Source organism: Patiria miniata, unplaced genomic scaffold, assembly GCF_015706575.1.
Source record: "Patiria miniata isolate m_02_andy unplaced genomic scaffold, ASM1570657v1 HiC_scaffold_19, whole genome shotgun sequence".
In the NCBI taxonomy this organism is placed as follows: Eukaryota; Metazoa; Echinodermata; class Asteroidea; order Valvatida; family Asterinidae; genus Patiria; species Patiria miniata.
In genome coordinates, this window is record NW_024037057.1 from 457325 (window position 1) to 529413 (window position 72089).

The window sequence follows — 72089 nt, forward strand, 5'->3', positions numbered from 1 at the left end:
CACGCCAAGGCGATAACAGCAAAAAGGCCGCACAAATGCATTGCTGCGCCAGCGCGCGTATCAGACCACATGGGCTGTTTCGTCATTCCGGTTACATCCCCCTCTGAATAACTACGAAGTCAGCTTACATTAAGTAGTTTTCTAAATAATGTCGACGGCAAATCATATGAATTCAAAGAATAAACCAACCTATATAATAAATCCAAATATTCACGGTGTCTGTTTCATTTCACGGGGTACCAGTACCGTAAGAAGAGAAGAGCCGCAGAGGAATCACTACCACGGGCTATTAGCCTGGAACAGCAGGAAAAGTGCATGTCCCTCGTTCTAAATAAATAGTCTTTCTTCAAGTCGCAAACCCAGCTCCCCACATTAACTTCGGTATTAAAATGGCCATATTTAAGTGGACGACATCATTTTGTTTAACAAGTTAAACACCAAAGGCACTTTGCTGAAAATGTTACCATTTAACCTATAGTCACCATTAAGACTGAAAGATTCAGTATTCTACATAAAATAAGAAAGCCTCATAATTTCGTAATTTTTCTCGCACTGCGTGAAGCAACTTTTATGTAATTGAGCTGTATCTATGATGAGAAATACATTTTGTATGAAGAATATTGGATGGGGAATGCAATAAACGTGTTGTGTGTTTTGAAATATAATGTGTAAATATTGTTAATTTCTTTTGGACTAACCATTTCTCCCTTGTATCACATGCAACATGTACCGGACAAGTCAGTAATGGGCCAATTCTGGAAGTAAAGCCGAAACAGAACTGATCTACTTCTGGCCCTGTTTTCCTATCATACTGGCAGAGTTCTGGATCAATGCTGGCTCAGTACTGGACCGATTCCTGCATCATTCCGGCCCAGAATTAGTGCAGTAATGATTTTCTTTTGGTTCGGTTATTGCATCATGCACTGGTCCGGTTCAGCGCCGCTGTGCAAGCTTTACCCGGGCCAATTTGAAACGCCAGCATTGGGCCGGTACAAGTCAAACAAAACTGGCCCATTTCTGGAACTTTGTTGGCCCAGATCAATGCCGTCTCAGTACTGGACCGATTATGGCCTATGTATCGGCGCATAATCGGTCCAGTACAAGTTTTATTCTTGTATACAATGAACTGGCCCAGTTCCGCGCCGCTGTCCAAGCATTAACCCTATAGGGGCCGTGTTATTTTGACCATCTCTCAGCCGGGGGGGGGGGGATTCCGCACCCCCCCCCTAAGATCTCGGCCATCGAGTACCGAAAAATTTTGAAACTCAGCACATGCATAGAGCAACTCTTCCTCAACATGCCCAAGAAATTTCATGAATATAAGTCAAACGGTTTAGGAATTATGGCTAATTAATTATTCATATGTATGAATGGCAATTCTGCTCGGTGTACACGACGTATATGGGAAAATTCAGTTTTCAGGGCGCGTAGCGCCGGAAAATTTTCGCTACGTGCCAACCCGTGGTCCGATTTTTATGTTTTTGGTATCAAAAGATGCGCAAAGCTCGAGGCTAAAAAGTCATAACAGCTCGGGTCGCGAAATTTTGTTTTTAAAGGCTATCGCTAAAAATGTTGAGGGGGGGGGCGGATTCCGCCCCCCCCCCGGCCCCTTTAGGGTTAAAAGGGCCAATGGCCAGCCAATTCAAAACGCCAGCATTGGGCCAGTACAGGTCAAACAGAACTGGCCCTTTTCTGGAACTATGCTGGCCCAGTTCTGGATCAATGCCGTCTCACTGGACCGATCATGCATTAAACATTCGCCCAGAATCAGTCCAGTACAGGTTTTATTCTGGTATCATGTAGTGGCCCAGTTCCGCGCCGCTGTGCAAGCCTTAAACGGGCCAATGGCCAGCCAGTTCAAAATTCCATCATTGGGGCAGTACAGGTCAAACAGAACTGGCCCTTTTCTGGTACATTTTGTTCGGGTACATTCTGGTACATCTGGTACATTTGATAGACACATAACCGATTCACCTGAACAGCCCGTCGCATGATAATGAATGGCGCGGTGAGAATGAAATAGTTTCGTATACGTTACGACTTGACAACAACAACGCAGCCCTGAGATAAAGGTTATTCGCCTCTTGAGGAAACGCAATCTTTGTGCGTCGCGTTTTCACGAAGTGGCGAATCAGGGATACGCCGCTTCGTGAAAACGCAAATTCCAGAGGGCAACGGATTTGCCACAATATGCAATTAGCGTAGCTAATTAATTAAACATTTTCTTGACACGGTCTTAAAACTTTGCAGCAAGGTTAAGGACACAGAGTTAAGTCAAAATTGCACAAAAACCGAAATTACCCAACCCCCCCCCCAAAAAAAAAAGAAATGGGTTTTTCGATGGATTCGCCACTTCGTGAAAACGCTGACGAATTTAGTAAAAAGTTCACACTACGGAAATCTTGTCACCATGCTATAAAATAGCAAGACTCGGTAATTAATTTTTATTTTCACCTTTGCCTAGTTCGACTTAGTTGAACAGCCGGTGGAATAGCCGTTTACTGCACACAAACGTCTGTGTTAAGCGCGTAGATACGCCGATTATTCATTATGCAAAACAAAACTAGACCTCTAGATTCAAATCACACAGTGGGCGCCCTCTATCTAGTCGTCCGTAATCCTTTGTTGTTTTTAACAGCTCAACCGAATTGACCATTCAACAGCTTTGTCCACATGTTCCATTCTAAAATTCTAAAGTCTATTCTGATTGGCTTGCGCGCGGGTTCGCATTAAAGTTGCATGCTGGGAAATATCAGAAGTTTGTAATATTAAGGTTCTGCACACTCGAATTTCTAGCCTAGACTTGAAAACGGAAATAGAACTATGATTGTATTCAATGCATGTAAATGGTGTACATATGCATGCTTATCAAAGCACTTTATGACATATACTTCTTGCACGTTCAGGCGATGCCAGAGGCGCATCATGCGAAGGAGGGCTGGGGGCTGGCTTTTTAAAGGAAAAAAAAGATCATCAGCACCTCACATCACTACGCACTTCTTTTGCACTTCAACTATACAAATTGAACATTGTCCGCAATGAACGGAGGCCACGTTAAAGCTGCTGCACACTTGTTCATTCTATTGCAGCAAAATAACCGGAGTAATCTGTCAGCAAACAGGTTGTATTGGCATGCCTCGTAACAGGTGCAACGCAAGTAATCTTTCAGTGTTCTAGTATTTCTGGAATAAACCTCCAAACCAAAACAGGCAACCGATATACTTCGTACTTTTTTCCGGGAGGAACTTAATAGCTGTAGTGCGCTGAAAGTTTCTGTATGGGTTTTAACATGAATAATCAGTTGACTTATGGTCAAAAATCAACTTTCGTATGCAATATTGGGTACATTCTTTGAAAACTTCAGGTATTATTAAAGAAATACTTTAAAACCCAAATCCATTTTTTTCTACCCCAGATATTGTTTTCGGGCGGTGGGGGGGGGGGGGGGGAGTTGGCCAAAATGAAAAATGTAAATACAATTGAATACCGATTTTACTCTGACCTTTTTGTGGGCGGGGCGTCCATTTGGAAAAAAAAATAGCAAAATAAGCCCCAACACTTTTGCAGCAGATACAAAACTTAAATTACGGATTACATGCAGAAACACAATTTTTGATGAACTTTTTTAAATGGGCTTTTTTTTTAAACGGACAACGATAACATATTCAAATCTCCCACGTTAGGCGACCCGTCGCCTGATGTAAGCCCAGTTTACGGACAGCCAGATCGTATTTCCCCGTTTTTATTTGCTGAGCTAAACATCACAATGTTATCATTGCTCGCGTCACTTTCCATTAGGTTTTAATAAGGCAACTGTGCAGGTAAGCAACTTAGTAAATTGAAGCTCATTTATACTTATCTGGAGACAAGGTAAATGCGCGCAATGTTTGGGTACAATATAGTAGCCATTTTGGATCGTTATATGTCCTCATGATTATTCAGTCACTTATATGCTGAAGAAAATGTTTAATTAAGGGTGTGTAAGTAGAATCACCAAATTAAACTTTTCAGAAAATAAATATAACAATATACACAAATATGTGAATAAATATTTTATAAGGCAGAGATAAACAGTTTATGCAAATTAGGTTTATTTGGGTCAAAATTAAGGGTGGCATCCACCTAAATGTTCTTCTCCATCCTTTGACTGGTTGATCTGACATGGTTGTCAGCTATTAACAAAATATGCTGTACAAAGTGTAACCTTCCACTTTGGCTGGTCCACTATAACGTTTTGAACGGTATTACGCGTAGAGAATTCGCATCCTGGACGTTAATTAGCCGTAGTCGTACACGTATGTTTCAGTCCAATAGACTGTGCGTGCATTTAGTTGTCTTTTCACGCATGCGCAATGGTTTCCTCCGCGTCGTCGGCTTGCAAACAGCGGTAGCAGACGACGTACTGAACGAATGTCTGGTTTTTACGTCTTAAAATGTATCCTTCTCAAACGCACTTAAAAGATGATTCAAACAAAAAATTATCAGTAGACCAAGTGAAGAAAGATATAAATTGTCTCTACAGTGTGGTAACGACGCTAAAAACCTTTTGAAATATTAACAAAAACAATAATTATTGACAAAAAACGTACAAAATGAAAAGAAAAAACATCGTTCGCTTTTGAGTTTGGTTTACAAATTTGGACAATTTGCCGGGTTTATCTTAGATCAGCCGTAGTACAATCGGAAGGGATGATAGATTATTTTCATTTTACAGGTGATTTGATGTAAGAAGGAAACCTGTAGCTTATAAAAATCGTCATTTTTCGAGTAAACCCATTTTGAAAGCTTCGTGCACAAATACACTGGTCCCAGTGCCCTCTGTGATTGTACTTAACTGCATTTCAGGGCCGGGAACCAGTCAGTTGTAAATCGTTTCAGTTAAATGTATACATTTCCAACGCGTCGAAAGATTACAAATGGAGCGCCACGGCGCGTGGCGCGTGATGGCTAGCCATGTTTACGGGCCAGATTCCAGGATCTGTGTACAGGTACGTCCACACTAACGTTACATTCGACGAAAAAAAACGTGTAACGTGAGACTTTACTTTTCTCATTGAAACGATTTCCGACTTAAATGATATTTATACATCGCACTTTCCGTGGCATCCTTTACCTTGTTTCAGTGAAGACAAGTTTACAAGTACTCGGCAAAACTGAAAAATTATCCCCTAAATCGTTGCCTGTTTGAATTTGTGACCCAATACTTTCGTACTACACGACACAGAAAAACAAAAAAAAATGCATCAAATACTCTCTGTTTTTTAGCGCTAAGGTTTGCAAAATAGACTTTGATTGCCTTAAATTCCTGTCCACGTGGAAAGAAAAAAATATCAAAGTACTTCGAGCGTGATGTTGACCGATACTTCAGTGGGTCAAACTGCGACTGCAGGCATCCATGTTTGCTGATTATCAGTATTGCATATTTTGAGTGCGCATGCGCGCAAACTAAATGAGCGGCTGAAACATACGTGCGTAATGCAATGAAGACGTCGTCCAGCCCAGCTGAGCTAAACGTGTATCGTACATTGAATGGAAATGGCTTGAAATATGTATGCGTATGTCCGCCGCGTCCGGTGTAAGCAACCGGGTTTAGTTTCCGTCTTTTCCCGGGAACGGTAACGTTTATAAGACATGAGGTTAGTTTCCTTTCAATCAGACCTTTGAAATAGGATAAGAAAACAATATCAAAACATACAGTTTCGGTTATTTCAGGATGTAATAATCCTTTAATGCCATGCATTACCACTCTTACTCGCATTTTTGCTAAACTACTGAAGTACTAAGGAACATCAGTTTGTTAAACAAAAACGGAATCAATTTATTCCAGGTTAGTAGGTACAATAATATCCTTCAGTAAAGCTCTGAAAATCATATTTCTGGCTATACTTAACCGATGCGATTATCGCTGTTAAAAACTTACACAAGCTATGCATTGGATATACATTATGCTAAATACATGTATGCACATATTTAGTCTATATCTAATCGATATACAACACAGGATGAGTAAAAACAAAAATGAAACCCAAATGTCGCAACTATTGTTTTAGTATACAGTTGTGCACGTAGCAATTTTAAAAATTGAGGATACGGAACCCAAATTAATACGCTTACTTTTATTACAAAAATAATTCAAAACACTCAAGTACATTATTTTAAACACAACACCTTTTTGAAGTTCTCTCCGTGATCACAAAGAAAACGTGCGTTCTTTCAGCAAAACGAAAACAATTCACCAACATCTCAATGTCATGTGTGATATGCTATACAGTGTGGTCCAATAAACAGGAACGGCATACTTCCACTACCTTGAGACTCAAACCACCTGAACCAGTCGATGGTGAATCCTTTAAAAAAAACTATGATACTAATATATCTCGATTCAATCCAGTGTGTTTTTTTTTCTTTCTGCAGAGCTTACGTTATGAATGACGCACACTTCTTTAATGTGAGTGTTATTACCTAAACACCCGTCTATCAATGCTCGATGCTTGATATTTAGACTCCCAACAATACAGTGTTGTGGGTCCAAGGAGAAGTCGAGGTGACTCAAGTTGTGCAGTTGTGCAGGTGCAGTATAGATACAAGTGCATGTAAAAACATCCTCACTTCTTAGAGTTGCTGGGATTCTTCATTATAAAAAAAAATAAAACAATGAATGTCCTGTAAAAGAGATGTCATAACATTGGGAAACTCGCATTAAGCACAGTTACCTTTCATTGATATAAGTAATAATAAAATATAATTTCTAAACGCCAATATACACATAGACTTAACCCCGACAAAGAAATAAATTGAATATATTTTAGCACAAATATTAGGTTCTACTTTAGTTGTCATGATAAGTCTATGATAAAAAACATATTAAATTGGGCTGGAAAAGGTGATAAAGCTAGCCCTTAATTAAAAAAAATACAAAAATAGCTTGTGTCGTAATAGAAATTTTGTTTTAATATGTTTAACTAAGTAATTTTCAAGATGTAGAGCCTACAAATATTAAGTGGTGTACGCATCTATTTGGACCAAGAACCTCTGAAAACAAGATTAGACAAGTCATCGTGAGGGTCGCTGGCTCCATTTGATCCAAACTAATTAACATTTAAATGTTCCTTCACCCTTGCACACAACTTGACCTCATAACGTCCATGACTTTTAAGAACGTACCGTCACTGAATTCAATAGGGGATAGATCACTTCCTCTGCGCAGTCACTTTCTTAAAAACAGTGCATATTAATGTGGCATTTACCACCCTGATGTGTACAAACCACTGATCTCTACTATAATAGCTATCGCATCATAGAGATCAGGGACATGTAACATCTGATGGGTCATTGTAATCCCAAAGTTTATTCACCTAGCCTGGCCAGAGCCTCATAAGGTCATATCTATCGCGGCTTGCAAGGCTTGTTAGCATTCCAAAGGCAACTTATGGGCTGTATAGGTTTGTGAAATGTTGAATGATGCAGTCTTGGCATCTGAGCTGTAACCCTATACATGTATGTTTTAACTGGGTGTGCAGACCATAAATAGGCCAAACTTTGCCTACGCCAGCCAGTCACAATTTGTATGCATCTCAACATTTGTGCTATTAGAGCATTTTGTTTGCCATATACTCAAGGGCATGTAAAAAAAAATAACACACACACACGCACACACAAAAATACCCAAGACACAAAAAAACAACGCAAAACAAAACAGAATGGAAGCCTTCATTAGGATTACGATGTTGCATTTCTGTGAAACTTGGCTGAAAGTGGCAATAAACTTGTTCTATTTTGCAATGGAGAGTAAATAGGCATCATTGTGTTTAATAGCAACGGGCTGCACTACTTCTTTTAGGGTTGATCATCTTTGGATTGAATTTCTCCTAAAATTCATGAGATTAACCACGAGCAGAAAAAAATGTGATGAAATCAGCTTTAATTTGATGGGTATCTAAAACACATTGCAGGATTTTTTCCCCCTTATTTCAAGAAGTGGAAGTACTTATCACTGACATCTAACTTAAACTGATAGGCAGTCAGTTATATGCTGGTCTTCAACCTGTAGGCGTAGCCAGCGGTGGGTAAGGGGGTATTTAATAAAACACTTCCATTTTCCATTCAAATCCCTTTTTTCCACCAGCACTTTCCGTTACGGGTGCCATTTTGTGCATTTTGCGCATGTAAAGCCCTGAAAAGCACCAAATATTATTAGTGTAGTGTGTATATAATTTTAGGTTTGGAATAGCGCCCCAATCGACAAATGGTAAGAGCCCCCCCCCCCAAAAAAAAAAAAAAAAAAAAAAAAACACTATTTGATTTAATGGATGCCAGGTGTCTGAATAAAAACCTGTCAACATTTCAGTACGGATGTGCAAGTGCCCTTTTCCAGAATTGTGAAATTTCAGAAATGACCCTCCTACGTCCCTGCAGACCCAGGCTTAGTGAGGGGGATAGTAATTAGATCGGGTGATTGTACGTGGCTAGGCTTGGTAAACTGCCACAGGGAGTGATAGTTTGTATGAATAACTGAAGTAGTAGAAGCACAGTGGACTTCGTAGTTATACTAGAAACCCGGTAAAACTATTTCTTTTAACGTGAACGGTATTTACGTTGAATATTAATGTCACTCATTGGAGGATTTTAAAGCTGGTCCCAGACGAATTTGGTCTGAGGGTCCTATAACTTAGTCATTAATTCGAGTCGAGTTGTTGGTAAAGGTGGAGGCTGAAGCAAGTCTAATTTCACAAGTGACAGAAATTGTCTGTAAGTCAGTCAGTCAATCAATCAGTGAAAAAGATGCACAGGACCCTCTGGGACCAGCAACCGGTGACTTGAAGGAAGTATTCAGCAACGCACATTACACATCACTTGAAATAAGTGGCTTCTGTTCCTCGTTAGTTGTGTTAGCCTCCATCTCAAGCCGTGATCTCGGGACCCGTCTCCTGTAAGTTCACAAAATATGGAACATAATATGCTTACCGGTTGTACAGATTGAGTAAAAGTGAAGGAAAAGTAAAATGATTTTTTTAGAAGAAAGGTTTGCAAGATCTATTAAGCTCAAGTAATAAACTTAGTAATAGTAATATGATCATTCAAATCACTCATGAACTTTTCCAGTATTCTGTTATGGAATATTAAACACAATCACAGTTTCATGACACGGATCACAATAAAGGTAAGTGATATTTCAGCAAAGCGAAGACAATTACCATGTAAAGCAAAATCAGAACACTCTCATAGCCATGATAATTGGCCCAATCTCTATTTAAAACCGCCTGATTCCACCATAAATCAAGAAGCTTTGTTTATAGTGTCAAGAGTTTATAGTCTCGCACTGCCTTCTACTGCCGGCTACCCGGAGACTCACGGAATTATTCTGATATCGTTTTCATTATTCGACATGGTGTCATTTTACTGAAATACTACGCACCTGAAACACGATCCGTGGACAAACGTTTTAAACTGTGAATGTGTTGAAAAATCCTTAATTTGAAAGGTATACATTTGTTTTTTTTTTGTTTTACGGGAAGAACGCTTATTAATTAGGTTTTCTCATTTTAGATCTTGAAGTGGCTATGCAAAACTTTCATTCAAAATAATTTGGGGAGGGGCCAAAAAAAAATGCCCTCCAATACCCCGTAGCGCCGCCACTGCCAGTCAAAATACTTTTAGATTTAAATATATCTGACAAAGGAGACCAATACAGCCTCACTTTATTGTAACGTTGGTATCATCAAAAGGGACCACAGAGGTTGCACTTGGACCCTAATTACATATTTTTGCCTCAAAATATTCCAATGACAAGTTATTTATTTTTTTTAATTTCTCAGTTAACTTGAGGAGTATTAAGTCTTAAGTAACTTAATAAATAATAATGTACATAGCGACTCAATCAAGACTTAATCGTTCATTAGCCAGTCGTTCATATATGTTGTGTGGACTACAGCGTGCATTCTTGACATTTAATCCAAAAATAGGGATATCTCTATTATGACAGGAAATAGAGATACCTGTATTTATAATAGAGATATTTCTATTAATTTAAAACATAGCTCTATTAGCAATAGAGATATCTCATTTACTAATAGAGATATCTCTATTAGCAATACAGAAATTTGTATTAATAATAGAGATATCTCTATTAATTGAGGAAATATATATCTCTATTATTAATAGAAATGTATCTATTGCTAATATAGATATCTCTATTTTGGATTTTAATGTCAAGAATGCACTCCATATTTAACTATGCGGCAATGAGGGCGCTAATTTTATTACAGTGTACTCACCCTTTGCCACAGCGATACTCCCACGCGCCAAACAGAGTCACCACGATCATGACAAAGACAAAGAGGCCAGCAATGAAGGTAGTCGCGTAACCAAATCCATAGGCTTCCGTCAGAGCACTCCCGACCATGGGCCCTACAAAAGACCTGTCCAATATAATGAGAAACTTTTGCATGTGAAAGGGAAAAGTACATCGGAGTATGTATAGCTTCAGGTACGGCAGCAACATTACAATTATCATCGACAGTATCAGCTACAGCGACAGTAAAAAGCAGCAACAGTATCAGTTAGTAAATCAACAGGGAAGTCGCTATGAGCAGCAACCACCACAACAACAACATTAACAGAAAAAAAGGGGGCAGCAGCATTAGGATTATCCGGATTATCTGAAGAAAACAATCAACAACCGTACCCGAATGCAAATCCACCCATCCAGAGGCCAGATAGTACAGACGTCAACCCGATGTCGATAGGAATACCATACCATCTGTTGAAGTAAATTAATTACAAACTACCTCGATAAGATTACCTTGCATATTCACAAATGCTCGGTATGTATTTAAGAAATCCGACCCCAAACAATTTGGAGGTTCGACCTTCGGCCTGCCTAATTTCGATTTTGTTTGTCTCTCCAAAATCACATTGTCTTCAAAGTTTTCACTCTGAAATTCGTCCCCAGTTTTCCATTAAATTTAGCTGCTGTCGTGTCATATGACTGGACGTTGTGACGATTTGTTTACTGGATATGTTTTTTTTTTCTGATGACATTTACTTCCGGGCTTGCATCCCACAAAATCTGTTATTATATCAAATACACCACGCGTACTTACGTCAGCAGCAAGACATATATACACCATGCATGCTATTCTAGTGAAAGCACGGATACCCTATTAAAGAGGTTGTGGAATGCTCGAAGACATTTCCGTCATTTTTGGGGTATATGTAGCCTAAGGTGTGATGAAATAAAAACGACTATTGTTTCTGTCATGAAATGAGTACAAAGGGTACTTTTGAGAGCTATTTTTCAGGTCCTGTTTCGACCCGAACGTGCAATTTGTGTAAAAGTCGTCGTTGCGGGCAGCCAACAAAACACAGCAAATCGTGCCGTAATAAACAGGACTCGTTTATGCTAGTCTGCTCCGGGAGTCCTGTTTATTACGGCACGATTTACTGTGTTTTGTTTGCTGCCCGCAACGACGACTTTTACACAAATTGCACGTTCGGGTCGAAACGGGCATGACAGGACTTGAAAAATAGCTCTCAAAAGTACCTTTGGCACTCATTTTATGACAGAAACAATAGTCGTTTTTATTTCATCACACCTTAGGCTACAAATACCCGAAAAATGACGGAAATGTCTTCGAGCATTCCACAACCTCTTTAAACTTCTGTAACGAATATCATGCACCAAATGCGGGCGCTATCTTAAAACTGCGCGAGTGTTTTCATTACAAGTATCACGTGTATATAAGTTTTTTTCCCCCTACAATCCAGAATTATAAGACTGAAAATTATTTCATGAGAGAGGTACATGGAGGACGGTGACTTCATTCTAACAGCCAATAGACTATCCACGTTTATAGAGATCAGTTGGACTTACGCTGCAGAGCCGAACATGTCAACGAACGTCGGCACAACGACCAAACTGGTCATTGCGGGGCCAGTGAGGAAAACCAGGATAGCAAGCAGCTTGGTGCTGTAGAATAAAAAACATCTTTGGTTAAAGTTTGGAGGAAAAACGCGAAATGTGTCTTCGGAGTCCCTTCATATCATGCCCAGGTATGGATTACAGCTATGTTGCCATTTTTGAACTGATCAATTAGATGTTTTGTTCATAATTATTTATACATATTGAGTAAATGTGCGATTCGGTTATGGAACGTTTCCCTCTAAGTTAATTGTGAAAGATAATAAAAGCAGTATGTAACGTTTTTTTTTTCTTAGAAAGGCGCTGTTGGGTTTGTTTAAACTTTTATATATTCACCTAAATTTACGAAAATCGAATAGCCCCTCTTGGAGTACCCTCCATAATTTCTAAAGGCTAAAGGAGATGCCGTAACTACTGATTAAACTTACGAGGGTATGTTCAGCAGTGGCGACGGTCCGAGTAATAGGAAGAAAACTGCGCTGGCAAATGCTCCGATGACAATCATAATTCGTGTGGCTTTCTGAAACCCAAACAATCAACTTTTTCTCGAGGACCAAAATAAAATTAAACGAGTTCGGTACCTTTGTCTGAATGAAGATTGGTTTGTAATTGTAGGCTACTGCATGTTAATATGTTAACTTACTTTCGTATACAGTGTATACTGCTTGTGCATACCTACGTTTTGTATCGCGCTAATTATGGAATTACGTCTGTAAACTTTGTAGAAACATGACTGTGATTTTGAGTTTTGGCTTTGTTGTGTTTATTTTAGAATTGTAACTTATAATTATTACGTTTTCCTAACATTTATCATCTATCCTTGCCGTTAAATTTGAATTAAAGTTAATGACGTCACATTCCAAAGGGAAAGAGCCAACTGTAAATTGACCATCTCTGAGAGAGGTTATGAGCATAGGACGCCCCCACATCTATGTATGCCCCCACATCTATGTATGCCCGCCCTTGCGCTACGTACCTTTGCGTCTGCAACAGTTCCCCAAACCACGCCGAAAATCCCGCCAACCGTACCGAAACCAAGAAAGAGTAAGCTGATCTGCAACACTGTGAAATCAAGCTGTAGAGAAAATGAAAAATGGCGTGAATTACCAAAACTAAAAAATAAAAATGTGTCAACGGTAAGAAAGCTGCTAAGTGCACTAAATAATGATGCATTAACATACCCACTCGTCCAAGTGGTTATGTTAATTAAAGCATTATTTATACATGTATATTGTATAAAATGCATATCGATTTATAAAACGATGACATGTAAGACATCAGTTGCTATTATGCATATGCGTCATGCATGCTCGTGCAATGTGGTTACCATCGGAACGTACCTCTTTCAAATGAATCGACACAGTTGGGTCGATTGATGCTGAGGCTATTGCTGCCACAAAAACAGCCAGCCAGCACACCCAAATGCCCGGTATGCTCAAAACTCGAGCCATTGGACCAGATTCCTTTTTCTTTGTTCCTGACGAAACAAGGAAAAGAAATATAGAACTTATTTTAAACTGTCAATTTCAGTGAATTTCGGCCTATCCAAGTTCTTATACGAAAATGTTTGGTCGCACTCACTTTTTGAAAGAGGTTTATCAAATTGGGGCGAAACCATTGGATTTTGGGTGAACTTACCCTGCTGAGGCAACACGAAATAATTGACACCATCGATTACTAGAACGAACCCGCCCAGAACAAAGAACGGAAGCCTGAAGCCGCCAGCCTAGAACCAAAAAGAAAAGGGGAAAAAATGCATGTGTCTCCAGCAATGTATTTATTTTAGATCGTCTGAGACACAATAGCTCAACCAGACCAACAGGTGTTTCATAATTGCATTACAGATAACGGGTGCCTCATTGACCTTATATTGCTGGACGATAAACTAAAATACATCTGAGCGATTTAGCGCTGTAATAATTAAACAGTATACATGTAAATGTTTCCTTTACATAACAACCTTTATTGTTAACACTGTAGCAGTTCATTTAATCGAGTCAATAACCGAGATCTGCTTTTTATCTTTTGTAGCCTGGAAATGGCGTCCCATGAAAAAAAAATATATCAATATTTAAATGAAAACAAAATAATCGACTCAAGGGTTTGCCCACCTCCGATTTTGATTTTTAATAAGGAGCGTTGTACTTACGTCATAAAGCAGACCACCAATCGCTGGTCCGATTGCATATGACAACGTTGATGTCATCTCGACCAAGCTCTGTTTGGAAACATGTTTACAGACATGTGAATAATTCAGCGACGTCACACCAATCTTATAAAATGATCTAACACTGATCTTACACTACATGTTCAATCTGATCTCACACTTAATCTGTCGCCGTGATTTAACTGATTTAGTCACACCAATCTCATACACTAAACCAACTCCGATGTTGCACGGATCACACACCAACGCTATACCGATTTCAAACGCATATAACACCGACAACACACCCATTTTTTTAAACACCGGCAATCGAGGACCCCCTATTGTCCCTAATCCTCATTCCTTTATTTTTTTTTACAACCTTTTAGCATCAGATCTCATTGTTATGTACACGAATTTTAATCGTTGACTATCGGTCAAAAGTGGACCCTTTGTCCCTAGTCCACTTTTGCCGGGGTTTACAAACACACCCATTCGTGAATTTCTATACTCTCGAGGACAATGCTTTGTGTTCCCTTTGCCCATGTAATATCACTCTCCATGCATGTTCTTCATTTGTGTCTATCCTCGATCGTGAAGCCATACAAAAGCACGCGTGTCACATCACCCATACTGAAAATATGTGTATCCTTGTGGAGTCATTTCTTTGTTCTCAGGTACTAAAGTTTTCGAGTTTGAAAGCGTACTTTCAAAATGCTCTTATTTAAACCAGAATTAATTTTCTGGGCTGAAATTAGGACTAAATAATCCTTACATAAAATACTTCAATTTGCGACGCATCAACACACCTTGGAAATTCCTTGTTTTTGAGTAAAATCCATAAATCATTTGTGATAACCCTGTGGAGAGGTTTTCACATATAGAAATTGCTCTGTGCAGACGTATACAATATTGTGTTACCTATTGTGCAGATGTCCTCAGAGGGTACCGTGTACCAGATCAACCTCACTCACCGTGCCCACACATCTCGTCTTACGCATCTCATTTATACCACACACACACACACACAGACAGTCGTGTTTTTTCTATACTCATTAAGGACCTGTCCCTTTTTTTCTTTGTTCCCCTTTTTTTCACACTATTTTTTTCTTGACAGCTCCCATTGGGTTTGTTCATGAAATTATCCCGAGGACTAGTGCCCAGGTCCTCGATCGGGCAGCGTTAAGCCTATTGTTATCGCACACACCCCGTCGTCCCATGTCCTCAGTCGTATCCGATAACCTGCATCCAAGTGAGTATTTAACAGCAATCGTTGACACCCTTTTGTCCCGCTTTTTTCTTTACTTACTTTTTAGGAAGACCTTCATATGTTTTGTAAAGGATCGTCAATTGTGGACCTTCGGGAATTGTGGACCCTTTTGTCCTCTTTTTCAACGTCCCCTCTTGAATGCAGAAGCAAACTTAAAAACACAGTATTGTGGGGACAGCAGAAAGTGCCCACAAGTCGGTCCTAGTTTGCTCAACAATACAATAAAAACTTCCCCATGTCGCGGTGTAGGCCAGGGCACATGGACACTCGGTGTTAGACTGGTGTGAGATTTGATTTCGCACTCATGTCACATTTACCTTACACTAGTCACTCAATCTGAGTTTGTCAATTGTCACACCGTTTTTACCCTCATCTAGCACCACATCACACAGCCTTACATTGTTGTAGAGAAGACATTTGTTATTTTCTTTTGCTCTCCTTAGTTCCTAGTTCTATTGGAATTTCAAACTCCATGGCGTTTCCCTTACGGGGAAGATATTATTTCTAAAGCCTTCATTATATTGTTCATAGTTTTATAGTGTTTTCTATCCCCATAAGGAACAATGTACATGTACTACTAGTCACACACAGATCTGACCATTTTTTTTCCAATGAAATGATTTACCACTGCCGTGCCGACGTTGTCAGGAAAAGAAAGTGACACTATGGCTGATGACGCAGTAAATGTGGCCGACGAGCCTAACCCCTCCAAGAGCCGAATAACGAAGCTGAACACGGTGAAAGTTTCGTTTGTCGGCATGTCAGCAAGAAATCTGTAAACCAAAGTAGCCATAGATGATACAATTCGCAAGAAAGGGCGCCCAAGATGTTGTAACTATTATGGTGTCAATATTTTGAAGAGCATTACTGAAACACAAACACCCACATGCAGCTTCAATGGGTTCTTTTTGTTGTTAGCGCGAAACGCCAAAACGCTTATCTTTGATGGAAGAGGTTGATAGAAAATGTATGGGTGGTGTAACAATGGCCCGATCCTTTAACCCTAAAAGGGCTGGGGCGGAATTCCCCCCCCCCCTCCCTTTTTTTCCGCGATAGCCTTGAATTTTTTTTTTTCGCGACACGAGCTGTTATGACTTTTTAGCCTCGAGCCTTGCGCATCTAGTGATAAGGCCAAAAAAAAAAGTCTCCGGTTTCTGGTATGAAGCTTGCCCAAAAAGTGGTGCGGCGACGCGGCTTTTTTTTTCTGACTTTTTTGCTTCAAATGCCGTGTGATGACTACAAATGGTGCGCGACTAAACTTAGTACAAATAGGCCTATATGGGATTGGGAGTCCAGAGAGGCCACATAAAGCTTATTCTCGACCATAACTCCATCTAAAAACACGTTAAAATTGTGCAGCAGCAGAATTCCAGTCAAACCAGTGAGTTCGGCGGTTTTGAGACATCATCTTTCATTGAAAAAAAAAACTTTTTCATTTTGCCGACGCGCATGGCTACAGCGACGCGCGCGCATACCAGAAACCGGAGACTTTTTTTTTTTGGCCTAACGGATGAAACTGAACTTTCCCATATGTACATGTACACATCGTGTACACAGAGCACAACTACCATTCGTACATATGAATAATTAATTAGCCATAATTCCAAAACCATTTGACATACCCTATGAGTTTCAATTTTTTCGTCATTCGATGGCCGAGATCAGAAGGGGGGGGGGGGGGGGGGGGAATCCCCTTCCCGGCTGAGAGATGGTCGAAATCCCCGGTCCCTTTAGGGTTAAGCCACGCCCATTACCCTTGCTGGCTACCACACGTGCACCCACCGAACGCCACATAGCTGAGGGCGTCATACGCGATCACGCATGTCGGATTTTTGTTCAAGGCATTGGCAAAAGTACCATTGTGCAGGGCTTAGGAGATCGGTCTATTATTGAAAGAGGGAAATTACATTTTGTACTAATCTAGCAACAAAAAAAACACAAAAAGACGCGATAAATTTCTTGATGGAACACATTTTGCGCAACGTTATACTTCTCTTAAAACTCTTTAGCCCCCACCAAAATGCCCTGGCATATAGCAAATTAAAACTGAAATAGAAAAGATTACATGAGACACAAATAGGTGCACTTTCAAGGATTGTATTAGAACGAGTATACTGCATGGACCTTCGACCAAGAGATTGCTCACCCAAACAAGACATTGCATCCACCTGTGACAAACGCTCCTGCCAGAAATACAAACCGAGCGCCAAGAACAGGAATCTAAGAAAGAAAAATAACAAAACAAAGTAGGCTCGTTTGTGCCAAACAAAAAAAAATTCGAAAAATATAAACAGTGATTGAATATTTTGGTTAAAGCTAATTAAGTAGCTGACAGGTCACAACATTCATATTGTAGCCTAAATGGAAAACCGTTATTATTCAGTAATGGCTTCTCAGAGGAAACTGGTTGAATGCATGTGGTCAGAAGATGACGCTTTACATCCTGGTATTATTGACACAATTCATCTGCACAGCACTGCACTGCAACGGTACCACTCCAGTTTAAACGTACGTTGAACTCTAATCCTCAAGGGTCATTTAAATTATGCAGAATCTTGTTGAACTGAGCAATATTTTAATCAATAACATGTACATTCAGCGTGAGCTGCGCTGCATAAAGAAAAGGAGTGGAAGAACCCCTTTTGACGATTAAAAAAAAAAATATTTGTCATGATGAAAACCTACAATTTTGCCCCAGATCACTGATCCAATTCCTGAAGAGAAGGCGAACGAGGTGAACACCAGTCCAATTAAAGTCTGTGACATCCCTTTCGCCTTTGCCTGTTAAAGGTAAAACGAAAAAAAAAATACATTAATAATAATTAAAGGCAGGTTTTCTTTGGGATTTCAGGACAAAATTTCGGGGATCTCGAAAATCAAAATGCATGTAAACGGTGCAGGAAAAAAAAAATGAATACCGAGATGTATATTTAAGATGTGGAGTAATTACATTTTATCTATATAGTTTTCAGTAAGTATTTTTGAAAAAAAGTGTATTTAGATAAAGTAAATTATAGAGCAAAAACGACGGATCCAAGGGTGGAAGAGAGGGTGGACTTGTGTGTGTGACAAGGTTGTCCTCTTTGAGCCGACGTTTAAAACTGAGTTTATTCTGCAAGTTTATTGAGGTATTTCACGTACAGTCACAGGTCTGTGGCTACCAATACGTCCGCCATATTTGACCTCTAATAAATAAACCCACTTCCGAAATTCAGAAAAAAATACTCACAACTCTCGAAGTTGTTTGAAACCCAAACATTTACCAAAGATTTTTGTGAGAAGAAAATCGGGTACAGACCGTGACAAATACCGCAGAACATGCACGTTACGCATTTATGAACTGTACGATAAATCGAGCACGCCTAAAATGGCGGATCTTGCACCGTTTGCGTGACAATTATCAACTATATTTGAATAAAGATATCACTATATTTGAAATAGAGATATCTCTATTTGAGATGGAGATACTTCTGTTAAAACGTATCTCTGTTTCTGTATTAAATGTAAAATTTGCTCGCCATAAACGACCAATTAGCTGTATCCAACTTAATATTGCTAAAACTAATTACATGCTGTTCAGTACCAATTCAGCCAGTGACATTCCAAGTCCTGTCAAGATTAATGGCTCCGTCATAACAACAACAGATTGCTGTAAGTTTTTGGAACTGTTTTACAACTGCGGACTAACACATTGAATTGTCATGTTGATTGTGACTGTAAAAAGATTGCTAGAAATATATTAGTGTGATTAACATGATTAAACTGTTTTCCTGGCCCGGTTCTTTAATTCACTTTACAATACACTGGTTGTATGTTATCTAAACAACGGAATACTTGCATGGTGAGGGAGTTCCGTTACTAATTATTATTAAAACTATGGGATACTTGCATGGGGAGCTAGTTCTTTTTACTAAATGTTATCTGAACTATGGGATACGTACATGGGGAAGTAGTTCTGTTACTAGTTGTTATCTGAACTATGGGATGCTTGCATGGGGGGGGGGGGCTAGTTTTGTTACTAATTGTTATCTGAGCTATTGGATACTTGCATGGTGAACTAGTTTCGTTACTAATTGTTATCTAAACTATGGGATACTTGCATGGGGAGCTAGTTCTGTTACTAATCTGAACGCACTTCTCCTCTTACATAAACGTGCTCTTCCAGGGGCGGATCCTGGAATTTTCGCGGGGGGTGGGGGTTTCACCGCCAAAAAACCCTTAAATATAGACAGGGTTTTTTTTTTCTCCGGACACTTGGCCTCCGAAAGTCAATATGGAGGGGGGGGGGGGATGGGAGGATGGGGGATGGGCGGGGGTGACGTTGGGGGGTGGGGGTGGTGGGGGGGGGTTCGTAGCATACTTTCAATGGGGGCGCTGTTCAAATCCGACGATTATTAACACCATATCACATAATAGTGTACATATACCCCCTAAACCAAGCTGGCTCTGTCGGTAGTTTGTGCAAAGGGACATCATTACAGAGCAGGGGGATGGAGGTTCGCATTTTTTTGCACGAACTTTAGAGAGGAAAACAAAATGTTACAGAGCTGGGGGTTTGACCCCCCCCCCCATGGCTCCTCGTCTGTCTTCCAATAATACGTTTTTCCTGAATTCAATTCACATGCAGATCAACTTTTTCTAAAGCAGATCAACTTTTTCTGTAAAAGTCAAGGACATCTATCGTCATCAGCTTGGGTCCCTCATGATATCAGCTTGCTTGTAAAAAATAACTTCTTCAATCAATTTGATTTGTTTCTCTCAATTCAAATATACATTCCCGTTTTACCCGTCAATCTTCAAATTTCCACAGTCCTTACACCCTTCCTTCTCTAGCTCATAAAACTATCGAACATGAGGGATCAATGCTTTGAAACATGCTTATTAATGATCAACTTAAAGCTTCCAATATAGTTCTTGTTTCAAACGAGTTTTTAAATCTGTTTTATTGGAATCTTATTGTTAATGAGCGTTCTACATTCCAACCTGTTTGTCCGCAGACCTGATAGGACCATTCTGTAGCTGCAGTTTTAAAGTCTTCGTCCATTGTTTGTGCTAGTCCACAGTCTTGTATAAATGTTAATTGTACTTTTTTTTCTTTGGAAACATGCATGCGCGTTGAGACATACTATTACACGTTATCGAGAGAAAAAAAAAGGAAACTCAAATGTTAATGTAAATTATTACAAATCTAATAAACATTTCCAAATCAAATATGTATCATGTGAAACGCCAAAGTGTCCTCTTTCAAATGATACCTTGATTGTATGTCTGTTGCCACGGACGACTGAGCATTTGTGGTTATTCTGGGTCAAAACATGGACTGGGCCAACTGGTATTCAGCGTGTAGCATAGACTTGACGACAAGTTGTTAGATAGTAGTATTAAGTCTGTGAACTTCAGGCGAACTCCATCGGCGCGGCTGGTATCAGACTAGTTCGTAATCGGGCGGGTTGCGACAAATCTAACGACTTGACGATTATGTTCTCGCACCGTTATTCGTATATGCAAGCAGCGCAATACATATGCAGTGCATTTTTGCGGTGAGATCCAATCACGCACCGCTAAGCAAATGGGGACCTATTCATTCCGTTACATGAGGAGTTCTTCTCAATACGTCAGGGACGTGTTTGCAGATAGGGCGACGTTTGAACGGCCAAATCCCTCAGCTTGGTCAATTGTGTATAGAAATAAAATGTATCATTGTGATATACTTGATTTATTTGAGTCGTGTATGCCCTATAATGAGTTTTGTAATGTTACACAACACAAAGTACAAACCCTCGAATTAATAAGAATGACCTTCCGTAGCGGCCTAGAATGCACGCTAGAATCTGAACCAATCAGAGTGCTTGCATAGAATTCGCTAGCGATTCAAAATACTCTCATATGTTGTGTACAAAATAGAAAACGTTTTCGCCAAGTCGGTTTTATTGAACATCATTAGTCAGCATTATTTGGTCTGGGAACCAGGCTACGCGCATTGCAGTGATATTTTGCGTGCGTGGACCAGTAACCTGTACCGTACGTACTTAAACAATAGCCGACTTGGCACCAAGTCTACGTGTAGCACGGCTTAATTCAAAGAGAAAGAAGACATCCTTTTCTTTCAAACAATGTATTCATTTTTTATTAAAAGGGATTTAACCACTCTCGTTGTTGAAGCAGAGTTGTAATGAGTGACTGATTTCTGTGACTCGAGTCGAGTCGAGTCATTAGGTCAAGACAGTCGAGTCGAGTCCAGTCAAGTCAAGTATTTAGCTCGAGTCAATTCGAGTCACAAATATTTGAGCACTATACAATAAATAAACACAAGAGAGAAAGTCATTTGTTTGGCTTTTTAAATTTTACATTCGGGCTACTACATGTGGCGACACCACATTTGCCTCTTAACCCTAACCGCCCTGAATCCTCCAAGATCCTTTTTGCAAATTGGAGGAATTTGCAGGATTGAGGTTACATGGCAAAAGTGTGTTACTGATTTCGGAGTATGCACTGTGTCAAGGTCTTGGGCCGGACCTTGTGTTGTTTATGGTCAGCCGTGCATAAATTTAGTCCTTGATTATACTTGAAATCCTCCGCACTGCTCCAAGATGTCACTTCCTCTGCCTCAACCTATTGACAGACATAGCCGGAGGATTTTGCAGGATTCAGGCAGTGGTCACCCCTCCATGGACCATATTCAAGAAATAATGGAGGAATTTGCAGGATTGAGGCTATATGCTATTTTTCCATGAGGCCAATTGGAGGATTTTGCAGGATTGAGGCTACATCCTAGCAAAAAGGCCTAGGGGGTTTTAATGAAAATATAACGAGCCAACTGATCGTCATTCAACTGATGGGGACACTGATCAAACCACGTATGTATATGTATGAATTATTCGCGAACATTCTAACGTGACGTGAACAAAAACTGGCACCGGCGTAAGTCATTGCAAATATGTTTCGCAAACTTTTGCTTTTATTTTTGGGACTCGAGTCTCATTCCTCGAGTCGAGTCATTCTGACGAGGGATTCGAATCAAGTCGAGTCATTTGCTCGCAGTGACTCGAGTCGAGTCGAGTCATTTGCCCTAAGGGAGTCGAGTCGAGTCACCAAAAATTGTGACTCGAGTCGGACTCAAGTCGAGTCATTGACAAGAATAAAAACCTGTGCATAACAAAACAGCCAGCAATCTTTGCCAGGTAAAACTTGGCCCAGTACAGGTTTTGACCCTTGACAAAATAGCAACGACTGCTCAGACGTCCGTGGCCACACACACACAATAAGGGTATCAGTGGAAATAGAATACATTGATCTTTTACAAGATGTATTAACTTCATTGATTGAAATGACTTACTAGATTTTCTTATAAAGTTACATTTACATGTGGGTTTTCTTTTTTATACACCCTGTACATGTATTGTGTTTATTGGTGACTCAGCCACGGGTCGACCTATGGTTCCATATTCGTTTATTCTTGTCTCAATGTACATGCATGTAAACATGGGGCTCGTCAAATGGATTCCTCTGCAATATCAATCTACATCACAATCATTTCGCGTCTAGATTTCTTAAAACTTGTTTGCATCTAGTTTGTTATAATATGTACTTGGTAAAATTGTATATTTGTATTTGAAAGATGTTGCAGAGCTGCTTGCAATTATTGTTTTAATACTGTGGAAAATAATCAACCTGAAACCTGAAACTCACGGAAGGTGGGGGTAAAAGTTGCGCGAATAGAACAAAGTTTTAATGGGGTGCTCCCCTGCTCTGGTGCCATTTGTCAAAAACTATTGAAGGTTTTGTTAGTTTTTTTTTGTTTTGGCACCTGACGAGTAAAAATCTGCACTTGAACTCTGCCGAAAACAAACCTCTTAGACCGAGCATCATGTCGCTGACATTTATGGTAAATCTGCCTCGCCAGCTACTCACACGCGAGTTTAATACATGAATACTAAAATCGAAGCTTCCAGATAGCCGTTTGTGACAAGTGAAGACTTTTTCAACAGCAGAATGACCTCATTTAATTCTACAGACACCGAACGAACTTCTTTGGCGGTCAGGAAGGTCATATGGCCAGCCTACGAGGAACAAACGTGTTTATTGCTTTATTTTTGTTTAGGGGAGGGGGAGGGTGCGTTAAAATGCGTCCAATCTTAAAGCTTTTTTTTTTTTAACTGTAAGATGTACACAGTGTAGAACACTTGTAGGTATGCAGCGTAGAGCATGGAAAAAATAAAAGTAATTGTGGAACAGTGCTCAGGCCAAAACAAAATAGTTCTGCTTACGGTTTCCTTACCTAGTACCCTATTCTCAGAGCCCGTACACTATTTTTTTTATGTACAAATTAGAAGAAAAAAAAAAACATCATTTTTTACCTTTTACCCTTGACTAAATGCAGACACCTTCATATGATCGTACACAAAAAACATTGGCGAATAAAATAATTAAAAAAACGACCTTCCTACCCTATTTTCGAATGCCATGCAATCGGAAGCATACCTTTTTTTTTCGACCTTACCGGATTAGTAGGACGGATGTCCGAAAGCTCGGGTACAACAACGTATCCGGTGAGCACTGTTCCACTTTTACTATTAATTTTTACATGTACACAGTGTATATGGTTCCAAACTTCTTTTAATAACTTCTGGAAAACCAGCTTCAGTAGTTTTCCATGTCAAAAAATGTTTTAAATAATTTAATACTGTACAAATGTTGATATTGTTAGTTATGTACGTCAAGAGATTTTGTACCCCTCAAAATCGCGTCATTTACAGCGCCCTAATTCGCTCCAAAAAAAGAAAGGAAAAAAAAGACATAAGCCCTATGGCCCGTTGGGTACTCACCTCGATGGGGAAGAAAACGGCCATGATGGAAAAAGACATCGAACTTGCCAGTGAGGCCAGCACAGCGCCGGCAAATGTGGCTTTCTGGTTGAAGGTGAATTTGGTTGGAGCGGGTTTCTCCTTGGGGCTTTTGTCGGTGTTGTCATTGTCTTGGTCTGCTTTGTCCTGATTGGCCAAAGACGACGTGAGCTGGGCGTTGTCGCGCGGAGCCTCTTCACCTGAATGTTCATATTCTATCGATGGCACAGCGTTAAGTTCACTCTTGCTTTCCATGGCTCTGATGTAAAAAAAAAACCAAAAAAAAAACAACAAATAACATAGGAAGGCCAAAAACATAATTGTTTCTAAATTAGCAGAAAATATAATAACGAATAAGCTTTCATTGGGTTGATTCAATTGGGAACTGTGGCTTATTCTTTAAACTCTATTAACCTCACGTACAGGATATTAAAAGATGAAACAGTGCTTCCCTTCAATGTTTCAACTTGAAGGCCAACATGTGAAGGTCTACTTGTGGGGGCTGAGATGATTATTGTGGTCGATTTTAGCTGCTTTACGCCGAAATGGCAGCATCGAGCTGTATACTCCCCGGGGAGCTGAGATGGTATTTGGAATGTTTCATTGGTCCAATGAGTAGCACCAGGAGTGTTACTATGTGACAGACATGGGAAAGAATTCCATAAACGGACGTCACTAACTTTTCCCTGCAATGACAAATCGGCCATAATTAAGCAATAACAAGTCCTAAAAAGTCAAAATTAGCAGGGAAAATATTAAGGCATTCAGTGAGAAAACACAGAATTGTTCAGACCAGTCTCATAGGGTTTGTAAACAGGGCGTCAAGTGACGTCCATATATGGAATTCTTTCCAAACCATGGCGAATTACAAGTCTCCATTATTATTATTATTATTAAGATTACCTACTGTTCAGCTACTTCCAGAACTGCAAGGATTTGTTTACAAACCTTTGACCAATTGAAGTTGCTGTAGCAGAACATTTTTTTTTTTTTTCAAACCTCCAAACATTCTTGTCATGAAATGTTCGGCCTCAATATTTCGCAAGTATTATCTTGATGTAGATTGGTGCCTCTAGGGTGGGTTGAAATCCCTCAAATGTCAAACAAAAATGTGAAATTTACCGGAATTTGGTTCACGAAGATCATTGGAGTCATCGCGCGAGGCACGGAGACACTTGAATGAAAGCCGCGCTATAGTTGGTCAAGATAATTAAAGCGCCCTCAGTTGACGGAAAACGATGGGAGACGGCCGAGTGCGAGACTCCAATGAAATTCTGGTGAATATCACATTTGTGTTTGACATTTGAGGGATTTCAACCTACCTTAGAGGTACCAATCCACATCAAGATAAGATTTGTGAAATATTGAGGCCGGATATTTGGGGACAGGAGAGTTTGGAGGTTTGAAAAAAAATGAGAATGTTCTGCTATGCACTGAACATGCGCAGTTACTGTTTTTTTTGTAATTTTAGTCGGGCTCCATGCCAATATTATCGCTGTAACCTCGTATTCACAAGATGGGATTCAGACCATTTTATAATTTCGTACTTTATTTCCCTTTTAAAAAAAATCCCCCAGAGCCACAAATCTAAAAAAGAAAATGTAATACTCTGCAATAAAATGTTTGAGACATGTTAAAATAATAAAAGAAGAATATTCTTATTTATTTGGGGATGGGAAAAAAAAACTTTAAAATGTGGCGGGAATCGGGATCGAACCCGAGTCATCCCGCTCACCAAAGCCTTTGCTTAACCACTACACCAAACGTGCTACACAACTTTTGATGGGAATTTAATACATCTTATAATTCAGCCCTATCTTTAAAAAAAACAGCGCCCTCTATTGATATGGATTGCCGCCGGCAAACCTTTCGTAAACGTTAGTTTGCCGTCATTACCTCCGGCAAAATATCCACTATCTTGTAAAAACGTACAGTTCTGGAAGTACTGTTTAGCCCCCCCCCCCCCCCCCCCCCCATTCCACGTAGTTCTGGACCTGTAGGGCTACATTATACAAACACAGCACAACCTTTAGTATACCAGTAAGTTTTGTTTGTTATGTCATCAAAAGGTGTGCGTACAATCGTCTGTTTAGAACCTGTATATTAGCTACAGACATTTGTCGTGGGAAATTCACTCGATTTAGTATTCACGTACATGCTCAATTCCAAAGCTGCAATTTTCACAAAATGTTCACACAACTTTTGAACTAGGACGCTACTTCAAGTGTCTGTATATGTTTTTTTTTGTTTTTGTTTTTTTTTGTCAAGGAAGTTGGTCATTGCGGTATAATTCTATATACGAGGCCACTTGAATCGTATTTAATTTTTCATGACGACTCCATGTCGGCAGAGTACACAACCAACATGGCGGATTCAGCTTGGCCTACCAGTAGGCCTACTACAAACAAGTTGTACTTGCACTCTTCAAACAGATTTATTTGGCTGTCCAAAAGCACTGATATGTATCAAAGAGCTGTCCGTCCACAATTCTCTACAAACAATAAATACTCCTTAACAGCTATACGTACATGGGAAAGTCACAACGGTTCTCCTTGATCCGCAGTCTCTCCTGGAAGCGGTGCGAGCGTAAGTGAGTTTGGTCACCATTATTTGACTATTGTATGCCACGTTAATCGTAAACCGATCCAGGCACACTGCGACATGCATGATGGCGCTGAATTCCCTCAAGCGTCATTTAGTACATTGTATCGGCATCAAAAGCTATTGAGTGTACAATAAAAATGCCTGCCCTTTTTTTCAAGGACTCCCTGTTCTCTGGCAACTCTTCAACAACAGGTTTGTTGAACACTGTGCCTTTAGGAAATTCCTCCACTGACCCCAAACGTCTTTCACACCAACTGCGATCTGATGCAAATTGATCATGGCGCTGTGGAAGTGGCTCAATGGGTGCGAGGGGGGGGGGGGGGGTTACACCAGGGGAAGCCACAAAATGAGGAGGCGTATCGAACGCCGCAGTGTATTTGCCTAGGCATTCTTGAAAATGTGGGTCGAATTGGGGCGGGAAGTAAAAATGTAAACACACCCTGATATACTGTCGTCTGTCTGCTTCACTTGCAAATTTAGTTTTATCGCTGTCAATCAATAATCGCTAAAGTCGGAGTACGTGCTGTAAATTATTAATTATTACTGAATCTAATGAAGTACCGTTAATAATTTGATATTTGTGTCAAAAATCTCTCCAGGTACGGAATTTAAACACAACCACCGGTTTAAAGTTCTGTTCAAGGATCATAAACAGGTAAGTGTTCTTTCAGCAAAACAAAAACAATTCACATAGGGATGTGTGTGAATTGTTTTCGTTTTGGAGAAAGAACGCACGCCTTTTTTGTGATCCGTGGACAGAACATTAAAACTGGTGGTTGTGTTTAAAGTTACATAACTTAAAAAGTACATAAGTGAATTGAATGATTCTTGTACTAAAAGAAAGCTTATGCATTTGGGCTATGTAGGAAGTACGCTCTCTGTTCTTTATTATATAGCTCTATGGTTAAAACACATGTTAAACTAGGATTTAATTTTAAACAAATTCTTAGTCGTGATTTTATTGCAAAAAAAGCCTTCTCTAGGTAAAAAAAAAAGTCTCCGGTTTCTGGTATGGAGCTTGCCCCAAAAGTGGTGCGGCGACGCAGCTTTTTTTTTTTTTTTTACCTGTTTTTTTTTTTTTTTTTTGCTTCAAATGTCGGCTGATGACTGCAAATGGTGCCCGACTAAACTTAGTGCAAATATATGGGAGTCCAGAGAGGCCACATAAAGCTTATTCTCGATCATAACCCCATCTAAAAACACGTTAAAATTGTGCAGCAGCAGGATTCCAGTCAAACCAGTGAGTTTGGCGGTTTTGAGACATCATCTTGTATTAAAAAAAAAAAACTTTTTTCATTTTGCCGACGCGCATGGCTACGGCGACGCGCGCGCATACCAGAAACCGGAGACTTCTTTGGTTGGGCCCTATCTGCCCTTTTTTTCCTATTCCTCGTATTTTAGACAGCTAATGTTAAAGTCTGATTACTCTCATGAAGCATGAATGTATTTTAACATAAATACAATGTTCTGTTTAATTTATTAAACTTAACAGGACATGTTACATTTTAAACTTCATTTAAACACGTAAAATAGCAGGGCGTTTATATTCTAAACACAAATTAAACTCTCACGCATGCGCATTGTTACAATCCCTCTGCAGCGCGTGTGACAGTTTCAACTGCAACTGTCAAACCTCGCTTGTCCGCCATTTGTGGATATTTCACTGAACAGATGATACAATCAAACAAGTCGAGGCCCTTTGGAAACTCGAGCCCTCCAGCTATGGGTTGAATTGTCCTGGGCAGGAGGGGCTCGTAAACCTGGGAAGGCAGCCCTGCTAAGAGAAAGAAAACTCTAACCTCAAACCACCCGTCTCGGGAGAGGAGTTGCGACCAACAGAGCACTACTTTCGCAAAAGAAAAGCCTAATCATGATCTTAAATCCAATGAACAGATGATACAGTATTTTTTTCAAACAATGGTAGTCTTTCTCCTTTGTAAATTCGAACTTAATAATGTACATTTTATGCAATAAAAACGGGGAGCTGCGTTATTGAGGTACTTCGTTTTGACTCTTGTACGCTTGTACGTGGTTCACGTCGTTCCCGTTTTTGTTCCAAAATATATTCAAAATTCATTCAAAATTCCACCTTGTGAATAAATGTCTCACTCCCGTTCAACATCATTGAGGATGTTAAAGTTACTGGCGTGCTTGAGCCTATTTCTACATATGTGGGAGCTCATTTGGAGATTTTTGAGATCATGTACTGCTGCAGTAATAGAACTGCGTCATAATTTGCGTGATACATACCGACTGGCTGAATTTTGCAACCAAGATGGCGGCACCTGTTTATATCACTGGGGAAATCGTGTGACATCATGGAGTAACTTCATTGTTGGGGAGCTGGCCTCGGGTGCGCTGACTGGGGAAATCTTCAGATGAGATCAAACCATTTCTTCCTTTCTTCAAGATGAATTATAGAGCAGTGTTTGTGTTACTTCTCGTTGGTGTTCTGACGCATAACATTTGAACTATATGCACTCAAAATCAGTGCCCCTTTTGCTTACCGTAGGATTAGGAATGAAACCACCTTTAACCCGTGTATCATCAACAAAATAGTTCCATGCTGTCAAGCCTAGATCGAGTCGGATATCTACGGGTTCTCACTTGCAACTCTCATACTCAGTCTGATTACAGAGAGGTGCATGTGTATCGACGATGTTCCTCAGCTCAGTTTCATAGCTCTCCACCAAATCCACGAGGGGTCGACCGGCATTACATAATATCTCAACTTCATCGATACTGATCTTACAAGACTCCACATTGATAGCTCGCAGTTTCCTGAAAGCAACCCCTCCGTTCGTGACCAGGTTAAAAAAACTGTGCTGAAAATGAAGTTGTAGAATCGTCACTTGATAGATTGCCATTCCGGTCACACAGCCCAGGGTCCATCACTGCGACATCATCTTGGTTGTGAACAGAAATGTCCTTAGTAATCACCACATCAAGGGTGTGTCCTTTTTGATGAGTGGGCCCTTTGACATGCTGAGTAAAACCCATCTCCTAAAGTGAGTCAAGCAACCTGCCAGCGTCAGTATCCTCATCAGAGTCCAGATAGAAGTTCCGATCTCTGACGACATAGCCTATAAGTGTCTCTCGGAACGATGCAAAATACTTCCGAGGATTTAGACAACACTTGCAAAAAGACACTCTTCTTTACCGTTCACACTAGATGGAGGTGGGCGATAGACAACAACCAATCTAAATGATATCACCACATAACTGAAAGCGGCCATCAGTGTGTTCAAATGTGTGAACTCTTCATCCTTAATTGATGAAAAAAACATCCGCAGAAAGTCGTCATTTAAACATTACGGCAACTCCTCCCCAGAACTGCCATGCACTCTGCCTAGGAACGAAGTCTACGAAAAAAATACGCAATATTGGGTAAAATCGTACGCTGGCATTAAGAAGGGAACATGGTAGTTATGGGGGTAAACTTGACTAGGCTTCTGTTGTGTCAAATTGTACTCCTGTACTGTGTAACCATTTTACGCAGAAAAGGTGTAAACTTAATTCTACTCCGGAAACATGTTTAAACATGTACCCGAAAAAGGAGTAATATTTTCATGTATCCATCATGTTGTTAATTCCTACCCTACCCTTGTGGAGTAAAACATTGTAACAAAATGTGTTACCATGTGTTACCCTTTTTGTTTATTTTGTTTCTCTTCTATTTTTAATTTTGCTTCAGGACAAAAATAACAACAATCGACATATCCTTCCATTTGCACAAAAATGGCCAGTTTATTGCCCGATTGATTTTCTTTGAACACACACATCTGATTGATGTACGGTACACGCACAATATTACAGCGCAACACGACAGCACAACAGTGACAAAAGGAATCGGTGCCGTTGCTGCATCTGCACAGAGAACATGGGCTATTGGGCTCATAAGAGCAATGGAAATTAAAACATGGGCAATTAGCATGAACTGTACATGGTGATTGCATGTTCACCACACCAAAATAGTTTACGATATGTAGATGGCTACATGTCGTGAGCGAAAACTTTCCAACAATTTCCTTTTAAAGTGGGGATGAGTTTTGCATGGTTTTGCCAATCCTCACGCAGTCAAAGTCTGGCGTACGTCCTCCATCTTGAACAATCCGCACAACGTGCGCTCATATGTGTACTTCTCACACACAGCTGAAATGCCTGACCAACTCTGAGTAAACAACAATGTGTTTATCAACGTTTAATTTGAATAAAAACGAATAAAAATTATTCACGTGTAATCCGCATTATTGAGCAAAATTGTCCTTGTGGATGAGTATCACGGGTATTTTTTGATTACACAAGTGACGCGTAATAATGTTTTTGAATCAATAATTGTTTAAAAATTCGACACACTTGATCACTATAGCTGTTACTAGCCACGTTTCAGATAGGCCAACAATATCATAATCATTGGAGATGATGAAGTCAGATATGGATACTGTTTTATTCTTGACGGATGGTGGATTCAGATGTATACTACTTCTAGCTTGTCCTTTATGGGTAGACAATCAGCTCCAGCTAGCGGAATCAGTAGGCTACTCTGCTCAACCAGCCGTGTGGTTACGAAAGCCGATTTCTAAAGGTTACGTAATACTTTATTTCGAATGAAACAACATGACTGCACTCGTTCGCGGGAGAAATCTTGTCGGTATTATCCGGAGATATTTTAAGCTTATTGTATACCTCTCCAGACTAGAGGTCCTTGTCGCAGTCTCAGGCAAGGCATATTGTGTCGGAGTCTCGATAGCTGGTCAACCGTGTAAAGTATAGTCACCATCCTGGTAGCTGTGCATTCAGGTGCGTGTAGATTAGTGCTAGCAAACTGAACCGATGGAATCAAGCAATGTAGAATGGACATCCAACATTTGACAACATCCTCAACACTATCATAATGTTCATACCTCAAAGTGTGTTCTTTACATAAACACAGTTTCAACAATAGTACAAATATCAACAAAAAAATTGAAGTGACACGCAATACAATTAAGAAGAGACTTTAATAGAATATGGCAGGCTGGCAGCTCCGTGTCTGAGCCGACAAACCACATTGGTCTGCCAGTATTAAAGTTCACTGGGTCAGGCTTTTCGGGTGTTTTTGAACGTTCATTTCGTCTTGCCCATTTCGGCTAGAGACGAGCCCCTTTTCTCTTAATTCATGCAGTTTTGTTTGGAGCGTAGGTAATTCAAAAATATCATTCATAAGTACCGACCCCTTCTGTGCCCTATTCGCGACTGATGATTTGGGCATATATTCCTAGTGGGGTTGTCAGTTCTTTTGCACCAGCTTTGCATTCTAATTAAAACTTGCCATACAATGGTCTATTCAATCTATCTATCAGTCGTAATTTGCTGCAAACGCTTTCCAGTGTGAGTGATATACAGCAGTTTGTCCTGATTTGCAGCAGATAAAACCATAACATAAGAATGGCGAATTATCCGCCTTTTGTGTAGAAATATCTTTCGCCTTTTTTTTCTCAAGTTACATATACAGGTATACTGGCTTCCACTGTAAAAATTATACGAGTAAATTATAAACACGATTGGTAGTAAATTATGTTTGGTGGCAAACGTCGATGGAATCTGCCAAGCATTCTCAGACTGGCAAATTCCAACGAACGCCGAATGATGTCAAACAAAGTAAATTCATAAACAATTCAGGTTTCATTCTAGCCCCAATGTGGCCAATTTACTGGATTACCTTCGTAAATGAAGGCCACACTTCCATCATGTACAAGAACATGTGGAACTTTTTCAAATTTGGATTTTCACATTTAGGCTTAGTTTGTAGTTTATTTTGCATTAGAAGCATACTCACCCTCTGTATAGGCTAATCAGAAAGTGCTGCCTTTTTCAAATGTCTTTATTTACGTGAAATTTCGTGTTGAAATTTTGATACGCAAACGTTTGCAAAGAATCTGAAAATTTCGTGAAAAAAGACATCGGAAAAAGGCAGCAATTTCTGAAAAAGCTTCTAAAGCAAAATAAACTAGAAACTAAGCCTAAATGTGAAAATCAAAATTTGACAAAGTTCGACATGTTTTTGTATAAGGTGGTGGTCTTTATTTACGGAGGAAGTCCAGTAAATTGGCCACATTTACTGGGCTAGTTTCATTCCACATGCTAAACAGTTTTATCCTCGTCGCCAATTAATGTAGTATTTGTACCTAATTACCTCAGTGCGGGGGTGGGCGGCGGTAGATTGAGTCCTGGGTGGGGTAGCTTAGCACACGGTACCGGCTGAAGTTACATGTACTCACGCGGCTATCTCGTGACTGACCCAAGCACGGGAGCGCTCGACTATAGCACTATTATGCTTGAATGGTGTACTATGTAATAACCACAATAAGCATCAGAAGAATTATTCCACGATTGAAAAAGAAACCCTCAGTGACTCCTGCGTTTGTTCGTTAAATTCTGCGTATATTATGGGGCGCCAATACTGACAACCGGATTTTCCCATTTTCTGCTAGTAAAATTTCAGGTTTTCCAAAAACTCAATTTCCTACTAGCAGAAATTTGGATTTTATTTTGACGACTATCGCGGCACCTTAAAAGTGGACAAATACAAACAATCTCAAAACGTTTGATGCTCCAAAAGCGGACGAAAATTATCCCACTTTTAATTTTTGAGAAGGGGTAAGAATTAAAATATCCACTCATTAAGATGGATGACAATTCTTACATAAAAGAAAATTGCATTATAAATTACTCCGAGAGCGTCGTTGAGATTCAGTTTTATTTACCAATAAATTTCATTTTTGGCACAGTGTACTTGGTTGGTTCTTCTCCTAAGGACTTCCACAAGGGAGTATAACTAGGAGGCTAGAAACACCGGGCAAACCCCTTCTCTTAGCGATACTTTGTTACTGGGTTCCTTTGCGTGCGTTAGGCACGGGACCTCCGGCTCCCATCCGAAGGACGAAGCAATAATGGTTAAGTGCATTGCTTATGAGCACAAGTGTCCGGGCCCGGGCTCGAACCCTCGCCACGGTTGCCTATGAAACACCAGAGCATGAGTCCGGTGCTCTTATCCGCTGAGCCAGTGTAATTATCGATTAAAGCATTTAGTCCGTGGGACGAGGCCTTTTTTTTCGCTCGCCACGCGGTCGGGTTTTCCGATTTTTTTAAAACTTCACAGACATGTAGATTATGATGTACCATAGCGAAAAAAAAACGTTGTTTCCCGATCTGCAGTATGTTTGGGAAAGAGAAAATCTGGGATAAAAGCGCCAAAAATTCCTCATGAGAAAAAAAAATAGAAAATAGCGCACTCTATTGACATAGTCAGAAACCTTTTCTCACTCAATGGCCGTCCTAGTTGGGGGCGGTATATTCTTGACGGAGTTGTATTTATTGTTCTCGCGCTCGAACGGCGGGATCACGACCCACGAACGCTGCACTCGGAACAGGATCTCACACCACCTATCCGTAAGGGTTTGCAAGAATGATTTAACCGTGTCAAGAACAAGACCCGCCTGAACTCGGCTAATGAGTGCTTGCTAGATTATGCTTCTTTTGATTTCTCATCGGGATGCCAAAATATCTTCGTTATAGTTTTGTCCAACATGAAATGATCAAGTTTTAAATTTACGATCGAATGTTATGTATTAGCTACATAAGCATTGATTGATATGGTTTAACCCCAGATCAGAATAATTCTGTGAACTCTTATCTCAGGGTAACATATGTTAAGTGCGTGGCATCTGGTGGAACATCTGAACTGCCGAAATATCTTTCAAAAAAGTTATGCCTGAAAAAATACAAATTCGATGCAGCCTCAAAAAGGGAAGCGGGTGAGCCGTTGGGGTTTATTGGCGGTTTTCACGGAATGGATGGTGCAACAACAACACATCTGGTTGAAAACAATATTTAAAATAATAAAAACGGTAACGTTTTAGCTAAAACGAAATAATTTCAGTTGTAATGCTGCCACTCAAAGCTTCCAAATAGGGGAATATACATTCATTTTATCTCAAGAATGTTTTCAAACAGAAAGGGGCTACTTAAATTTGATGAGACTTTTGACAAGTTACATATGTAATCGGTCTGTGATGTATGTGCTCATCAAGCTCTTTTTGTCCGTTGAAAACTCACAATGAGTAGTGCTCAATCAGTACAGATTGAACAAAATTTCTGTCATCTAAATACCATTCGTCTTGTGTGGGTAAAATGTGCAGGTTTAATTGCCCCCCCCCCCCAAAAAAAATCAATCAATCAATAAAATAAAATTATATTATATTAAATAAATCACTATTTGTATTTCTTTTGGTGACTACTTAAACCACATTGTGCCTGGAATATTAAAAAAATACCAAAAACTGTATTTGCAGTTATTGCTGTCTTTTTATTTTTTGAGTAATTTTTCATTATACAAGTGTAATAAATGATAAAATCAACCTAAGTAAATGTATGAGAACTTGAGATGTCATTTTGAGTGGTTTTGTAATAAGACGCTTCAACTTATCGATATCGATTTGAAAATGCTGCGTCACTGCCATTGAAAAGGGGGAAGTCTGTTAAAAACCTTCATTTTTGGCCATTTGACTTTTCGACAGATCTCCCCCCTTACAAAAAAATGTGGAGCAGAACTGAAAGATGTTACCCTGAGATTCTCATATGGGGTACGGCTTAGCTATACCAATCAATTTTTATATAGCTAATACGTAACATTCGATCTTAAAACTTGACCATTTCAAGTTGGACAAATTAATGTAAAAAAAGGATGACATTTTTAATTTGCAATATTTGAGTGTTCAAACATTAAAATATTTAAAGAGGTTCAGTTAATCCAAACGATCCAATCCGGAGAGAAATGGAACGGAAAATCCCACGAAAATGGTTTGAATTTTCGAAAGGATAAAACTAAGAGGCATTGAACAAATTTAACATTTGTAATTAAAAGAACCCGAACATTATGTAGTACATCTGTAAAGTTTCAATTCAACCTGTTTTATTATCATTTAAAGTCGGCACTCTCATCATACGCACTCTCATGTGCATTAAACGGTTACAGCCCGATAGTCCGAAGGCTCAATAGTCCGAATAACGATGGGGCGCGATAGTCCGAATCGACAATAAGGTTCTACAGTCCGAAAGATGATAATGTTCGATAGTTCAAATATACGGTAGGGTTCGATAGTCCGAATTGACAATGACGTTCGATAGTCTGAATTGACAATAAGGTTCGATAGTCCGAATAGACAGTACGGTTCGTCAGTCTGACACTTCGGACTATCGGACATTAGTGTTGATTCGGACTATCGGACCTTATTGTCTATTCGGACCATAGGGCCTTATTGTCGATTCGGACTATCGGACCTGATAGTCTTTTCGGACTATCGAACGTATTGTCAATTTAGAATAATGAACCTTCAGACTTTGGAACCTCATTTTCGTTTCGGACTAATAAACCTTCGGACTATTGCATCAAATGTTCGCATTAACGAACATTATTTCACTTTCAGACTAACGAACCCCCTCTTATGAAAATTTTGTGCATTCGGACTATCGAACCTTCGGACTAAGGAACCTTAGGACTATCGGACCTTCGGACTATCGCTCCTTCGGACTATCGCGCGGCCCCAACATTAAACTTGGGCAATGTAACGGGAAGAGTTAGCAATTAGGCCTATTTTGTTATACCCGTTTTGCAAAATGAACATTTTGCGACGAAGGTGTGCTCTATTTTTATAAAATTGGTTTCAAAATAACCGAAAGACATCAGCTAGCATTAAGCGCATTGCAATAATATATGCGAACATTTACATGGAAAGCCTGCAGCCCCCTCACGGCAAAAGGGTGTAACTTCGATTGTGAACTTTTTTGTGGTGATTGGGGCCTTCAAAGACCTTTATTTCACGGTCTTTTAGAGATAGCAGGGCGCATCTCATTCAAAAAATGTGCTTGTTTGATTCAGCTTCTATGACAAAAGGGTGTGTGAAATACTCCCTGTTTTGTGCTAGAAGAGCAAAAGGGGGTAACTATAAAAGACACACCTTTTTGCCGTGTTATAGGCAGTATATGTTATTCGCATCGTAGAAGTACAAAGATATTGCATTTAGATATGTTTTCTCAACATTCAGCCTTAGGGCTTAAAGTAATCCTATTAATTATGTGGTACATCATGGTGAAAATAATGTAACTAGTTTCAAATTGCCTCTACCCAAAACTAGTGGCAAAAGCTAGGGTCTATAACATTTGAGAAGATTCGCTGATTAATTATGCAATACAACCGCATCTTGACCTCTAGATTTGGACCAATCAGCAGGTACTTTCTATATCGGGTCTTCGGTCATTCAACCTTGTCGCGTCATAGACATGGATTAAAAACACCCTATTAGAAACTGCATCAAAGGCTGTGGTCTCGCGCTCTGTATTATACGTTACGCGATACGCTCCAGGTTGTTATACAAAATACCGAATTTTCGAATTGATCAATCAAACGTTTAGTCCTGATTTGGGAATGAAAGAGATGCGAGATCGCATAAATCTGCATGCTTTGACATATCAGACATTGCTCCGTGTATAACGGGTGCTACACAGACTATCTAAAAACTCAGTAGAGACAAAAAACTGACATTTCTACTGTTCATTCAAAACATTATTCACAACCTGTGCTAGAAAATTGGTTTAATCTCTGGTAAAAAAAAAAAAAAAAGAAGACCTTGAACATTGACAATGATTTTTCCCCTTCAAAATACACCCGTTTGCCACCAATGTTGCGGCTACGCCCCTACGTGCTTTTTGCGCCGCTCTTAAGTTGATTAGTATGGTCTAAAATCACTCTTAAGATACATTTTCAATTTCAGCAACATCCAAGGCATCAGTAACAATTGGTTTTGTTTTTTTATTCTAATTTTTTTAGCAAATCTGTGTACATGTATACAGTTAGGCCCACCTGTTTTTGGAAAATGGACATTTTACGACAAACGTGTGCCTCTTTTCATAAACGTGGTGTAAAAAAAAATATCTGAAAGACTGCAGCAAACCTGTCAGGGAAACTTGGCACTTGGATTTAAAAGTGCATTGCGAGGATATAAGCGAATATGTACGCCGCTACTAAGTTAATAAGTCTGTTCTACAAGTACCAAGGCATCAGTAGAAATTGGTTTCGTTTTCTTTTCTATCGTCGCGTTGCTACGGTATCAGTGAAAAAGGAAGACGGGTGACGGCCACGCCCCTCTGCGCTTTTCGCGCCGCTCTTAAAGGTCTGATCTAAATTGTGTTTGAGTTATATTTCCATTATCTATAAGTGCCAAACTATCAAATGATACAGGTTTCTTTCTTGTTCTCAAAATATTGATTACGTGCAAAATTGGCCCCATTTGGCATGGCCCCAATGAGCCTCGGTCTGATCTAGCGAAATTTAAGACCGGCCATTCTGTGATCATTGTAGATGATACTATGCTGTTAGACAATCAGGGCTTTGTTCCCGAAATCTGGATTAAATCCAATCCAGCTTTCAGTCTTATTAGCCTCATATTGTGACTTCATCGAGTGTACAACCGTGTATACACAAACAAGCTACTCGAACGCCACCGTTGAAAGTACTTCCCATCACCATGTGGAAGCAATGAATGTTGGGACTTTTTATATATAAAAAAAAACAAACAAATAAACAAACAATGAATCTCCTGTAAGAGAGATGAATAGAATAACACCGGAAATTCATGGTTCGCACCTTCAGCTTTGATACAAGCAATTAAGAAACTATAATTCCCAAACACCAATATACACATTATCCCGATAAAGAAATATAACCAACAAAGTCTAATTTCAATAAAAAATAGTGTATAGTAGTACACATAATAGGTTTTACTTAAGTTGTTATAATAATTATATGGTTAAATAAGTTGATAATATATGACAAAAATAATCTACTTTGTGCCGTCATAGAAGAATCTCGTTAATGTGTTAGTTAGTAATTTTAAACATGCAACAAGGCCTCCCAAACAAATTAAGTGCTGTACACATATAATAATTGGGCGTAGAACCTCTGAAAAGAAGACTAGGCCAGCCTAGAGCGTCGCTGGTACCCTTTGATGCAAACTAATTAATACTTATATGTTCTCTATCCTTGCACACAGCCTGACCTCATAACGTCCATGACTTTTAAGAACGTACCATTACTGAAGTCAAGTCAATCAGTCAGTCAATTAATGAAATTGGACCAGCAATAGTTGACTTGTAGGAAGTATTCAGAAACGCACATCACACATCACTTGAAATAAGTGGCTTCTGTTCCTCGTTAGTTGTGTTAGCCTCCATCTCAAGCCGTGATCTCGGGACCCGTCTCCTGTAAGGTCACACAATATGAAATGCTTACCTGTTAACAGTACATGGTTGGTAAAAAAAGAGTAATCCCAAATGCTGCCCACTATTGTTGAATAAATGTCCTATGTAGCGCGCAAGATCAAGGATGTGAAAGCCCAGGTAGTGAACTTTGTCGTAGTAAAGAATCATTCAAATCCTTCATGTTCTTTACCGGTTATGGATTTTCAAACACAAACACGGTTTTATAATTTGTCCAACGATCACAATAAAATAAGTGATACAATTATTTCAGCAAAACAAAGAGCCAGATTACATATGAAACAAAATCAGAAAACTCTCATAACCATGATAACTGGCACTTATCATAACCTTTATTTAAACACCTTCTGTGTCCAATGTTAAAACATCATAACAAGAGTTTATCGTCTTGTTCTGCCTTCTACTGTACCACCGGGTGCCCCGGAGACTTATGGGATTGTTTTGATACTTGGACAAAAATACACGAGTGTTGTGAATGATTGTTTAACTTGACGAAAGCTTATTAATTTTAGGAGTACCAGGTCTCGAGTAACTTAATATAATGTACATAGCGACTCAACCAAGACTAAACTCCTTCGTTCAGTTCTATTAATTATGCAGCTAATAAGGGCGCTTCTTTTATTACAGTGTACTCACCCTTTGCCACAGCGATACTCCCAGACTCCAAACAGACACACCACGATCATGACAATGATTAAAACCCCAGCTAAAACTGTAGTTGCGAAAGCAAATCCATAGATCTCCGTCAGGGCGCCCCCAAGCAAGGGCCCTATCAAAGTCCTGTCCACAAGAGAAATGTTGCAGTTGAAAGGAGCAACTACGTTGGGAGTATGTACCTTCCCCTACAGCAGCAATATTAAAACTAGACTTATGTTTGTGGACAAACACAGGGCTGTTTCGGTAACTTTTTGTGACACGTGACATGTAAAGTTTCAAGTATATGTTCCATCAAGCAAGAAACTGTTCAACTGAGCACTACGTTCTGTTTATAATAAATGGTGGCATATAATATGTGATTCCATTCTCATAGGGCTTTGAATTATGACGTCACATGTCACGTGATGACGTCATGATGAATTCACATAAAGTTCCATCTATAACTATAATATTATGGTAAAGAAGAACTTAGCCAGATTATACATCGTTGAATGCAAGTTCACATCTTTCACCAATTTTAAATTACAAGGCACTTCAGGTTTCAACCAGAAAAAAAGGGTCACGTGATTTTGCATCTATCAATTCCCGCAAAAATCATGTTCAGGTCTCTCACGGTTGATTTTATATTGATTTTTAAAGATTAAATCTATTAATCTTTAACGAGACGTCACGTAACCCATGATGACGTCATCATGACGTCACTGCAATTTTCATCTATAACACATCCCGGTCTAGGTACATACTAACTTTGAATACAATCATACCTGTAGTTCTGTAGATATTGGCCTTGAAAATATGCACATTTGATATGACGTCACATGTCACGTGATGACTAAATCATGACTTCATTTAAATTTTCATCTAAAACACATCCCAGTTTAGGTGCATACCAAATTTCAACCCAATCAGACCTGTAGTTCTGTAGATATTGCTTCATGCAGTTAAAGGTTGTTCAAAACGGTTAGAATATTCCCTAAAGTATAATTTTATCAAATGATGTCACTTGCCCTGCAATGACGTCATCCTTAAGACCCTTCTCAATGCACATTTTGTCATTGTGATTTTGGTTTGAACCAAGTTTAATGTCAATCCGATGAAAGAAAGTGTGCAATTTTTGGAAGCAGAATAAAATTATAAATATCTAAAAATTATAAAAACCAAACGATGACGTCATCGTGACGTCACTATAAACTTTGTATACTAGTACCATTATTTACTTACCCACTAAGTTTCATGACAGTCAGACCTTTTCTTATGTGTATTCTGAAAAATCGCATTTTTATGACGTCATAATGGTGTCAGATTTGTGCAAATACCTTTTACCTAACAGACCAAATACCCAAAGAATTTTGAATTTTGCATGTTACGTTCATGAGATATGGCGAAAAGGCCAACAACTTCAAATATTCATATAAAATCTCCGGATGACGTCATCATGGCGTCACCTATTTTTTTTTTTACCTATACCACATCCCGGTCTAGCCACATACCAAGTTTCAACCCAATCAGACTTACAGTTCTGTAGATATAGGACCTCATAATATTCAAGTAAATTTTCAAAAATCAATCAAAAAATTAGGTGATGACGTCATCATGACGTCATAGTTTTGGCATAATTTTTTGTATGAGGGTCTTTCTTCGCTGTAACATTGATGACGATTCCAGATCGCCAAGTTATAGAAATGGTAACTTGAAAACGTGTACAAAGTCAATAGGCTAACACGTGTACAAAGTTAACAGGCTAAAAAAAAAATCCCACTGCAGAAAAATTGCACCTTTAAATTTGTAATTTGCCTTTGAACTGAAACATTTTTATAAAATATTACTTGATATTCTGACCCTTAGGAATATGTTCAATCGAATGACAGCGCGAAAAAAAACACGATTTCTCTTTCCTTTTCATAGTAATTCTCGGCTGAAGTTCAGAATTACTCAGTAAGATATCAGTGTTGTATAGGAAAAGACTTGTGGAAAATCCCACTGCAGAAAAACTGCACCTTTAAATACGTAACATAGGGCTTTTCTACGGAAGTGTATTGAGGACATGACCAAAAAAAAAATTCCGGCCCTCTATTTCGCCCGGGCGGATTACTATTTCGCCTAGGCGGATTACTAATTCGCCCGGGCGGATTACTAATTCGCCCAGGCGAATTACTAATTCGCCCGGGCGAATTACTATGTCGCCCGGACGGATTACTAATTCGCCCGGGCGAATAAGTAGTCTGCCCGGCCGGGAGAATTAGTAATCTGCCCTGGGCGAATTAGTAATCCGCCCTGGCGGAATAGTAGAGGGCCTAAAAAATATTTGCGGTCATGTCCTCAATACGCTTCCGTACTTTTCGGCATTATGATCTTTTATTATACGTCCCCGACTATGCGCATGCATGAACATTAAATCCGTCAAAGTTATTCGAAAATCGGCTAAAAAGGTCACTGTGATGTGGACAGGATTTGACCTCGGCAACACGTGCTCTGCAGGCTGACTGACACACGATGTATGTGCGTAACGTACGTGTATGTACATAAAGACGTTCTGTGCATGTTTTAGAGCAGAGGTATTGTCAACCTGAAGTTTTAAGCATGCGCAGGGCATGTCCGAGTTCGCTTATTGCCTCAAAGCTTTGAAATGTTTTAGACCTACCCTTAAATCGACAATTAAAGTAAAAACTAAAAATAAAAAATGCCATGGTTGATTTTTAAGGAATTTTCAAATGAAAAAGGTTTTTTTCGTTATAACTTCCGGTCTGATGACGTCATTCGCCTAAAACTTCGCACACGTCTTAGGTGGGTCAAGGTTATCAAATACACCAATATTTAGGCGATTCCGACAAACTTCGCCACATAAATCGATTCAAAATACATTTTTAAAAAAATTCAAATTGTCGCTAGAGGGCGCTCGAAGATTGCATGACGTCATTGGTAGATGATTTGAAGAATACTTTTAGCCAAGAGACTACCAGCGTTAAAAGCAAGTTCATATCTATTACCATTTAAAAAAAAAAGCCACTTCCGGTTTTGGCCTTTTTCTACCGGAAGCAAGGGTCACGTGATTTCACGCACACTAAATGAAATAAAGACCTCAACCTACTCTACCACTTGCCGGTAACAGAATGCTGCGGACGCGTACGGTTGATTTCTTATGCATTTTTAAATATTAAAAGTGTCACAATTTAATTGCCTACAAATACACACGGATGACGTCATCATGAAGTCATCATTACACAAATGTTGTTTGAATTAGGGTCTTTGCTTGGACAAAGATTAGTGCAAATGAACTACTGGCAAAGAGTTAAAAATGCCCTTTGAAAATCGACATTTTTTTTTTATTTCTGTGTACAAAGTCTATGGGAAAAATTAAATATTCAAAATTCTATAATAAATTAGTCGATGACGTCACAATGACGTAAATCTTCGGCACACAACTTCAGATGCTGGTCTAAGGGTGTGCCAAGTATAACGTTAATCGGATTGATTTTATTGCCCAAAGTGCCTTCCACTGTAAAAACGTGTACAAATGCCATGAGGAATGGCTGAAAAAGAGGGGGGGGGAAATTAACGAAAACAAAGGCTGTTTCGGCAAAAGTGCCGAAACAGCCAAAAAGAAAAAAAAACACAAAAAAAACACTTTAACGAAAACAAAGGTCTTTGCTTGAACAAAGATTAGTGCAAATGAACTACTGGTAAAGAGTTAAAAATGCCCTTTGAAAATCGACAATTTTTTTTTTTATTTCTGTGTACAAAGTCTAAGGGAAAAATTAAATATTCAAAATTCTATAATAAATTAGTCGATGACGTCACCATGACGTAAATCTTCGGCACACAACTTCAGATGCTGGTCTAAGGGTGTGCCAATTATAACGTTAATCGGATTGATTTTATTGCCCAAAGTGCCTTCCACTGTAAAAACGTGTACAAAAGCCATGAGGAATGGCTGAAAAAAAGGAAAAAAAAAAACATTAACGAAAACAAAGGCTGTTTCGGCAAAAGTGCCGAAACAGCCAATAATCATCGAAAGTATCAGCATCAGCGACAGTAAAACAGTGATAGGCAGCAGCAGCATTATCACAAGCATCACAAGTAACAGAGATCGCACTGACTGCAGCAGCAACCAAAACAATTTTATTTATTTTCAATTGTTATTAGTATAAGTGTATTTACCTGATAGAATTCAGCCTATTGTATGTACATATTAATGTATTAGCTTAATTTGTAATTACGGGTTCCAGGTCTTGTACAAACATATGCTTTTTACCTGCATCCCTCGTATCATTCTTTGTCATTCTTTATATAGTTTCCTGTTTATTATGTTGTTTGTGCTATGATATGAATAAATAAACCATAACCATAACCATAACCATAACCAACAACTACAACATTAACAGAAAACAAACACAAACATATTGGGATTATCCGGATTATCTGCAGAAACCAATCAGCAAACGTACCCGACAAAAAATGCACCCGTCCAGACGCCAGATAGTATGGACGACAACCCAAGGTTGGTAGGAATACCATACCATCTGTTGAGGTAAATTAATGACAAAAAGCGTCAATAAGATAACCCTGTATATATTCATGAATGTTTTTGTATGTGGGAAGTCCAACACAATAAATGGAGGCTCAACCTCAAGGCACAGCCTGTTTAATTTAGCATTATTTCTTAACAAAATCGCTTTATATTCTATTGAAAGCACAAATACTATATCAAAAGAAATTGACAATAACTGTAACTAGTATTATGTAACAAATGGGGCACTCTCTTAAAGTGACGCCACGAATATTGAATATGTTTTTTACTACAATCTACAAAATGAATACAATTATTGTTATTGGAGTGGTAAGATGGATGACAGTGACTGCACTTCTAACAGCCAATGGACTATACAGATTGTGTTTTATGGAGATCAGTGGCACTTACTCTGCAGAGCTGAACATGTCCACAAACGTCGGCATAACGATCAAGCTAATCATTATGGTGCCAGTGGGAATGACAAGAATAACAAGCAGCTTGGAGCTGTAGAAGCAAAAACATCATCGGTTGTAGTTTCAAAGAACACCTAAAATAAGTCTTCAGCATCTTTACGCACAGTCATGGACTACAACTAGACGAAAACATGTTGCCTGTTTTGGACTGATACATTATACTTTTTTGAATATTTATTTATACCGTTTTAGGAAATAATGCGATACGGTTACGGAACGTTTCCCTAAATTGTGAAAGACAATAAGCGTAACAGGTTTTAACATTTTTGAGAGATAATGGCAGACACATACGGAGGGCACTATTAGGTTTGTTTGAACTCTTGTGTACATTGTATATTCACCGAAATTTACCAAAAAAAGAATAGCGCCCTCCTATTGTGCCCGCCATAATTTCCAAAAGGCTAAAGGAGATGGCGTTAACTACTGATTTTACTTACGAGTGTATGTTCAGCAATGGCGACGGTCCGAGGAATAGGAAGAAAAGTGCGCTGCCAAATGCTCCGAGGACGATCATAATTCGTGTGGCTTTCTGAAACCAGTAAAATCCACATGTTCTAATAGGACCAACTTAATAGTAAATAATCTTTAACCCTAAAGGGGCCGGGCCGGAATCCGACCCCCCTCAACTTTTTTTTCCGCGATAGCTTTCAAGAAAACAAATTTCGCGATCCAAGCTGTTTCGACTTTTGTAGCCTCGGGCCTTGCGCATCTTTGATACCAAAAACATAACATTCAGACCACTGGTTGCTGCGCAGCGAAAAAAATTCCGGTGAAAACTGAATTTCACAATGTATACGTTGTGCACACAGAGCAGAATTACCATTCATGCATGTGACTGATTAATTAGCCATAATTCCAAACCCCTTTAACCTATACTCATGAAATTTCTTGCGTATGTTCATGAATAGTTGTTCTATGCACGTACCGAGTTTCATAATTTGTTGTAGTCGATGGCCAAGATCTTAGTGGGAGGGGGGGGGGGGATCCCCCGGCTGTGAGATGGTAAAAATAACCCGGCCCTTTTAGGGTCAAACGAGGCAAAGAAGTGGCGGTTCTAGGGGGGGGGGGCTATTTTTGCCCACAATTTAGATTTAAGGTCATTCAACTTAACAAGACCGCGACATAATCAAATGGCGATCATTGTGATTTTACGGGCTCCTATTTAGTTTTGGTCAAGTACATGTACTTTGAGTCAAGAGTGTGTTTATAATTCCAAAACAACTTCTTCATAATTTCAAAACAATTTCATACATTGTACATTTGGATTGCGCTTGCGCACAGTAGGGGGTTAAAACCACTGCGTATGTCATGTACGTATGGGGAGGGAGTCTAAAAACTCAGTATTTTGTGCGTATGTGCTTTATGGACGGTCCAGTTTATTCATAGAAACATGCCACAACCTTTACGCTATAATTGACGACCAATGGAAAAACTGGCATCAAGCAATGAAAGCATTTTTTTTCTAAACGTCCTTGTGCTATTTTCGTAACACAAGGGCAGATTGATTCGATCCACTGGTTCAGCTGACCTTTCGATCTTGGTATTGTAGTCAGAGCAGAGCCAGATGTTCGCACGGTGGGATACAAGCCATTCCGACAAAATTGTCTAGCCCCCCCCAAAAAAAAAAAAAAAATATATATATTCCATAACAAAATTTAAAAATTGCACACGCCAAATGTAAGAATGTGACGTACATGCGAACGGTCTCTCCCTAGATAAATAGTCGTGAGAAGGGTGCATTTGTATACTTTTAGTTAATATATATGCCTGATTGTAGGATTTTATCAGCGCTACCCATTGGAGATTTTTAACCCTCAGAGAGGTAATGAGCATAAAACACCCCACATCTATATAGCCCCGCCCTTGCTCTCACGTACCTTTGCGTCCGCAACAGCTCCCCAAATAACGGAGAAAATTGCGTATGGTAAACCGAAACTTAGAAAGAGTAAGCTGATCTGCATCACAGTGAAATCAAGCTGTAGAAAAGAAACAAAAGAAAATCGCAAAACTACCAAAAAAGTGTATAATATTTTGACAGTAAGGGAATTGCTAAGTGGGTAAATATTACGTAAACAAACCCACCGCATTATTAATACATGTACATTGAATATCCATGCATGGCCGATTTATAGAACCATGACATCGGTTGTGCATGCGCTACCTGCTTTATGGGTGCATTATGCATTTTGATTACCATACAAACGTACCTTTTTCAAATAAACCGCTAACGTTGGGTCGATGGATGCGAAGCAAGTCGCTGCCACAGCAACAGCCAGGAAGGCCACCCAAATAGCCGGTATGCTCAGAACTCGAATCATTGGACCAGACTCTTCTTTTTTGTTTCCTGATGACAAAAGAACCAATATAACCAAGTGCAACCTATTTCAAGACCATACATTTATTCGTTTTGCCAAAGCAAGATCTATGCAAACATGTTTATCGCCCTGACTTTTTGAAACAATTAATACATTTTAGGCGAAATCATTGGATCTAGGGGCAGTGGCGTAGCCAGGAATTGTTCAGTGTGTGTGTGTGTGGGGGGGGGGGGGGCGCTGGGGGGCTGGAACATTTCTTGGGGGGGGGGGGGGCGTCATGTTGATCAATGACTTTTTTTTAGAAACTCAAAATCTCAGTGGGGGGGGGGGGGGGCACTGGGGGGCGACAAGGTTTCGTGGGGGGGGGGCTGTCCCCCCACGCCCCCCCCCCCCTTGGCTACGCCACTGTCTAGGGGGAAACTCACCTGTCTGAGGCAATAAGAAGAAATTGACGACATCTATTGCTAGAACAACCCCGCCCAGGACAAAGAACGGAAGCCTGAAGCCGTCAGCCTAGAGCCAAAAAAATAATATTAAATAAACTATTAATGCTATAATAGGGCGACTTTCCCTAGACTTGTGCACAAACCTAAACCGTCACCTAGCCCAGGTTTACCTTATCCTTTCTCCACGAAAAATCTGTACTTTTACTAATTGGACAAGGAGGAATCGATGTACATGTAGATGGTTTGCGACAAAACAATCCTTGTCCGAAGGGGCGACACCAAATTGTCGCCACAATAAGGCGTGTCGCCCTAATCCGGACGCGACTTGAAAAAAAAAAATGTCGCCCGTTTGCGGGATTCTGTAAATTACAACTACTACTAATAATAATAATAACTATTTCAACAAGTGTTTTCTTTTTCATTACAGATAACCGGCTTGCTCGTTGACCTTGTTTTGTTGGACGAGAAATTAGCATAAATCGTCTCTGAGGGATTGAGGGCGCTGTATTAATTAAACGACGCCATTTTGGAGCGTACAAGTTAATTTTAAATACAAAACGTTTGTTAACAATCAAGCAATCTAGTTAATCGTATGAAAAACCAATAAGTTTTCTTTATCGTTTGTAGCCTGGAATTGGCGTCCAATGAGAACAACATGGTCAATAATTAGATGACAAAATAATAAACTCAATATTGAGTTTGTCCTCCACCGGTTTATATTTTATTTAAAAAGAATGAGCATTGTAAATGCGTACATACATCATAAAGCACACCACCAATTGCTGGTCCGATTGCAAATGCCAGCCCTCCTGCCATCTCGACCAAGCTCTGTTTACAAACATGTTTACAAACGTGTAAATAATGCAGTGATCTCACACCGATCTTATGCACTAATCTAACACTGATCTGAGACCCATATTATACTGATCTCACGCCAATCTCACACTAAAATAACATCAATATTGCACTGATCTCACACTAATTTTACACCTGTATTGCACAAATTAACACCGACTACTTCACACCGACAACACATGAACCCCACGTATTTCTCACGCGCATGATCTCGTCTCACGCATCTCATAAACACCGTTTCACATGAATCGCACACCAGTCCGACACCGATCTCACTCTTGATTTCACACATTACCCACTGACACAACATCAATTTCTTTGTCAGTTTTTACACCAGTTTATACTGATCTAGCACCACAACTATATAGGTCACAGACAGATCTGTCCACGCATTTCCAGCGATTTACCACTGTTGTTCCGACGTTCTCGGGAAAGTTAAACGCCACAATGGCCGATGACGCAGTAAGTGTGGCCGACGTGCCAAGCCCTTCCAAGAGCCTTATGGCGAAGCTGAACGCAGTGAAAGTTGCGTAGGTTGGCATGTCAATAACAAACCTGTCAAGCAAAGTGTCAATAGATGATTGATTCGCAATAAAGGACCGATTATAAATCATCGAAGTGCATAAATCAAGCAGAACCGCCCACCTACGGCTTAAATCGTCCCACTTAGCAGCAAAGAGCTTTTAAATGTTCCACCAAGAAATTGCTCACCCAAACAAGATATTGCATCCACCTGTGACGAACGCTCCTGCCAGAAAAATGAAACGAGCTCCAAAAACAGGAATCTAGACAGAAAAATACAAACAAAATTGCTCGTTTATTTAAAAAAAAAGCTACAAAACTCAAAACGTTCATTAAAAAAAGCTACAAAACCTCAAAAATAGTTTGTGCCCTGTCAGATACTTTGAATTCACTTACATAATTCACTTACTAGATTTTCGTGGAGAAAGGATAAGGTAAACCTGGGCTAGGTGACGGTTTAGGTTTGTGCACAAGTCTAGGGAAAGTCGCCCTATTATAGCATTAATAGTTTATTTAATATTATTTTTTGGCTCTAGGCTGGCGGCTTCAGGCTTCCGTTCTTTGTCCTGGGCGGGGTTGTTCTAGCAATAGATGTCGTCAATTTCTTCTTATTGCCTCAGACAGGTGAGTTTCCCCTAGACAGTGGCGTAGCCAAGGGGGGGGGGGGGCGTGGGGGGGGGACAGCCCCCCCCCCCCCCCCCCCCACGAAACCTTGTCGCCCCCATGCCCCCCCCCCCACTGAGATTTTGAGTTTCTAAAAAAAAGTCATTGATCAACATGACGCCCCCCCCCCCCAAGAAATGTTCCAGCCCCCCAGCGCCCCCCCCCCCCCCACACACACACACACTGAACAATTCCTGGCTACGCCACTGCCCCTAGATCCAATGATTTCGCCTAAAATGTATTAATTGTTTCAAAAAGTCAGGGCGATAAACATGTTTGCATAGATCTTGCTTTGGCAAAACGAATAAATGTATGGTCTTGAAATAGGTTGCACTTGGTTATATTGGTTCTTTTGTCATCAGGAAACAAAAAAGAAGAGTCTGGTCCAATGATTCGAGTTCTGAGCATACGGCTATTTGGGTGGCCTTCCTGGCTGTTGCTGTGGCAGCGACTTGCTTCGCATCCATCGACCCAACGTTAGCGGTTTATTTGAAAAAGGTACGTTTGTATGGTAATCAAAATGCATAATGCACCCATAAAGCAGGTAGCGCATGCACAACCGATGTCATGGTTCTATAAATCGGCCATGCATGGATATTCAATGTACATGTATTAATAATGCGGTGGGTTTGTTTACGTAATATTTACCCACTTAGCAATTCCCTTACTGTCAAAATATTATACACTTGTTTGGTAGTTTTGCGATTTTCTTTTGTTTCTTTTCTACAGCTTGATTTCACTGTGATGCAGATCAGCTTACTCTTTCTAAGTTTCGGTTTACCATACGCAATTTTCTCCGTTATTTGGGGAGCTGTTGCGGACGCAAAGGTACGTGAGAGCAAGGGCGGGGCTATATAGATGTGGGGTGTTTTATGCTCATTACCTCTCTGAGGGTTAAAAATCTCCAATGGGTAGCGCTGATAAAATCCTACAATCAGGCATATATATTAACTAAAAGTATACAAATGCACCCTTCTCACGACTATTTATCTAGGGAGAGACCGTTCGCATGTACGTCACATTCTTACATTTGGCGTGTGCAATTTTTAAATTTTGTTATGGAATATATATATTTTTTTTTTTGGGGGGGGGGGCTAGACAATTTTGTCGGAATGGCTTTGTATCCCACCGTGCGAACATCTGGCTCTGCTCTGACTACAATACCAAGATCGAAAGGTCAGCTGAACCAGTGGATCGAATCAATCTGCCCTTGTGTTACGAAAATAGCACAAGGACGTTTAGAAAAAAAATGCTTTCATTGCTTGATGCCAGTTTTTCCATTGGTCGTCAATTATAGCGTAAAGGTTGTGGCATGTTTCTATGAATAAACTGGACCGTCCATAAAGCACATACGCACAAAATACTGAGTTTTTAGACTCCCTCCCCATACGTACATGACATACGCAGTGGTTTTAACCCCCTACTGTGCGCAAGCGCAATCCAAATGTACAATGTATGAAATTGTTTTGAAATTATGAAGAAGTTGTTTTGGAATTATAAACACACTCTTGACTCAAAGTACATGTACTTGACCAAAACTAAATAGGAGCCCGTAAAATCACAATGATCGCCATTTGATTATGTCGCGGTCTTGTTAAGTTGAATGACCTTAAATCTAAATTGTGGGCAAAAATAGCCCCCCCCCCACCTAGAACCGCCACTTCTTTGCCTCGTTTGACCCTAAAAGGGCCGGGTTATTTTTACCATCTCACAGCCGGGGGATCCCCCCCCCCCTCCCACTAAGATCTTGGCCATCGACTACAACAAATTATGAAACTCGGTACGTGCATAGAACAACTATTCATGAACATACGCAAGAAATTTCATGAGTATAGGTTAAAGGGGTTTGGAATTATGGCTAATTAATCAGTCACATGCATGAATGGTAATTCTGCTCTGTGTGCACAACGTATACATTGTGAAATTCAGTTTTCACCGGAATTTTTTTCGCTGCGCAGCAACCAGTGGTCTGAATGTTATGTTTTTTGGTATCAAAGATGCGCAAGGCCCGAGGCTACAAAAGTCGAAACAGCTTGGATCGCGAAATTTGTTTTCTTGAAAGCTATCGCGGAAAAAAAAGTTGAGGGGGGTCGGATTCCGGCCCGGCCCCTTTAGGGTTAAAGATTATTTACTATTAAGTTGGTCCTATTAGAACATGTGGATTTTACTGGTTTCAGAAAGCCACACGAATTATGATCGTCCTCGGAGCATTTGGCAGCGCACTTTTCTTCCTATTCCTCGGACCGTCGCCATTGCTGAACATACACTCGTAAGTAAAATCAGTAGTTAACGCCATCTCCTTTAGCCTTTTGGAAATTATGGCGGGCACAATAGGAGGGCGCTATTCTTTTTTTGGTAAATTTCGGTGAATATACAATGTACACAAGAGTTCAAACAAACCTAATAGTGCCCTCCGTATGTGTCTGCCATTATCTCTCAAAAATGTTAAAACCTGTTACGCTTATTGTCTTTCACAATTTAGGGAAACGTTCCGTAACCGTATCGCATTATTTCCTAAAACGGTATAAATAAATATTCAAAAAAGTATAATGTATCAGTCCAAAACAGGCAACATGTTTTCGTCTAGTTGTAGTCCATGACTGTGCGTAAAGATGCTGAAGACTTATTTTAGGTGTTCTTTGAAACTACAACCGATGATGTTTTTGCTTCTACAGCTCCAAGCTGCTTGTTATTCTTGTCATTCCCACTGGCACCATAATGATTAGCTTGATCGTTATGCCGACGTTTGTGGACATGTTCAGCTCTGCAGAGTAAGTGCCACTGATCTCCATAAAACACAATCTGTATAGTCCATAGGCTGTTAGAAGTGCAGTCACTGTCATCCATCTTACCACTCCAATAACAATAATTGTATTCATTTTGTAGATTGTAGTAAAAAACATATTCAATATTCGTGGCGTCACTTTAAGAGAGTGCCCCATTTGTTACATAATACTAGTTACAGTTATTGTCAATTTCTTTTGATATAGTATTTGTGCTTTCAATAGAATATAAAGCGATTTTGTTAAGAAATAATGCTAAATTAAACAGGCTGTGCCTTGAGGTTGAGCCTCCATTTATTGTGTTGGACTTCCCACATACAAAAACATTCATGAATATATACAGGGTTATCTTATTGACGCTTTTTGTCATTAATTTACCTCAACAGATGGTATGGTATTCCTACCAACCTTGGGTTGTCGTCCATACTATCTGGCGTCTGGACGGGTGCATTTTTTGTCGGGTACGTTTGCTGATTGGTTTCTGCAGATAATCCGGATAATCCCAATATGTTTGTGTTTGTTTTCTGTTAATGTTGTAGTTGTTGGTTATGGTTATGGTTATGGTTATGGTTTATTTATTCATATCATAGCACAAACAACATAATAAACAGGAAACTATATAAAGAATGACAAAGAATGATACGAGGGATGCAGGTAAAAAGCATATGTTTGTACAAGACCTGGAACCCGTAATTACAAATTAAGCTAATACATTAATATGTACATACAATAGGCTGAATTCTATCAGGTAAATACACTTATACTAATAACAATTGAAAATAAATAAAATTGTTTTGGTTGCTGCTGCAGTCAGTGCGATCTCTGTTACTTGTGATGCTTGTGATAATGCTGCTGCTGCCTATCACTGTTTTACTGTCGCTGATGCTGATACTTTCGATGATTATTGGCTGTTTCGGCACTTTTGCCGAAACAGCCTTTGTTTTCGTTAATGTTTTTTTTTTTCCTTTTTTTCAGCCATTCCTCATGGCATTTGTACACGTTTTTACAGTGGAAGGCACTTTGGGCAATAAAATCAATCCGATTAACGTTATAATTGGCACACCCTTAGACCAGCATCTGAAGTTGTGTGCCGAAGATTTACGTCATGGTGACGTCATCGACTAATTTATTATAGAATTTTGAATATTTAATTTTTCCCTTAGACTTTGTACACAGAAATAAAAAAAAAAATTGTCGATTTTACCCGAGCAAATAAATCTGACTTTGTGATGGCGCGAAAATGGTCGTTCATTTCCAAAGTGCTGTCTATAACGACACCAAGATCTCAGGCCGAGCTAGATGCTTCAAAACTCGATTCTCCAACCATGATGGGGGCAAGGATGGTGCTTTTCAAAACGAGAGCTGAGATGAATAATCTGGTGTTATCGACAAAATCCTTTGCACACTTCTGTTCGGCATCAGTACCACTCCAGTTTTTAATGTTTGTAGTGACATGTATATAATTAATTGTTTGTGCTTTCAGCTACATCAGGCGTTCCATACAAACAAGTATGTTAATAATTGTTGGTTGCCATAGGCACCAGAGTTCACTCTCGCTGTGCTGCGTTTGCGCAGTGTGACATGTATGTGACCTCTGACTTATCATTTTCATTCTGCTTTGTGCAAGTTTTATTCCAACGTTGAAAGTTTCCTCAAAGTTTTATTCAGTCAATTGATGTGTGCTTTAACCTACTGACGTTCCAGAAGTTTGTTAATCATTGGATAGCAGGTGCAAGACATACTTGTGAGTTTTGAGAGCATTAAAACTTGTGAACAACCAACTGTTTGTGTGCCGTTTTTCACGATATTCAAGAGCAGACACGAGGCTTCATAAACAGTACTAGAACTCATTTCGGGAAAAAAAGCACACATCGCTGCATGTTCAAACGTTCATATTTGGGGGAATCCCGACTTTGATGACACAAGCATAGATATTGACATTAGAAAGATATTTGGCCATAAGGCCATAGCAGATTTGTCCTTTGAAGAAATATAGTTGGAATCACAAACATTTTCAAAGTTTTCACAATAGTTGCCATGATTTACTTGTTATTCCACCGACATTTGTTTTCAACTCTAAGGACTGTGTACCAATTTCAATGCTTGGATCATGAAAGGCACAATCCCATTATATATCTGCCCAAACTATTAACTCCAACCACCAATGGGTCATTTGAATTATATAGAATCTAGTTGAACTGAGCATCATGGTTTCAAACAACAAAATGTACACTCGACGTGATCTGCATGTAGACCAAGTGTGAAACAAAACCCTGCCTTTTGACGATGCTTTTTTTTATAATCAGAGTTGTAATGATTCGACTCGAGTCCGACTCGAGTCACATTTTTGATGACTCGACTAGACTCGAGTAGGGCAAATGACTTGATTTTACTCGAGTCATTACTGCGAACAAATGACTCGACTCGACTCAAGTCGATTCAAGTCGACTTTCTCATCAGAATGACTCGACTCGACTCGGGGAAGGCTAATAAGACTTAAATCCGAAACATAACAGCAACTCTTTGAGAAAAAAAAAATGTTTACAATGACTTACGCCGGTGCCGGATTTTGTTTAGAGTCAAATGCAGGGTCATCACATGTAGTAGCACGAATGTAAAAAAAAAAAAAAAAACTTTTCTCTTGTGTTTTATTTATTGTATAGTGTTCAAATATCTGACGTGATCTGCATGTAGACCAAGTGTGAAACAAAACCCTGCCTTTTGACGATGTTTTTTTTTATAATCAGAGTTGTAATGATTCGACTGGAGTCCGACTCGAGTCACATTTTTGATGACTCGACTCGACTCGAGTAGGGCAAATGACTTGATTTTACTCGAGTCATCACTGCGAACAAATGACTCGACTCGACTCAACTCGAGTCGAGTCGATTCAAGTCGACTTCCTCATCAGAATGACTCTACTCGACTCGAGGAAGGATAATAAGACTTAAGTCCGAAACATAACAGAAACTCTTCGAGAAAAAAAAAATATTTACAATGACTTACGCCGGTGCCGGATTTTGTTCACGTCACGTTAGAATGTTTGCGAAAAATGTGCAGGGCCTACATACGTGGATTTATTATCCCCCTTATTTGAATGGCGATCACCTGGCACACCCTTTTTATTTTCATTAAGAGTCAAATGCAGGGTCATCACATGTAGTAGCCCGAATGTAAAGTAAAAAAAAAGCCCAAAAAATACATTCTCTCTTGTGTTTTATTTATTGTATAGTGTTCAAATATCTGTGACTCGAATTGACTTGAGCTAAATACTTGACTCGACTCGACTCGACTCGACTCGACTACACAATCTGACTGGACTCGAGTGACTAAACTAGAGTCACTTCTTTAAAATGACGAGACTCGACTCGAGTGATACAAATCAGTGACTCGCTACAACTCTGGTTATAATGAAGTCAACTTACAATTTTGCCCCAAATTGGTGATCCAATTCCTGAAGAGAAGGCGAATGCGCTAAACACCAGTCCAATTACAGTCGGTGACATCCCTTTCGCCTTTGCCTGTTAAGTGTAAAAGTAATATCAATAATAATATAGGTTTTAACACTTGTATCACACGAATTCCTCGATTTCGTCCCGAACATGGCAAGCTCAATTCTCAATTTAAATTTCAAAAAGCCACCACAAGATTCCATTTAAGGTTCAGTATAATTCAAATTGTTAGCATACCGATTCATCCTGAGTTTGTGAAATTCGTCTCGTGTAGCAATCGGCGTTGTATTGAAAGAGCAAATTCGTTTTTGTCATTCGTTTTAGTGCTGTCATTACATTTCGTTTCTGGTGACTTAACATGTTACGATTAGAAAATATGTTTATGTCAGAACAAAGGTTCACGAACTTTAACCTTTCCAGTACAACCAATTAGTTTGTTAAAAAAATGCATCTATTAATAGGGTACGATGCATTTTAGTATTCATTTAAGGTACACGTACAAATAATGATCATCCCGTAAACCGTCCAGAAGGAATGTTGCTTTGTTTTAATTTCAGGGTAATTTCTTCATTTTGAATTCAACTATGTTTTACCTTCAGGTATATCCTGAAGTAAAGGTCAAACGAGTTCACGTACACGACAAAACAATGCTTATCAATTAATAGTCTATCTGATTACAAAGTTGGGACATTGTTGATCATTTACGTTCAAGAGTTATAGGTGAAATAACTTTGCGGTCTAAAATTCGAAAACAGTCAACATTGAAAATGTCAAACCATTTTGTTCAACAAACACCTCTCTAGCTATAATTGGATTGTCCGGCTCGTGAGTAATACGTAGACCACTCCAATTATAAATGACGAGTAGATGCAGCTGTGGAGAGTGTGTTGTGAAATAAGGACTATGAAATACTGACTCACCGCAGTATGGCAGTATTGCGCATGCGTACGTGAGTTTTGTGAACGTTCAACCAATAAACCGGTAACAGGCACTGGATTTTATAGGAGTCCAAATGTCTTTTGACCAGCCAGCCATGTCTTTATCGTTCGTTTAAGAACGGCCACTTGACGACCGGGCTCTCACATGGGAATATGTAAACTGCCTTAGGTATTTATGAATTAAGCATAAAAGTGGACACGTTTAAAACTGCTTACAACTGAGAAATGAAGTTGCCACTAAAACGTTAAGTCGAGATTGCACGTTACAGGCTTTGGCCCACGGACTATAAGGACCAAACTTGGAGGAACACACGTGTTCATTATTCTATTTTTGGGAGACTGTTTTAAAGACATACAATCGTGGAGCGTGTTTTTGTTAGGGTGTTTGTTTGTTTGTTTGTTTGTTTGTTTGTTGGGGTGTTGGGGATGTTGGGGTGTTAGTATGTTTGTTTGTTGGGGTGTTGGGGTGTTTGTTTGTTTGTTTGTTTGTTTGTTTGTTTTGAGGGGTGGGGTGGGGTGGGGTAGTCTGAGTATAACCCGTTATCCACGGAGACAAATCCTGTATAACGTCTGACATCTCCTGACATGCAAATGTATGCAAGCACGCACGCTAGCCAATCAGAGTCGACTTTACTAAATCGTGACGTCATTTCATTCCCAAATCAGGACTAAATTGGTTTTGTGGTCAATTCAAATGCAGTGTTTTGTAATACAACAACAACTGGCCCCATATCGCCTAACATGATAGAGAGTGCGGAACACTGTCTATCTGACGCGCAACAGGTGAATGACCGAAGACTCGATATAGAAAGCGCCCGCTGATTGGTCAAATCTTGGAGGTCAAGGCGGGCGGGGTCTTGCCTAATTAATCAGCGAATCTGTTCACGCTTAAGGGTGGGCGGGAGGCGGGGTTTTGCCTAATTAATCAGTGAATCTGTTCACGTGTAAGGGATGAGCAGGATGGGTCCAGTTCTAAAGCTAACAAGTTCGTTTTTTTTTATTAATTGATTGTTACAATCCAACCTTGCCGTTAACATTTCTAGAAATCTTGCTTCTGATAGTTTTCTATTTCACCACAATTTGCTAAAACATAAATATTGTTAGAATGTAATTATTTCTAATTTTCTCATGTAATGTATGTCAACAAGAATATGTTTTCCCCTAAAAATGGCGTCGTTGTACACAGTGCCCTCATTCGCTCGAAAGAAATATGGCCCGTTTGGGTACTCACCTCGATGGGGTAGAAAACAGAAATAATGGAAAAGGCCATCATGCTTGCCAGTGAAGCCAGCACAGCGCTGGCAAATGTGGCTTTCTGGTGGTAGGTGAATTTGGCTCTTGCGGGTTTCTCCTCGAAGCTTTTGTTGGTGTTGTCGTTTTCTTGGTCTGCGCTGTCCTGATTGGCCAAAGATAACGTGGGCGGGGTGTCTCGAGACGGGGTTTCTCCGGTTGAAGTTGCATATTCTGTCGATGATGCAGCAGCGTTAATTTCGCCATTGTTTTCCATGGCTCTGATAAAATAATTCGGACCGAAAACAAATCATAAAATAACCATGGCATATTTTATTTTGTCTATTAAAATGAGAACTGTACGCCTTTTCTTTAAAGAATAATAGAGTCTGAAAGTTCAATCCCATAGAGGCGCGCTTCCGTAACTGTGAATAGCAACATTATCTTGCAAAAAGTATAAAATGATGCACTTATTCTTGATACAATGAAAAGGCCTTTGTAAAATTGTAACTAGTATCTCAATGTATGAACACCGAAATGTTGCCTGATTTGAAAGAGAAATATCGTGCCACAAACCGACCTATCACTACAAAAACATTTAAAATGCACTGATACAAGTGAACACGGTGTACTCGTACATGCATGAACGATTTTTTAGACAAGTAAGATTTGAGGTTTTGCATGGTGGAGATACTAATAAATGAAAGGTTTTCGGAAACGCCATGTGCGAATAATTTCTCAACTAAGAGAATGGTTCTGAAAATAACCAGAGGTATAAACTCGACGTTTCGGTAAGTGTGTTCTGACCGTCTTCGGGAGAGTGCCTAAACTCTTAGGTGTTTACTTTCTTACAGTTTAGGCACTCTCCGGAAGACGGTCAGAGCATACTGACCGGAACGTCGAGTTTATACCTCAGGTTCTTTTCAGAACCATTCTCTTAGTTGCAATTATTCGCACATTCTGTTTCTGCAAACCTTTCATTTACTTGAATTTTGTGACGGTTATCGGGTGAAAATTGAAAATTAAATAAGAGACTTAGCTGTTTTTTAGGATAAATATTTTTTTTAAAATAAACTTGAAGGACTCATTGGCACCTTATCATGAAAAATAACCGCTTAAAAGGACTGTATTCAAGCCAGCACGACTGAATTGCATGTAGACTGAACCCATCGGCTGTAGGTAAGTAAATGTTGGCGTCGTTTATAAATGTTTTGTTCTGAGGCAAAACTGCAATGTGAGACTGACACACTTGAACGAATAAGGATATCGAACAGAATTGCGGGAAAGATTGCTTACAAATAATTGTTTTTTACTCATCTGCAAGTGATTTCTCATCAGTTTTATTGAGGATAACGAAGGTAAAATTCTGAACACAGATGAATGTTTCTTGGGGAGATTACGGTTAGAAATCATTCTGACAAAAAAAAAATATAGCTAAGGAGAAATTAAAGGGCAACCCTCGTCGAGGGACCTTTTGCTTTCAGGCTCTGTCAAAGGAAACGGGTCAACTTGTACCCAGGTTAATGCGTACCCGAATCAACCCCTAACCAACAATTTACACCATCGATTCGTATCCAAGTCAGCTGGCACCCCAGTCAACTCGTACCCTCGTGTGCGTGGCTCAATATATTTGCCCTATTGAAAAAAAAATCCGAACAGGCACACGAAAGTGCACAAGTGCTTCCCTTTAATGCGTTTACCTTGCAGACTGTCGATTTTCACGTAGTTCGGAGCCTATAGGCCTACAAACAATGGACGACCTCTAGTTAACCCGGAAGTTTTGTCCGTTAAAAGTTGTGTATACCACCGGATATGAACGTGTATATTTGCAATATGTAAAGTCACTCGATTCAGTATTCACATATCCTCAATTCTAATGCTGCAATTGTCACAAAATGTTCACACAAATATTGACTAATGACGCTACTCCAAGTGTCTATAGACGGTTTCCTACACAGAAAGGGGCTCATTGTGGTGGAATTCCATATTCTGAGGCCACATGAATATCATATTTAATTTGCAATGACTCATTGTAGGCCAAATTCACAACCTGAAACACGGCCGCGGCCGGCTTCAGGACAGGCCTAGACCTACTACCAAAATTCCAGTCATAAAACAGAGTAAATTTGCTGTCCAAAAGCCCTGATGTAAGTTGATCCTGTCTAGAGATGTCCGTCCACAATTCTCTAAAAACAACAAATACTTGTTTGCAACTATATACGTACATGAGCAAGTCACAACTGTTCTCCTTGATCCGTTGCCCCCCAAAGAAGCGATAGGTGCGTGCAAGTGCGGTTCGTCAATGGCATCATACAATCGTACTGAAATGGCGTTTTCCTATGTCTTAACAGGCTGCTTCAAAAGCTCTAGAGCGTACAATAAAAGCCTGCCCCTTTTCAAGGACTGGTATTGTATGACACTTTTTTGTTGAGCACTGTTACCTTTGAAAAATCCCTCCATTGCCTTCGTAGGCTCTCCATTATACTGCGAACTAACGCATATGCCATTGAATTATATATGTAGTGGTTCAATGCATACGCAAAAGCTTATGCAGTGCACGATAACCATTCATTGAGTATAATTATGTCGGTAAAAATCAGAGTGAAAACCATTCGAAATTCAACCGATTATTACTAAACACAAATTAAAAAAGATCTCCACTTTAAGCTAATTAATATTCTATGGAAGTGGACCACTTGTGCAAAAGTGAGGGAAAAAATCGTGATTGTAAAATACTGCATGTATTTTAGATCGTGATTAATTAGTGTTTTTAGACAACTTCTGTCTGAGTTTAATGCTAAGTTAAACAACACGATCTCGAGTGTATATAAAACGGCCAAAACTGGGCCGAGTCCAAATGGCATGCAGAAAGTTGGGCAAACTGATCGCACACTGACGTATTACATGTATACGGTTTGAGCTCACCCGAGTCGATAACTCCAACACAAGTTCAGTCAATAAACAATCACAAAAGTCCACGGAAATAATTTGAAATGATCACAAGAACTAACTGATATAAAGCAATATAGTGCTTATTCTAGCTTGTAACTTCTAATTAGCGAAAGTATAGTGAATTAAACAAATGCACTGTACATTTTGTGCGACAGAAGACTGAACGACGTTAACCAAAGGAATGCTCAGGGGCTGCCCTTGAACTGCAACATAAACAATACCCGTTAAAGGTGCAGCCTTCGACTTAAAGGGGCACGCTCACTTACTGATCTGTTATAGCCATAGAGTAAACAAGCCTGCGTCGGCTGTACAAAACAAATTGATGTTGATTACATGTGTACGCTATTAAAACAAATGTGATAACCAGTTTCCTTGCATGCGTGTATCAATGGGGGGGGGGGGGGGGGAGGGGGGTGCGTATCAAGGATGGGGTGTCACCCCCCCCCCCCCCCCCACACACACACACACACACACACACACCATGCAGCTCTATGAAACCCACAAACAATACTATTCATAATTTCCACATATGTGGACAAATTAGGGACAGAGCCAGCATGGTTATGGATTTTAGTCTGTATTGACAGTCTTATTATTTCGTATTGCGTGCATAGCCTACAGTTGTGGGTTAAGGGTAGACATCCAGGCCAGGGCATCATCCGTGATTGTGTTGATTAATAATCGTCGGATTTGAACAGCGACCCCATTGAAAGTATTTTGGCGGTCGTGCCTACAGCAACCCCGAGTACGGTCATCGGCCGACGTCAGCGAGCGGTCAATTCTGAGAAGGCCAAGGGAGCAGGCCCGTTTTGGGGCAGTCTACTGCCAGGCGCAGCAGGGTAACAACTTTATTTTCGGGCGGGTCTATTACGCCTGCAGCACTCGCGCAAGCACACAGGGGAACAGTGCAGTGGAAGGAAGACGGGGCACCTCTAAATCAAACACGGGACTCTTCTCTTGATGTTGACACTCGTTTATGATTAGCTACTCAGGGCGGACGGTAAATCATATCTAGACCTTGACAGGTGTTCCCAGGTACCTCCCCTAAACAGGTGCGGGTTTCCTAAACAGGTGCGAGTTCCCTGTACAAGTTATACATCTTCCCCACTATAAGTTAACGTCCACTCACCACTACGGCCTCGCTACCTCTTTCCGTTGACGGATATCCTCCCCTCTTCAACTGACTGGACTAGCGCACCCCCGCTTACTTATTACATTAAGAGCTTCACTAACGAACACAGCTGCCTACTACCACTAAACTTACTATGGAATTCGGGGTGTTCCACTTCATTGGTTCACTAGTTAATATCTTAAGTTTTCCGCAAGTTTTCTGACCACATGGTCCGAGTTTCACATCGTGCTCAAGTACTCGCACACACGATGCGATGACAAACGTGTAGTTGCCAAGGCAACAACCGCTAACCGGAGCATAATAATCATAATACTGTGGCGGCCTGTGTCGATGTAGCCTGGGATTGCCCTCTGCCGACCCGACGAGCGGTTGTAGGGAAGGCCAGGGGAACAGGTCCGTTTTGGGGCAGTCTACCGCCAGGCGCTCGCAGCTGCTTCCTTCCACACACCGGGGTTGGATTAGACACTAGTTGTACTTGGGCGGACACAGGGGAATGGGATGGGACTGGGGTCTGATGTTTCTACAAAACAGCACTCAAACTCGATGTGTAATTGGAATAATGATTTATTAAAAAAAGATCACCTTGGTAGGATTACTATAGTGGCGCCTATGATCACCTAAATAGGGTTACACACTGAGGGAGAGCTTAACTGCGGTGACTTGGTCTATTTACTCCAAAAAGGGTGCACTGGACTACACTGAACTACTCACAAGGCTAACAGTAAACTGGACGTGACTCTAACGGGACTTCAACGGACGTGACTCTGTGCGGACTCTGCAGTAACTACGACGGACGGGACAATGACGGACTGTACATAACTACTCACAGGACTTTGACTGCCTCGAACTGTTCCCGCCAGAGAGTAACTTTCCTGCCACCGCGCACTGCTTATTAAGCCGCGCGGTATGCATGCGTCACGGCATTCATGAATAAACTAACTAAAAGAGGGCGTCCTAACTTCGGACCATAATTTCGCTACAATACACTAACTACCAGGAAAACCTTGGCATTGATTGGTCAATATTGCAACGTTAATATCACGTGTATTTTCACGTGATTGACATGTTGAGCGGGCAAGTTGATGCGTGCCTTGAGTGAAATCAATGACGTCTTGTTTCGAACACTGGTTTTCGAACAACTATTCAGATCATTTTTATGTCTTTTTGCACCACGGAACGTACAGAAAAATAGCCCCCAAAATGTAAACACAAATGGTGTATATAAGTCCGATGTACGATACTTCCAAAAAATGGGGAAATCGCCGCGGTGGACAAGTGACCGTCGTCATGTTTACTGGCGTGCCACGCTGCATGACCGGCTGAGGCTGTGATGTCAAACACGGCATGGCAATACGCATCACACGGTGAGGGGCTCAGACCACGTGTAGCGAACTGTAAAAATGGAAGAGTGAAAGCTCTTTTTAGCGCCTGGTTTTTGCCAAGGCGGATGTTTAACGTGACCTTAGAAACTGAGATAAACCAACCTCGTCCCCAGGGTGTCGAGCAGTATACGCGCCCACCACTAATATTGGAAACGATGTTGGAAAAAGTAAGCACTGGGGACGAGGGTGGAGATAAAATACTTCGAGTTGAACTTGCTATACTTAAAACGATGTCTGGACGCTCGGTAATTTTATTTTTACGACGGGCCTCCCGTGGTGAGCAACCGTTTTAACTTTTACCGTTTTAGCTTACACGGTGTCTGAATATGGACTAAGATAGTGCTGAGGATTTTGTCAAATGTATACCTGAAAGTGTTCTTTGCATAAAGACAATTTTAACAATAGTACAAACATCAGAAAATAATTGAAGTAAGGCCAAAAAAAAAGTCAGTCTCTGGTCAGCGCGCGCGTCGATTTATTTATGCGCGTCAATCTTTTTTTTTCCAAAATGTTCCGTGGTAGCTCCAACAGCGCTCTCTATTGCCGCACCTCCTCATTTTTTTTTTACCAAAGAGCACCAAGGAATGGGAAATTGCACTAAGGCAAATGATCGAGAGCACCAATGCAAATTATTGAGGACACCAGTGTACATGAGGACACCAACAAAAGCAAAATAGTACCCCACCTTGTCTGTACAATCCAAGCTTGAAGGGAAAAAAAAGCCAAAAAAAACCCAAAAAGCCGCGTCCCCGCGTCAATTCCGGAACTTTGGTCTGACCAGAGACCGAATATTTTTTTTTTGCCCAACACACAATACAATTAAGGAGAGACTTTAATGGAGTCTGGCAGGCTGGTGGCTCCGTATCCGAGCGGACAGAGCACATTGGTTTGCCAGTATTAAAGTTCACTGGGTCAGGCTTTTCGGGTGTTTTTGAACGTTCATTTCGTCTTGCCCATTTCGGCTAGTGATCGACGAGCCCCTTCTCTCTTAATGCATGCAGTTTTGTTTGGAGGGTAGGTAAATTCACAGAAATCATTCATAAGTACCGACCCCTTCTGTGCAATATTCGCGACTGATGATTTGGGCATATATTCCTGGTAGGGTTGTTAGTTCTTTTCCACTAGATTTGCTCATTTTCATGGCCATGTTTGAAGTACCAAGTTCATTGTTACAATTTACGATAATCAAAAGCTGCTATACAATGGTCCATTCGATCTACCTGTCACTCGTAATTTGCTGCGAACGCCTTCCACTGTGAGTGATATACAGCAGTTTGTCCTGATTTGCAGCAAATATAACTATAACATAAGAATGGCAGATTATCCGTCTTTTGTGTAGAAATATATTTCGCCATGTTTTTCTTAAGTTACGTATACAGCAGCTTCTATTATAAAGATTATACGAGTAAATTATAAACACGATTGGTAGTAAATTATGTTTGGTGGCAAACGTCGTTGGAATCTGTCAAGCATTCTCAGACTGGCAAATTCCAACAAACGCCGAATGATGTCAATAAAGTAAATTCATGAACACTTCTGGATTCATTCTAGCCCCAATGTGGCCAATTTACTGGACTACCTCCGTAAATTAAGGCCACACCATGTACAAAAACATGTCGAACTTTGTCAAATTTTGATTTTCACATTTAGGCTTAGTTTGTAGTTTATGTTTGCTTTAGTAGGCCTACTCACCTTCTGTATAGGCTAATCAGAAAGTGCTGCCTTTTTCAAATGTCTGAATTTTCGTGAAATTTCATGTTGAAATTTTGATACGCAAACGTGTGCAAACTAATCTGGAAATTTCACGAAAAATAGACATCTGAAAAAAGGAAGCACTTTCTGAAAGAGGGTGAGGGTGCTTCTAAAGCAAAACTAAACTACAAACTGAGCGTAAATGTGAAAATCATAATTTGACAAAGTTCGACATGTTTTTGTACATGGTGAAAGTGTGGTCTTTCTTTACGGAGGAAGTCCAGTAAATTGGCCACATTTATGGGGCTAGTTTCATTCTACATGCTGAACAGTTTTATCCTCGTCGCCAACTAATGTAGTATTTGTACCTAATTACCTCAGTGCGGGGGTGCGCGGCGGTGGATTAAGTCCTGGGTGGGGTAGCTCAGCACACGGTACCGGCTGAAGTTACATGTACTCACGCGGCTATCTCGTGACTGACCCAAGCCGACTATAGCACTATAATGCTTGAATGGTTTAATATGTAATCACCACAATAAGCATCAGAAGAATTATTCCACGATTGAAAAAGAAACCCGCAATGACTCCCGCGTTTGTTCGATAAATATTGTTATGGAGCGCCAATATGGACAACCGGATGTTCCCATTTTCTGCTAGAAAAAAATTAGGTTTTCAAAAAACTCAATTCCTACTGGCAGAAATTTGGATTTTACTTTGACGACTATCGCGGCACCTTAAAAGTGGACAAATACAAAAAATCTCAAATTGTACTAGCAAAACGTTCGATGCTCCAAAAGCGGACGAAAATTATCCCACTTTTAATTTTTGAGAAGGGGTAAGCATTAAAACGTGCGCACTCATTAAGATGGATGACAATTCTTACATAAAAGAAAAATGCATTATCAATTACTCCGAGAGCGTCGTTGAGATTCAGTTTTATTTACCAATACATTTCTTTTTTGGCGCAGTGTACTTGGTACTTGGTTGGTTCTTCTCCTAAGGACTTCCACAAGGGAGTATAACTAGGAGGCTAGAAACATCGGGCAAACCCCTTCTCATAGCAATAAGTGTTACTGGGTTCCTTTACGTGCGCTAGGCCTTATACAACACACGGGACCTCCGGCTCCCATCCGAAGGACGAAGCAATATTGATTAAGTGCATTGCTTATGGGCACACGTGTCCAGGCCCGGGCTCGAACCCACGCCACTGTTGCCTCTGAAACACCAGAGCATGAGTCCGGTGCTCTTAACCGCTAGACCATGACACTCCAGTGTAATTATCGAATAAAGCATTTAGTCCGTGGGACGAGGCCTTTTTTCGCTCGCCACGCGGTCGGGTTCGCCGAATTTTTCAAAACTTCACAGACATGTAGATTTTGATGTACCATATCGAAATAACTTTGTTCCCCGATTTGCAGTTTGTTTGGGAAAGAGAAAATCTGGAATAAAAACGCCAAAAATTCCTCATGAGAAAAAAAACATAGAAAATAGCGCCCTCTATTGACATAGTCAGAAACCTTTTCTCACGCAATGGCCGTCCAAGTTGGGGCAGTCTATTCTTGACGGAGTTTTATTTATTGTTCTCACGCTCGAACGGCGGGATCACGACCCACGAACGCTGCACTCGGAACAGGATCTCACACCACCTATCCGTAAGGGTTTGCAAGAATGATATTACCGTGTCAATAACAAGACCCGCCTAAACTCGGCCAATGAGTGCTTGCTAGATTATACTTCTTTTTATTTCTCATCGGGATGCCAAAATATAAAATTAGATTATATTAAATAAATCACTATTTGTATTTCTTTTGGTGACTACTTCAACCACATTGTGCCTGGAATATTAGGGAGAAAAAAAAAAAAACTGTATTTGCAGTTATTGCCGTCTTAAGTTTTTGAGTCATTATCGATTTGAAAATGCTGCGTCACTGCCATTGAAAAGGGGGAAGTCTGTTAAAAACCTTCATTTTTGGAGATTTGACTTTTCGACAGATCTCTCCTCTTAAAAATAAGAATGTGGAGCAGAACTGAAAGATGTTACCGTGAGATTCTCAGAGATTTTTATATAGCTAATACGTAACATTCGATCTTAAAACTTGATCATTTCAAGTTGGACAAACTAATGAAAAGGGTTTTGCATCCTGATGGGAAATATTAACTCAAGTCCAGAAGATGCATGTAATATAAAACTTGAAAGAAGTATTATCTTGCAAGCACTCGTTGCGTGCGAAAAGTTTCTGACTGTGTCAATAGAGGGCGTTGTTTCTTTCTTTTTTCCTCGTGTAGAATTCTCGGCATTTTTATCCCAGATTTTCTTATTCCCAAACAAACTGTTGATCGGGCATCAATTTTGTTTCGATATGGTACATCATAATCTACATGTCTGAGACGTTTTACAAAATTCGGCGGACCAGATCGCATATCTCAAAAACTAAAGCGTTTTCGGCTTCTCGTCCCACGGACTAATTCTAATTCGTCGTAGTTCGGGGAAATGCACTTCATTATGAAATTGGCGATGACTTGAAAAAACAAATAGTCGTTCTTCAGTCATTTATCATTCGCATATAAATTCGTTGGTCTTTCAATCTCGTTATTCTGTGGCAAGCTGAAACGTAACCAGGGGCGGATGGGGGTCATAAAAAACTAAAAGGATAAAAACTAAAAGGCATTCAAAAAATTGGAACATCTGTAATTAAAAGAACCCGAACATTATGTAGTACATCTGTAAAGTTTCAATTCAAACTGTTAAAATGCTTTGTTATCATTTAAAGTCGGCACTCTCATCATACGCACTCTCATGTACATTAAACGATTACAGCCCGATAGTCCGAAGGCTCGATAGTCCAATAACGATAGGGTGCGAAAGTCCGAATCGACAATTAAGGTTCGACAGTCCGAATAGATGATAATGTTCGATAGGCCAAATATACGGTAGGGTTCGATAGTCCGAACTGACAATGACGTTCGATAGTCTGAATTGACAATAAGGTTCGATAGTCCGAATGGACTGTACGATTCGTCAGTCTGTACGATTCGTCACCTTAGTGGGACTATCAGACCTTATTGTCGATTCGGACTATAGGGCCTTACTGTCGATTCGGACCATCGGACCTTAAAGTCTTTTCGGACTATCGAACGTATTGTCAATTCAGAATAATAGACCTTCAGACTTTTGAATCTTATTTTCGTTTCGGACTAATGAACCTTCGGACTGATTAACCTTATTGTAAATTCGGACTATAGAACATTCGGATACACGAACCTTCAGACTAATGAACCTTCGGATTAATAAACCTTCGGACTATTTCATCAAATGTTCGGATTAACGAACATGATTTCATTTTCAGTCTAACGAACCCCCTCTTATGGAAATATTGTGCATTCGGACTATCGAACCTTCGGACTAAGGAACCTTATAGGACTATCGGACCTTCGGACTATCGCTCCTTTGGACTATCGCGCGGCCCCCACTGTAAAGGAAAAATAAGGACACAAGGGGAGTCCTTATATTGTGTGTTCTGTGAGCACTGGCTGGGCAGGCGGGATTGATCCTGTTTTATTTCAAATTAAAATGTCCCATCATCCTCAGTGGAAGACAAGTGGGGAAAATTAGTCCGGTGGAGAGACTGACAATGGTGGAGATCGTTCTGGAAAATACAATAAGGGTAATCATAAATTGAGGGCAAACTATTCAACATCAAAATCGTCATGGTAATAAACTGGAAGAATAGGAGCCTATTTCCGACACCTCGTGTGACGTGGCCTATTTTCGCCCATCCCAAACAATTGAAATCTTTACATATGTGGATTCAAACAGTGCAATCAATAACTAGGGATCAATAACTGGGAAAATCACAGACTTTACAGTTAACAATAAACATGAAACTGGGTTTAATCTGGAAATAATCTTGCTCACCATCCGTAACCAGCCCAATGCCCTCCAATTCCCGCGGTTGCTATGTTGGTTTGCTGCATTAGTCCGCATGGTGGCGCTATTGAAATATTAAAGTCGCAACATAGCCGCCCCTAAACTGTGCGCAATAGTTTACATATCGCTGGCTTTAGCATGGGTGCACAGATGGTGGAAGTTAACAGGTAAAGTTAAGAATCAGTAACTGGTTAGTAAGAAATAGTAACAAGTAACAACAGGCTTGACCAAGAGGCCGCCCCATGAATGGTCACAGGGGGTGTACTCGGCGGTAACAAGGACTAGGTTTCATCAGGCTCAGGCAGAGTGGCAGCTTCAGGATTGCCGCCAAGGGCTGTTTCAGAAGGAAGCCGGATCAGGCGTGCCACTGGCCGGGTGTAGATGCGATCTCCGACCTGCACCCTTACGGTGCGAACCCGATTATCAGTACCAGGTAGTACCTCAGTGACCTTAGCCAGAGGCCAAGAGGCACGTCGTTGCTGCGGATCAGCCATCAGAACTACATCACCGACGGACAGGTTGTCGGTCTCACTGCGCCACTTCTGGCGGGCTTGCATGGCCGACAGATAGGACTGAACAAACTCCTTCCAAAATTTCTGAATCAGGGCTTGGCACTGGCGCCAGCGTCGCCGACTAAGCACGTCGCGCTCCGGGTAGACAACCTGTGGCGGGGCATGGTCCCGCCGCCCCATGAGAAGCATGAAAGGCGTGATGGGATCTGGATCAGCAATGTCTGATGACACATAAGTCAATGGCTTAGAATTCAGCAAGGCTTCTACCTCAACCAGGCAAGTATAGAGAACGGGAGCGCTAACTGACCGATCACCCAGGGTGGCGTACAAGGCAGTTTTCACTGACCGAATCTCTCTCTCCCAGGTCCCACCGAAGTGTGGTGCAGAGGGAGGATTGAACCTGAAATTGACTTTGTATTTGGCAAGTCTCTCCTGAAGGTCAGGTGCCATATCGCTGAATGCCTTCCTCAGTTCAGACAGACCTCCCTTGAAGTTAGTCCCATTGTCGCACAACAATTCATGAGGTGCGCCACGTCGTGAACGGAACCGATTGAACGCCAAAAGAAAGGCGTCCGCATCAAGAGACTCAAGCAAATCTAAGTAGACGGCTCTTGTGGTCATGCACTTCCATATTATACCCCATCTCCGTTCACTTCGTCTCCCCATGGTAACGGTGTAGGGGCCAAAGCAGTCTACCCCCGTGGAGTAGAATGCTGGCTTGCCAATTCGCAGACGAGCATGTGGCATATCCGCCATCTTGGGCACTGAAGGTTGACCACGCTGTCTAAGGCATCCGGTGCATCTGCTTTGTAGACCTCTGATGGACTGGCGTCCTCGCAACAACCAGAAGCGTCGACGCATATCTGCAAGCACAGTACCAGTTCCAGGATGCCCAAGACGTTCGTCAGCATTTTTGATCAGCAGTTGTACTATCGGGTGCTTGCAGTCAAGGACGACAGGGTGTTTCACATCAATGTCCAACTCCGCTCGACGGAGTCTCCCTCCAACCCGGATCAACTGGGTATCCTTGTCGATTTCAGGAGCAAGTTTTGCCAGGCGACTATTTCTTGGAACAGGCTTGCCAGCTGTAAGAGCTGCAAGATCATCTGGAAAGCTTTCAGCTTGTACCTTTCCGTAGAGGGCTTGTTCAGTCTCCATCCGTTGGTCGGCGCTGAGGAAATCTGGCTTAGTTTCATCCTCAGCCTCGCACAGAATGTGTCCATATGCCTCAACCAGGTCATCCCAGGAAGCAAACTGAGACGCTTCAATCTCTGGAACCTCTCCTCGATTGCCGAGGGTAAAAGCAGTAAAAAGACTGCCCTTCAGCTCAACTTCGCCATCATCCTGCTGCATGTGCGATGGCAAGCTTGGCCAATCCTCTTCAGGACCAGAGAGGAAGGGTGGAGCAGACCACCGACTCTCGGTGGTCAACTCGCTGAGCATCAATCCACGGGTCAGGTCATCTGCAGGGTTCTTGGCGGTGTCTACATACCGCCAGATAGTGTGGTCTGTGAGTCTTTGAATCTCAGCGATGCGGGCACCGACAAAACGGTTGTACCTACAAGGTTCTGAGGTAATCCAGCTCAAAACTGTCGTGCTGTCACTCCAACAAGTGACGGAAAGGCTCAACCTCAACTCATCCTCGAGAAGCTCGGTCAGTTCAGCACCAGAAAGAGCAGCCTGAAGTTCCAATCGGGGAATAGTTTGCACACGCTTTGGTGCCAAACGGGAACGTGCCATGACAAACCTGACACACACCTCTCCTGACTTAGCAATGGCTCGAAGATAAGCAACGGACCCATAGGCCCTTTCGGAAGCGTCGGTGAACACGTGCAGTTGATAGGACACATTTGCTGGATCAAAGTGTGGGGGAAGGTAGCACCGAGGCAGGTATACAAGAGGGAGATCATTGATTTCTTTGCGCCATCTCATGTGTTGGGCACGTAAGCCATCCTTGCCCTCGTCGGGGATCTCCTCATCCCAGCCCCATGGTCTCTTCCAAAGCTCCTGAACGAGCATCTTTCCCCTCACCATATATGGCATGAGGTAACCAAGGGGGTCTTTCCCGGCACATCTCATCACATCACTTAGAACAGCTCTTCGAGTGAGGACCGGCCACTCACGAAGTTCGAGTTTGTATCGGAGTGTGTCGTGCTGGAAATTCCAGTGGGGTCCTAAAGCTGCTTCCTCAGGTGAATCACAACTTGAACTCAGCCATCTCTCAGTACTGCAGGAGCGGGCTTCCTGTGGAAGGTCTTTGACCACTTCTGCAAAGTTGCTGGCCCATTTCACAATGGGAAATCCTCCAGCGCCGAGCGCTTGACATAGTTTTCCAACTAGGTCTTTCGCTTCTAGGACACTAGACTTGCCATCTAGGCAGTTGTCAACGTAGAATGAATTCATAACACTTCTGACAATGTCTGGATCTGGAAACCGGTCCTGCACATGCTTCTGCAGGGCGAAAGTGGCACAGCATGGACTGCATGTGGTGCCAAAGGGGAGTACGTTCCACTCCAGTTCCTCCATTTCGGCATCAGGGTCCAAATCCC

The 72089-nt window shown here is 40.5% G+C and overlaps 2 protein-coding genes and 1 long non-coding RNA gene across 5 annotated transcripts in view; all 3 read right to left on the reverse strand.

Moving 5' to 3' along the window:
- Window positions 1-176, reverse strand: part of LOC119725240 — a 901-nt gene extending 725 nt beyond the window's left edge. The window contains exon 1 of the long non-coding RNA XR_005270695.1: window positions 1-176. This exon is cut by the window's left edge and continues 113 nt beyond it. This is a non-coding gene — a long non-coding RNA (uncharacterized LOC119725240).
- Window positions 177-5697: 5521 nt separating this feature from the next.
- LOC119725260 (MFS-type transporter SLC18B1-like) lies at window positions 5698-33057 on the reverse strand. Of its 3 annotated transcripts, none has more exons than XM_038196601.1 (14): window positions 32959-33057; window positions 24162-24438; window positions 18022-18117; window positions 17483-17556; window positions 15962-16109; window positions 14070-14138; window positions 13559-13646; window positions 13261-13397; window positions 12897-12995; window positions 12349-12440; window positions 11873-11968; window positions 10685-10759; window positions 10275-10418; window positions 5698-8927 (listed from the first exon to the last, which is right to left on the reverse strand). In XM_038196601.1, exons 2-14 carry the CDS (start codon window positions 24432-24434, stop codon window positions 8843-8845), a joined length of 1476 nt encoding a protein of 491 aa, XP_038052529.1. In that variant the 5' UTR covers window positions 24435-24438; window positions 32959-33057; the 3' UTR covers window positions 5698-8842. The 3 variants fall into 3 exon arrangements, with proteins under 3 accessions (XP_038052529.1, XP_038052528.1, XP_038052530.1); XM_038196600.1 differs by lacking the exon at window positions 32959-33057 and adding an exon at window positions 26708-27037; XM_038196602.1 differs by lacking the exons at window positions 10685-10759; window positions 32959-33057 and adding an exon at window positions 26708-27037.
- A 4320-nt stretch (window positions 33058-37377) lies between these two features.
- LOC119725261 (MFS-type transporter SLC18B1-like) lies at window positions 37378-60291 on the reverse strand. The gene is made up of 14 exons (XM_038196603.1): window positions 60168-60291; window positions 57944-58223; window positions 55748-55843; window positions 49066-49139; window positions 48762-48909; window positions 48259-48327; window positions 47479-47566; window positions 46946-47082; window positions 46616-46714; window positions 45176-45267; window positions 44674-44769; window positions 44201-44275; window positions 39735-39878; window positions 37378-39081 (listed from the first exon to the last, which is right to left on the reverse strand). The coding sequence occupies exons 2-14, from the start codon at window positions 58217-58219 to the stop codon at window positions 38997-38999; spliced, it is 1479 nt and encodes a 492-aa protein (XP_038052531.1). The 5' UTR covers window positions 58220-58223; window positions 60168-60291; the 3' UTR covers window positions 37378-38996.
- Window positions 60292-72089: the final 11798 nt, after the last annotated feature.

Excerpts from the sequence above, each read along its gene's own strand:
- LOC119725260 (XM_038196601.1), bottom strand. The coding sequence starts at position 24,434 with ATGGAAAGCAAGAGTGAACTTAACGCTGTGCCATCGATAGAATATGAA. Across the intron at positions 17,557-18,021 it reads CAGTGATCTGGGGCAAAATT|ATTCCTGTTCTTGGCGCTCG; the intron begins GTAGGTTTTCAT and ends TTTCTTTCTTAG. Across the intron at positions 13,398-13,558 it reads TTTCGTGTTGCCTCAGCAGG|GAACAAAGAAAAAGGAATCT; the intron begins GTAAGTTCACCC and ends TTGTTTCGTCAG.
- LOC119725261 (XM_038196603.1), bottom strand. The coding sequence starts at position 58,219 with ATGGAAAACAATGGCGAAATTAACGCTGCTGCATCATCGACAGAATAT. Across the intron at positions 47,083-47,478 it reads CTTCTTATTGCCTCAGACAG|GAAACAAAAAAGAAGAGTCT; the intron begins GTGAGTTTCCCC and ends TTTTGTCATCAG. Across the intron at positions 44,770-45,175 it reads CCATTGCTGAACATACACTC|CTCCAAGCTGCTTGTTATTC; the intron begins GTAAGTAAAATC and ends TTGCTTCTACAG.